Raw genomic sequence first — 72089 nt, 5'->3', positions numbered from 1 at the left:
ATGAAAATAAATGAAAATAAAAAGTACTGAATGTGCTATACTTATGTTTTCTACTTGTACAAAACCCATGTTACGGTGTTAATGCAACCTGTCTGTTACGACCCGCTCGTTACAAGTCGCAACACAAAAGGGGGATTGGATATAAATTAATTGTAATTATATAGTGAGATTTTGCACAACTTCCGCCCGTAGCTGTATCCCTTCTAGCAACAACCAAATTCTATGCAATGCTTAAAGTGCATTAGTGGCTCCGCAGGTTTGCGCTGGTGAAGAACATGTATGTGTCCATTTTGTGAAATGTACACTGGTGTACAGGCTTATAGAGCTGATGGTCAGGGGCAGGGGCAGGGGAGCTTTTCATTCCAGTCATACCTGGAATTTGTGTGTCTTGGCCTGTTCTGGATGGTTTTGTCTGCCGAGATACTATCTGGGTGCCATGGTCATCTGGTGTTAGGCTGACAATCCCCGTGGTCAACAGACAGGTTGCAGAGATCTGCAGATCTCTCATTGCCATGGCCGGTATGGATCAACTTATCCTGAATTTCCACAGTGCACTGTCCTTTGGGTCGACTGTCCCTGGCCAGCTTGTTCTTGGCCTGCAGGTTCTTCTGAAAGTGTCCTGCCCCCACTGGCTGGGGAAGTGTGAACGTAGTCGGCTTTCGACCGTCAGGCTAGCTTGAACAAGGGCTTTTTTGTAGGACCTTGCCATCTTGGGGCCAACTTGGCCATGAAAGAATTTGCAGCTCGAGACAGAGAGCGAGTAAGGACCCAAACCAAGTCTCCTTCGTCAAAGGCTTACAGCTTCTTATGTTCCAAATTATAATGAAAATTATATCTTTATCTGATTCTCCTAATTAGTCGATGCAAATGACAGTCAGTATAATTTTCAAGTAATCAACCGTTAGGGTAAAATTCTAATTTAATTGAACAAACATCCCAATAATAACAGTATTTTTTCACCATTTAAAAATGAAAAACTAAAAAATGCACTGTTCCAAATTATTATGGACAACCGAGTTGGAAAACATTGTATAGGTTGTTAAGAACTGAAAATGGTCACTTGTTGAATTTGCAACAGTTTCTGCATGAATTTCTTTGCAGGATGTCAGAATAGCCTCCCAGAGCTGCTGTTTTAATGCTAACTGCCTCCCACCCTCATCTTTCGCTTGAGGATGCTCCAAAGGTTGAGATCAGGGGCACTATGAGTTTCTCTCCAAAATATGACTCTGCCACCTCCTTGATGACGTCACAGCCTTGTTGGCACTCATCAGTAAACAAGACAGTTTGAAAATGAGTCTTCATGTATGTGTGGGCCTACTGCAACTGTTTCTACTTGTGAGCATTGGTTAGGAGTGGCCGAATAGTAGGTTTATGCACAACTGCTAGCCTCTGGAGGATCCTACAACTTGAGGTTTTTGGGAATCCAAAAGCACCAGCAGCTTCAAATCCCTGTTTGCTGCGTTGTAATGGCAACCTAATCCGATGAATTTGTCTGGCAGAAACCTTCCTCATTCTGCCTTTATCTGCACGAACCCGTCTGTGCTCTGAATCAGCCACAAATCTCTTCACAGTACGATGATCACTCTTAAGTTTTCGTGTAATATCTAATGTTTTCATACATGGAAACAAAATCCTGTTTGCTGAGAGAGCGTGGTTTGAGCTGGAGCTCTTTAAAATGTAATACATCATCTATTTTTGTTATATCTTAAAGATTTGTGCTTTAAATTGTTATTTGCCAAGGGTGAAACTTATCTTTAAATATATCCGATGCAAAAATCCTTGTTTAAGGCACTCATCAATTATTTTTAAACGTTCACACTTCAGTCGTAATTGAAGGCCGTGGAGAACGCGATTGTGGTGAGGAAGGCAGGACGAGAGCCGTGATGCGGGGCTCTTCCGCCCCGACAGCCGGCACCCGAGCTTCATGAGAAAAAAATATGATCGTGAATAAACCTTAAGAAAATGCAATTAACAACCAAAACCAATTCATAAAGTTCAGCCTACTTAATATTAGATCACTAAATTCAAATGCAGTTATTGTTAATTAAATTATCACAGACAACAGTTTTGATATACTTTGTCTTACCAAAACCTGGCTTAAACCAAATGATTATTTTAGTCTAAAGGATGTACCCAGCAATTTAAACAACACCTGGACAGCAACTTAAACAACACCCAGACTCTTTTCGCTACTGTAGACAGACTGACAAACCCCCCAAGCCAGATTCCCAGTGAAATGTTCTCAGACAGCAAGTGCAGTGAGTTTGCTTCTTTCTTCTCTGATAAAATCAATAATATTAGAAAGGTGATCACCACATCCTTGAGTAGCGCTGGGGTCAGACAGATCACACCACAACCTGAGAAAGTAGTTACAATGTCTGATTTAGAAGAAATTGATGGCAAAAATTTGGAAGAAACCGTTCAACACCTTAAGACATCAACCTGCGCCCTTGACGCACTTCCCACATCTTTTTCAAAAGTGTGTTAAACTGTTTAGAAGCAGATCTCCTAGATGTGGTAAATGCCTCACTTCTCTCTGGAAGTTTCCCAAACTCCTTGAAAACTGCTGTTGTCAAACCCTTCCTGAAAAAGAGCAATTTGGATAAGACCATATTAAACAACTATAGACCGATCTCAAATCTTCCCTTCATAGGTAAGATCATTGAAAAAGTTGTCTTCAACCAGATGAACAAATTTTTAAGATCAAACGGATACTTTGACAATTTTCAATCTGGGTTCCGCCCGCATCACAGCACAGAGACAGCACTCATTAAGATAGTAAACGACATTCGCTTTAGTACTGATTCAGGCAAATTATCCATGCTGGTCCTACTTGACCTCAGTGCTGCATTTGACACGGTCAATCACAACATACTTATAGACAGGCTGGAAAACTGGGTGGGGCTTTCTGGGATAGTCCTAAAATGGTTCAGGTCATACCTAGAAGCAAGAGGTTATTATGTGAGTATAGGTGACCATAAGTCTGAGTGGACAGCCATGACATGCGGAGTCCCTCAAGGCTCAATTCTTGCGCCTCTCCTATTCAACCTGTACATGCTCCCAATGAGCCAAATAATGAGAAATAAGCAAATTGCTTACCACAGCTATGCAGATGACACATAGATATACTTAGCCCTATCGCCTAATGATTACAGCCCCCTTGAATCCCTGCTCAAATGCATTGATGAAATAAATAGTTGGATGTGCCAAAACTTTCTTCAGTTAAACAAAGACAAAACTGAAGTCATTGCGTTTGGAAATAAAGATGAAGTTCTCAAGGTGAACGCGTACCTTCACTCTAAAGGTCAAACAACAAAAAATCAAGTCAGGAATCTCGCTGTGTCTCTAGAGTCAGACCTTAGCTTCAGTAGTCATGTCAAAGCAATAACTAAATCAGCATACTATCATCTGAAAAATATTGCAAGAATTAGATGCTTTGTTTCCAGTCAAGACTTAGTGAAACTAGTGCATGCTTTCATCACCAGCAGGGTGGATTATTGTAATGGACTCCTTACTGGCCTCCCCAAAAAGACCATAAGACAGATGCAGCTCATACAGAACGCTGCAGCAAGGATACTGAGCAGAACCAGAAAATATGATCATATCACACCAGTCCTCAGGTCTTTACACTGGCTACCAGTTACATATAGGATAGATTTTAAAGTTTTATTACTGGTATATAAATCGTTCAATGGCCTAGGACCTCAATACATTGCAGACCCAAAAGAACACTCAGGTCATTAGGACCGCATCAGCTAGAAATACCAAGGGTTCTCTCCAAGCAAGGAGAGTCTGCATTTAGCTATTATGCGAGCGGCAGCTGGAACCAGCTTCCAGAAGAGTCAGATGTGCTCCCACAGTAGTCACATTCAAATCCAGACTCAAAACACATCTGTTTAACTTTGCATTTAATGAATGTGCACTTTGCCTCTGACCTTCCGACTGTTTGTGCTGTACTTTATTTTATTTATTTTCAATTCTAAAATATATTTTATTTTATTTTTTATTCTTAACTGGTTAATTTTTCTTTTTCTTATTTCTTCTAAACTATTTTATTTTTCTTATTTCTTCACTGTTTTATCAAATGGATATTTTTAATTTCTTCTATGTAAAGCACTTTGAATTACCATTGTGTATGAAATGTGCTATAGAAATAAACTTGCCTTGCCTTGCTGTCATGAACTGCTCCGAGACTTAGGGTGAGGTCCAAACGCAGCTTTACTCTCAGAATGGTCTAACAGGCCGAGGTCATACAACAGCGACAAGGATACCATAGACAGGCAGAATCAAGGTCATCAACAAGCAGAGGGTCAAAAGGCAGGCGGCAAGGAGTCAAAGGAACAGGAGTAGGAACAGGAGTAGGAACAGGAGTAGGAACAGGAGTAGGAACAGGAGTAGGAACAGGAGTAGGAACAGGAGTAGGAACAGGAGTAGGAACAGGAGTAGGAACAGGAGTAGGAACAGGAGTAGGAACAGGTAAACAGATGATATAAACGCTCAGAAATGCAGACAGGCTAACAAGACTTCGCAAAGATTGAGAGTCCAAACACAGTATATATAGGGGAGTGGTAATGGGAATCATCCGGTGGTGATTGTCTGTGATATGAGACACCTGGTGGCGGTTAGCATGGGATTCTGGGAAATGTAGTCCTGAGTGGAGTGCCCTCTACTGGAGTTCATGGGCACTCCAGCTGACAATCGTGACACTTGCCTTACCTAGGGATGGGCGGATCGATCATAAAGTATCGATACTTTCGATACTAGCGTTGTATCAAAAAGATCGATTCTCAATTAGAAGTATCGATCCTATCAGTTTTTTTTTTGTGATTTTGTGATACTTTAATAACAGTAGTACGCCGTATATTCTTGAAATATTTACTTAAATAGGAACTGCAATGGGAACTACTTCTTCCGTTGTATCTCCGCTTGTCAAGACAGTGTTCTGTTCGCTCATTCTGTTTAAGGCAAGCAAGCACGTGTGACGCGAAGTTAAAGAGTGCGTGGCTGCGGTCATGACAAAGAAAAAGAAGCATAATCTGGAGATCATAATCTAACCCATGAAGAGGAGAATGTCAACATTTACTTGTTTCATCTCAAAAACATAAAGGGTAGAAAAAAGTCTGTGTGACGTGAATTTGTTATATAGCCTACAGTGTTATCTTTGTTTATTTAATTAATAATGTTCATTATTTTTTTATAAATGTAAAAAAAATGTCCATTGCAGTTTTATTTAATATGAATGATGATGGCTATCAAAAAACTATATAAAATCCCTCACATAAAAACATTTCATTCTAGTATCGGTATCGGTATCGATATCGACGATACTTGTCTTGAAAGTAATTGGTATCGGATCGGAAAGAAAAAAATTGGTTCGCCCATCCCTAGCCTTACCCCACCAAGCTGCTGTTATATGCATGAGCCACATCCGGTTGGTTGAGGTGGTGGTGTCGCAACAACCTTTAGAGACTTTCTTACTGTAACTCACAGTACAGAGCATACATTTAAATCATTTGAAGTGTTGCGTTGAACATAATTGTTCCAAACAAAAGTTAAAAACCATTGCTTTCTTTTACATTGGATACTGTGTATAGACCCCCTGGTCCCTACACTGATTTTCTGAAAGAGTTCGTCCCTAACCTCATAGAAACTAACAAAAACTTTTGAAACTTACAAAAGCCGCACCTTGGTAGCAATTAATTCATGAAATGTTTTATACCACCTAAATTATTAAAAGAGTTACTACCTGTTGCAATTGAGGCCATTTATAACAACCATGTCAATTAATCTAGGCCACGTCCCAGGATACATTAAGATGGCCGTCATTAAGCCTCTTATCAAGAAACCAAACTTAGACCCCAATGAACTAGGAAACTATATTTATAGTTACTCTATATACTATAGTATACTCATTTATGCTCTTTCTAACAAAATAATGACATACACGAAAAATGTAAGTCAGGCTTTAGACCGCATCACAGTACTAAAAATGCGCTCGTTAAAATTACAAACGACCTGCTTATAAAATCAGATAAAGGGAACATCTCACCCATAGTCCTGCTTGACCTAAGTGCTGCGTTCGATACTGTAGACCAGGGCTGTCCGAAGTCGGTCCTGGAAGGCCGGTGTCCTGCAAAGTTTAGCTTCAACCCTAATCAAACACACCTGAACCAGCTAATCAAGGTCTCGGTAGGCAGTCTAGAAACTTCAAGACAGGTTGTTGAGCCAAGTTAGAGCTAAACTCTGCAGGACACCGGCCCTCCAGGACCGACTTTGGACACCCCTGCTGTAGACCGTAACATACTTCTAGATCGCTTACACAATTATACCGGTATTGAGGGACAGGCACCACAATGGTTCAGATCTTACTTATCAGACAGACATTAATTTGTCCATTTAAATGGAGAATCATCAAATAAATTATGGATTACCTCAGGGATTGGTTCTAGGACCCTTGCTATTGTCCATATATATGCTGCCTCAGGAAACATTATTAAAAAATATGGAATTAGCTTCCATTGCTATGCAGATGATACTCAGCTATATATCTCATCAAGACCAGATGATTCCTCCCCGCTATCCAAATTGGCAGAGTGCGTCGAAGATATAAAACATTGGATGACTTTTGAATTTTCTTCTTTTAAATGTTAATAAAACAGAATTATTACTTATAGGACCAAAGACGCGTAAACCAAATATTTCTGATTATAAACTGCAAATTGAAGGATATAATGTTACTCCAACAAATACAGTAAAATATCTAGGCGTTATATTTGACAGCAACCTGTCATTTCGAAATCACACCTCAAATGTCACAAAACAGCCTTTTTCCACCTTAGACATGTTGCAGAAATATTCTATGTGTTGCAGACACAGAGAAGCTTAACTACTGTAATGCACTACTTTGTGGTTGTCCTGCATCATCAATAAACAAACTACAGTTAGTTCAGAACGCAGCTGCCATAGTAACCGGGTCCAGAAAATACGATCAACCCTTCACTGACTACCCATTAAGTATCGTATTGACTTTAAAGTTCTTTTAATCACTTATAAAGGTTTAGCCCCTACCTATATAACAGAGCTTCTATCACACTACAAACCATCACGCTCTCTAAGATATCAAAACTAAGGACTTTTGATGACACCTAGAATAACTTAATCCACCAAAGGGGGTCGAGCTTTCTCTTAAGTAGCATCTAATCTCTGGAATAGCCTAACCAACACTATTCGACGATCATACACACTCGCCCATTTTAAATCTAGATCTAGATCTTTTCAGCCAAGCATTCACTTACTACAAAATATGCTAAATAAACCACCGGGAGACTGCAGATATTATTTACTAGAATAATCTAACTTTTCATACAAACACCATGTACTTTGTTTAACCTTTTTTGTGTTTTTCTTATTTTCTTCTGTCAAGCTGCTTTGGAACAATGAACATTGTGAAAAGTGCTATATAAATTGAATTGAATACATTGTCCAAGGTATTGCACCATTTGCCGCTTTTCGGCAGCAGAGAGATCCTTTTTCTTTCCCATTTTGCTTGAAACCCCTGGCCTGCTTAATATTGTGGAACGTCCTTCTTAAATTCGTTTCCTTTAATTGGGCTCACCTGGAATTATCACTAATTATCACAGGTTGATTTCTGTGATCCAAAGAGCACTGAGACACAATACAATCCAAGTTTAATTGAAAAAAATAAAAATGAAATGTTTATGACTTAAATCATCATCATCTTCCGCTTATCCGCTGCTGGGTCGCAGGGGCAGCAGTCTAAGCAGAGATTCCCAGACCTCCCTCACCCTAAACACTTCCTCTAGCTCTTCCGGGGTGACACAGACGCGTTCCCAGGCCAGCCGGGAGACATAGTCCCTCAAGCGTGTCCTAGGTCTTCCCGGGGTCTCCTCCCGGTCGGATTGGCCCGGAACACCTTCCGAGGAAGGCGTCCAGGAGGCATCCGGAACAGATGCCCAAGCCACCTCAGCTGACCCCTCTCGATGTGGAGGAGCATTGGCTCTACTTTGAGCTCTTCCCGGGTGACCGAGCTTTTCACCCTATCTCTAAGGGATCGCCCAGCCACCCTGCGGAGGAAGATCATTTCGGCCTCCTGTATCCGGGATCTTGTCCTTTCGGTCATGACCCAAAGCTCATGACCATAGGTGAGCTTCGTCTTGCGGTTCAGTTCCTTCTTCACCACGACAGACCGGTACATCGACCGCATTACTGCAGAAGTCTGTCAACAGTTCCATCCTTCCCTCACTCGTGAACAAGAACCCAAGGTACTTAAACTCCTCCACTTGAGACAGGAGCTCTCCACCACCTGCAGTGGGCAAGCCACCCTTTTCCGACTGAGGACCATGGCCTCGGATTTGGAGGTACTTATTTTCATTCCAGCCGCTTCACACTCGGCTGCAAACCATCCCAGTGCATGCTGAAGGTCCTGGTTTGAAGGGGCCAACACGACAACATCATCTGCAAAGAGCAGAGACGATATTGTGTGTTCCCTAAACCTGACACCCTCCAGCCCCTGGCTGCGCCTAGAAATTCTGTCCATAAAAATTATGAACAGAACCAGCGACTAAGGGCAGCCCTGCCGGAGTGTGACATGCACTGGGAACAAGTCTGACTTACTGCCGGCAATGCGAACCAAGCTCCAGCTTCGGTCGTACAGGGATAATTAAGTAACTTAGCAGTGAATGGAGGTCCATGGTCAGAGACCAAGTATGCTGGTGACCCCCGTGTGAACATTTCTCTTTGTAATAATGTTGGTTAATGAGGTGAGTTTTTGTGGAACGAATGGCAAATAGTTCTACCCATTTGCTACAATAGTCTACAAAACTAATAAAAACTAAAAATTAGATCCCATCAGATCTACTCCAATCCTATAGCCAGGCTCCACTACTGGGGTTGACTGCAGTAAAGTTTGATATCCTTGGCTTGTTGACTTTACATGTCTTACATTGGGTGCAGAAACTCCAAAAGTCCTTACGAATCTCGGGCCAATAGACATTTTCCAGTAGTCTCCTTAAGGTTTTCATCCTTCCCAAATGCCCACTCAATGGGTTTGAGTGTACACAATGCAAAAAGGTCCCCCTAAGGGATGCAGGTACGACTAATTGGTGAATGCAACCTTGGTACTTGTCAGGCACACTGCAAAACAAATAATCATTCTGTATTATGTATGAAATGCAGTCTGGGTCTTTGGTAGGTTGTTTAGCTGACTCCCATAGTGTCTGCAAAGAAGAGTCAAGCTTTTGGGCGTTCCCAATTTCCAAACTGAAACTGACTGGCAAATCAAAATCTACTGTAGTTTTCCGGGTTGACAATGGGCAATATGGCCTTATTCCTCTTGATAGAGCATCAGGTACAACATTACAAGACTATTTTGCACTGGTATTTTACAGTTAATACCCATCTGGTTAAGCATGATGATGGTTTAGGATGATTGAATACCCAAGTCGGTGAAATCCTCAAAGTTCTTTCCCTCCAAGTACTGTTTCCAATTTCCTATGGCCAGAACCACTGCAAGGCATCCTTCTCTGCAGTAGAGTATGACATCTTTGCTCCATGCAGAAGCCGTGAGTCACAGGTAATGACATGTTCCGATCCATCCAAATCTTGTCAATACAGCTCCCAATCCTGAATCGCTGGCATCAGTTTGTACTCTGTAATCCTTCGCGAAATTGGCAGGGGGCACCCAAACTGGTGCTCGCTGGAGGACATTTTTTATATCATTGAAAGCAGGGGCGATTTTAGGGTCAGAGCTTTAGGGGTGCTGAGCACCCAATGAGCCCCACTGCAAAGCCCCCCCCCCCCCTCTTTTCACACAAAAACAAAAAATGTGTCTATTGAAAAATAACTTGATCATTTTAACATTGATTCAACTAACTCCAAAATCCAGATTTTTTTTAACACCTTTTTTTGCAGAACAGAACTCCTTGCATGGCAATCCTATTAAAGTACGAACGATAGAACGGAGCTGTTTTAACTAACTAAACCTAAAATACTGAATGAGTGGTCGCTAACACATACAAACAAGGTTTGAGACCTTTTCAGGACACCAGCTTAATTGTGAGAGTTCACACAGACAGCCCCCTGCAACAAACACAAAACCTTCTTCACACAGTTTTTCCTGACCCTTAACTCCATATTCCTTCTTCTGTATCAACAGTCATTAGATTGGTTAGATTAGATCTTTATTGTCATTGAACAATGTAACAGGTACTTGGACAACAAAATGTAATTCACCTTCTGTAAATTATTTACAAATGGCCATCTATATCTGGTCGCACGCCAGTCTGAACTTTCATAAACCAATATAAGTCATCAATAAATAAAAAAAAATAAGTAAAGAAGGTAAAGTCCAAAATATCCAGATAATTTACAGAGGTCTTGAAAATACTAAGAAAGTAAAGATATAAAAAAAGGAATAGAGGGAAATCTTTAAAGTACTTCCCCTGAATACCCATTTTTGCTCTACTTTGGGAGAGTTAATCTATGTCGCCGCACTTTGAGGCTGGCAAACCTGTCAATGACCCTTTGGGGTTCAATTATTTCAAGCAACTCCTTCTCAATAGACATCACAGCTAGGTGCTGGAGTCTGCTTTGGCCTGTGGTCCTCCTGAGCCACGTATGGAGCCGATGCAAGGCACTAAAAGACTTTCAGTGAAGGGAACACGAATCTGAACTGTACCAGACTCACTCTTGCGCTTCAGAAAGAATCACTTCCTCTGACACACTGGTCCAAACGCCAGGGCGATCACGTTTCCATGACGACTGACCAGAAAAGACGCACGTGACGTCATGTTTACGTGACTCCAGACTGTTAAAATGAGTATCAAATGAACGATAAACTTTAACAACAGAGACACAGGTCCGCAGTTTAGTTGTTTTTGTTTCACGCGCTAGCAGTTAATAAACAGAACTGAATGCGTCTTGCGGAAGAACATATTAACCGCCGCTACTTCTCTCCGTTTATGACCATGGACGAGTCACCCAGGTCCTGTGCTACTCCACAGCAGCGGCGACCCGCTGGACTAAAATAGTCCGAAAATAAACACTTGTTATAGGTGTACTATGGTGATTCAGGATACTGACTCCAGTACTCACCGATATGGTTTCGCAATCGGAACAACTCTATGTAAAAGGAAAGAAGTGTGAGACAGCTTTGGAGCAACTTAGTTGATTCACAACACTACATAACGTGTTCTCAGTCCGCGTGTGTCTCGCGCTGAGCGGTGCAGGTACAGAGGAGGAAGAGAAGAGGATGACACCATTTGCTAAGCGGGGATCTTTCATTTTCACCCTTAACACATACATTTTAATCCAAAAACAACGGATTATGTTTTGGAAATGATTTAACCTTCTAAAAGACGATTCTTTTTAGAATAACAACATTTCTTACTCCAAGTTTTAGGGGTGCTGAGCTCCTTTTTAAGGGGCTACCTTCGCCCATGATTGAAAGCATTTTCTTAATTCCAGTGTCCAATTCCAGACTGCTTCCTTAGTCTTCACTGCATATAAAGGGGCTGCTCGCTCAGAGAAGTAAGAGACGAAATGATGGTACCATCTTGCAAGACCCAAAAACCTCTGTTCCTCCTTGAGACTCTTGGGCACCGGGAAATCTTGAACAGCTTGGACTTCAGAAGCTTCAGAACAACGCCTTCCTCAGAAACAACGTGGCCAAGATATGTGATAGTCTTTTGCCACATAGAACATTTATCGAGGTTGAGTGTCAATCCTGAGACCTCTAGTTTTGCAAAGAGTTGTTTGATGTGTTGAAAATGTCACCCAAATAAACAAAACAGAACTTCCCTATGTTATCTCTCAGAATGTTCAAAACAGAAAACCAACCCCATTCCCTGGCCCAATCTGTGAAATAATTTTCGTCACTGTGTGTTTCTTGAAGAAAAATAACATCCAGCATTTTCTGTCTAAAAACTTCATACAGCACGGCTCTTTTTCTTATGTCCCTTAGACATTCACTGATAAAACAGAGACTTCACCCATAAAATGAAAACAAAAACCAACCAAAGAATTCAAAAACATTAGCTCTTCTCTCCACCATCATTGCTCAATTACAGGCTAAGCCTAACACTACTCACTAATTTCCTTAATCTATAGACTTCCTTGTTCGTAAAGCAATACTCAGACATTTTGTCCTCTCAACAAATTATTTTAGATCGGGACGATATTTATTTACTCGCACACCTCTTTTGTTTTTTGTTGACTTGAGAAAACACTTAATATAATCTGCTTCATAACTATGACCAACACAGTCAAAATGCGAGAGAGAAACACTCAATATCACTCTCCGTGTCCTCCTGATCACAACTAACAATATCAGCATTTTTTGCGGGTTTAGAATAAAAAGCAACATATTTTTTCTTCTGTTTGAAAGGCACTTTAAAAAGTGCCTGTTCTATCTCCATGTCAATGCCATCATCTTCACAAATATTTGCTATAACAGAAAGTGTACTACTCACATTGTCTCCCTCGCATTGAGAAAACTGTAAGGGGGCTGGTTAGATCTCTGTCATCTGTAGTCCGCAAAAGCAGTAGCGGTTTGGGTGGAATCATTACTTCACTTGTTGGAAACTATCATTCAGTCAGTTTGGTGTCCTACTACTGTGGGTTGTTCCGCCACGCTGCCCAAAAAAAATCACACACACTCACAAAACGAAATGAAAGAGACGTATGGCCACCCTAATTTTATCATGGAGATGGGCATTAAAGAGTGCGTCCCACTAGCTGCACCAGTGTGTCAGGAATCGCGGGGTGAAGCCAGGATTCAGTCACAATCATAGCGCAGGAGTCACACAAAGGTTGAGTAGTGCTACGTAACTTCAGATCACTCATTTTGTGTACGATGGATCTGACATTTGCCAGAAAGAGGCTCGGGAGTGGATGTATGTAAGGCTGCTTCTGTAGCCGAGCTAGCAGGCCACTCAGCATCCCCGCTTTTGTTTTCTGTCTCTCCGCCCTCTGTGCCACTTGTTAATGCCTCAAATGTGCCATTAATATACTGACACAAAAATATACCCCATAATTTATACAAATATAACTATTGAACTATATGACAAAACAAAATTAAGGCAGATGTTGTTTTTCAAGAATCAAAGCAGCAGTTAAATAAAAGCAGTCAATAATGTTATAAAATTGTACGTATTAGTAGTAAAACAATACTTCAATTTCTCTTGTAGAATAAAAAACTAAATGGAATAATCTGTGTAAACAAAGCGAGAAGAAAACTCTCAACATTGCTTAAAAGGTCAGTTTAACAACGGTAATAAAAAATCTGTCTGACTACACTGCACAGTTAATCTCTTACACCTCTCTGTTGTTTATGATGAATTTGGTGCTTGCCCGTACACTACTTTTATTATTATGGCAGCTCAGATGTTCAAATAGCTGCAATACTCTGACTTTGCCACAAGGAAAAGTGCGTACAACGAGGCAGTAAGCACTTTTCCACGTCAAAGTTTTTATAAATATGAATGTTGCAGTGGATTTAAGCGTAGGCACACTCTAAAATCAAATTCCTAATTTGATATTCATTAGAATATTATTGATTGGCCAATCTGTTCTCGTGTAGTGCGTCAACGGATTTGATGATGAGAAGTGTGTATCTTATCAAACTTTGGTATATGTCATCATGGACCTGACGTGACTCTTCAAGTTTTAGCACAGCGTTTGACTACTGGTCATGAGTTATAATATTAGCTATTTCTGCTTATAACTTCTAAAATGTTCCTTCTAAAATCATGATACTTCTCTCATTTGATATATTGAGTCATGGCAAGTTGACCAACACCAAATGTTCCTCAGTCGGCCATTGGGGAAACCATTCATTTTTTTTCATACTTGCTTTGGTTCATCATGACCATATTTTTTTAGTACCTGTACCCACTAGTGGTCAAGGGATATAACAAAATTGGTTTAATTGCTTATAGCATATGAAAAGTTCATAATGTGATGTGATTTACACTTGTATATTTGTTGACTCAAACCTATTGCTTCGATTTCAAACTTGTCATATTCCACCATATATCCTGTGCACCATTTTGAATTATATAATAAGCATACTTTTCTGAACGCCTCCTACAAAAATGTTCAGATTTGCACAAAAAAAGATCTATAGACCCTCATGACAAAAATCTATTACAAATTCTTAGATTGATCAAACAGTTGTCTTAAACGTCCTCAAATAATCTGATGGTTTGAATCACATAACCGATACTTTGGAGTATTGATCCGTAGAACATCTTTTCACAGTGCCGCGTAGTGGTCAAAAGTTATGAGCAATATCCTTGTCTGTTTAGTACTTTGACCTATGCCAAAAAATAGATCTAGAAAATAATCTTTACATTTCTTTGCTGTCGGTAGCCTATGGACTACTCCATTTCTACCTCTCTGTTGAATATGGAGCAGGTAGAGGGGTAGCTAGCACAGTCAACCGCAAGAGAGACAGTCAGCGAGCAGGAAAGAAAAAATTAAAGAAAAATGAAGCAAACAAGACTTTGGGGATTTTTCGGAAGGAAGTCAGTGGGTAAGAATTCCGTTTTTTTATCCTTAAAGTCTGACAATCATCATCTGGCTGGCTTTCACTGTAGGCCTATTTGTTTAACTAGCTAGTTATGACTACCATAGGCTAACATTATATGTTAGCACTTGTACTGGCATCTTCTAGTACCGGATCTCCTCCGGATATAAAAACACAGGAGAAGCTGAAACAAGTGATAGAAGATTTCTCACTCACTCAGATATAAAATAACGTGATCATTGTCAAACATTAAACAGTGTGTAAATCAAAAACCCGCTTAACATTACCAAAGGGGGACCACCTGTCCCGTATTTTGCGGGAAGCTTTCAAATTTGAAGCTTTTGATTTAAAATGTGAGGTCTTCTTGTCAAGCAAGTCATAAGCAGTGTGCCGCATTTAAATTTAGTTTGCATCATTTTATGTAATCGTCCTTTAAATTACAATTCTAAAAAGATTTAATAAGAAAACACTGAACATTCAAAGCGCAGCTGTTATAATTGGTTCTAGGCTAGCTAAAGCGGGAAAACAAACCAAAAAACTTCTCGTGGAGAGGGTGTTTTCTCTGATAATGACTGCTGCGTGAAGTTGATGCTTCCGGAGAGCGCGATGTTGCTTAGGTCTGATGCGATCGCTCGTGCTGATCGGGATCCCGGTTCGTTTTTATAAGCGAGTTTACGTCAGACGCACGTATACGTTATTGCCGAGCCACGGATGTCCTTCAATGCTGGAAACGCCCCGCTACGTCCTACAACCAGCTTGTTTGTCTGATGGAATTGCACTTCTTTAAATTAAGTTAGTGAGTATTATAGCTGTTTGAGCATTAACAACATCTGCCAAGTCACAACGCTCAAAGTTCACAGAAAAGAACGATATTTTTTTTTAACAAAACTTAATTTTTAAAGACTAAAATGAGCTACTTCCTGCTGTAATTACATCATGAGGGCAAAATTTGACATAAACCCTGCCCCCTGGAACACGTATAGGGTAATGGGAGGGACATCTCAACACACACTCTAAGCGGTTGATCAATCACCGAAGACTAGCTCAGCTTGACCTATAGGAAGGACTTCATAGAGCCAGGAAATCAACAGCCTGCATTCTTAGAATTAAGATGACACAGGAGAAATATGCAATATATAAAGCTGACCTCCTCCTAGAAACCTACACATAACTTAAAACTACTAAGAAATATGTAAACATTGATACACAATCCTGCTAGTCTGGACTAAAATATGCCCATTAACACCATGCACTGTGCTGTGTTTGACTCTTTCTGTTTTTCTTATTTTCTCCTGTAAAGCTGCTTTGGAAGAATGCACATTGTGAAAAGCGCTATATAAATAATTGAATTGAATTAAAATCTAAATTGTAACATTTTGTGAAAACTAAAATATATGTATTTATTTACCTACTTGACTACTTCATAATGGCTTTATATACAGTAAGAAGGCAGATTGTGCGAAAGCTTTTCATACTGTATGAATTCTACACTGCCCTATTTTTAGAAATGTGCATAGGGAAAAGCGTTATAGGAATCAAACATGTGACCTTTGGATTACATTCTGACTCTCTAGCCATAAGGACACCACTGCCCCGAAACACATTTGAGTGTTGAAAGAATTAAAGCTTTTTTACTTTTAGTCTCTAAAATGATTTCAGTGGTAGAACTAGACAAGTTCTACTCCTGCTCTTACCCGAGCAGCCTCACAGCGGCTACAACCACACTCTGTAAGGTCTATACACAAGGTCTACACATAGCCCCGCCCATCCCCTGTCTGCCGAAGAGTGCCACATGGTTACCAAACAGCATTTCTGCATTCACCAGTTCCATCAACCTAGTAAACAAATTTGCGTGTATTGTGCGACCCACGGAGAAGCTTATTCAGGGACATTATTTTTAACACTGGTAACAGACAATTGCCCTTATCAACCACATGGAGGAGCCGTCAGCAAAAGTTCCATAGTGTGGCTTTAGTGTTCAACTACAATGTTAATATCCATATTTTAAGGAGTAAAAACATGAAAATGTTTTGTTGTCCAGGCTGTTCCTCCTACATAAATAAATGCTGCACTTCAGACCCTTCTGAAAAGAGCCTTTTTCGAAGCGATGATTGAAAGGTTGTTGTTATTTGGTGGACCAAACTGTCATTGTCTTCTGTGGTAAACACACTTGATATAAATATGTCCACGTCTGTTTTTACTGGAAAAATTACAGCTTCTGGTACAATTTCTCTTTAGGGAACAACACTTTAGCCATAAACCACAATTATTTTTGTCATACTTTCTTTTAATTGTTATCCCTGCTGTGATATAAAAGACACTGTTCTATTGAAAAATCTAAAACAAACAGGAAATAATCAAATGTTTGATATTGTGTTGGGGTGAGGACGTTATCAACATGACAACACTAGCTTCTATTTATGCAAGTGACAGCCTCTCTGTACTAAAGAGCACCGATTTATGCAGCCGGGCATGTAAAACAAAAGAAGCAAATGTATATTAGACAAAACAGAAAAAACAGAAGCAATATCAAAAGAAACAGAATAAATCAAAAACAAATATCGAAAAACGTGGTTACTTTTGTTGTTAGAATGTAAAATCTTTACTTATTTACATGCACAAGTTTTGAAAATAAATGTTTTTAATCACTTGGTGGATGCCTGTGGGAAAGCCTTACAAAGATTTCCCTCTCCTTTTAAGGACTGTTCTTTAACAGCAAGCCTATTGTAAGTGGGCTTGAACAAGCCTATTGTAAGTAATTCAAAATATATGTTCAGAGCGTCATGTCAAAATACGTGTTCAATTCTTCACCTGAAGCTATGTGCATCATGCATCATGTCAAAATGCAGACTCGTCGAAAGGGTTTATGAGAAAAGAGACGCTCGCGTTTGGGAGATAGGCCTCCTCGGTTAGTCTCATGTAATGAGTTAAGTGATAATGCAGTGTCTTTTGAATGCATGCGTCTCTTTTATCGCAAACTTTTCTGACACGTCTGTAGCAGGCACGTATTTTGATATGATGCACGTAGGTTCACATTACGCGCTGGAACACGTATATTGACATGACGCAGCTTACACATGACAGGCTACATGCCTGTTTTTCCGAGCTTCCCATCATTGCCTCCCCTGAAGAGGATGCACCGATGGTCACTGCTGGGAACACAAACACACTCTGACATTGTAATCATGTTATGTGCATTTGTTGAATTATGTAATAAAATAAAATGGAAAATTAGTAAAGTTATGTACTGTTTGCTGCCTTTTCAATTGCTTGTTAACACAAACTTCTGATCAGCAACTCACATGGCAGCGATTTAAAGCAACACTAGATAACTTTTGCTTGTGGTTTCCCCATGTGGTTAGTAAGCGCAATTGTCTGTTATCAGTGTCGTACATTTTGTCGCTGTATAAGCTTACCTGTGAATTTGTTGACTATGCAGAAACCAATGTTACATCATGTCACTTTATAAACTGTGCATGTACTAAAGCACTCTTTTGGCTCCCACGGGGAAAACTACTGGGCTATACTAATACTAGATTCTGAGGTAGCAGCCAACTTGGGACCTGCCCTGCCTGCACAGAAACCAGAAGAGTATCTGCCAGACTTGAAGATTGACATTTGGACCTCTAGCCATCTTGCGAGTGGGCTCTGGACTGGCGGCTATCTTATGTACAGGCTCAGGGCTGGTGGCCATCCTAGTAGAGGGCTCTGGTTAGAAACATAATGACCGGGTTGGCCTTCCATTTACGAGGAGCATGCACGCCTCTGTGACTGGCCTGACTCCATGGCCCAAGGAGCCTACTGGCCCCAAGAAATATTTAGGTGAGGCTTCCTCCTCATTCTCACCCACAGTGAAGGGAGACCCCCCCAATAGCAGAGCATAGTAAAAAACTCAGATAGCGACCCTGTAGAACCATCACAGAGGAGTATAGCCTGGAAATGATTATTGAGTCCATAAATGAAGGAGTCTATAAGTCCATAATCAAGCAAATTGGTAATATGGGCAATGTTTAAAATGTCTCTTGTGTTGTCCTTGAGGGAGCGGGTACCTTGCTTGAGGCGAATGACAATAGGTGATGGTTAGAACATAGATTGACTGGTAAACTGAGAGCTTTCATCTCCAGCTCAGCTCCCTTTTCACCTAGAACTCACCAACTCAACTTTTGGTGGTGCTCACTTACCCACCCCTTAAAATCCAATCTATTTAGTTCTGCCCCCACTCCAAGGCTCATGTCTACTGGTGTCCATAAGGAATGGCTAAACATTAAATAAAAACCCATGAAGTGTTACATGCCTGCATTTACTCTGGGAGAAATTCTGGCTCCTTTCCTGCATATCTTTTTCCCATGTCCGCAGCATTACCAATTACAGTTGGCAAAACTCTTTAATGCAGATTCAAAATTTGGCCCAATATCAGCGTGATATCGCAATGGACAACATGTTCCCACAAGGCTCTACCTGTCACTATAGCAGTCTGATGGCTTGTTGGGATGGCCCATGCATAACGTGTTAACAAGTCAACAACATAAAAAATATTTTGACATGAATCAAAATAACCCTAACCCTAACGTCAAAAATATAGGGCCACCACTTCTAAAGTGAATGATACCTCAATCCAATCAGATAGACAGCAGCCTTATCATCCTCTTCTTGTGTACAGCCAAACCCAAATAAATGAATACAGGTTTGGAACAACTTGAGGATGATCAATTCTTGACAGAATTTCTATTTTTTTTTCTATAAAACATTACTTTTAAGGAGCAATGTGCAAACAACCACTCACTCCACCCCACCCCACCCTTCCCGAATGAGAAAACATATTTACATAACGCTCTCTCTTGAAACAACATGGTGAATTCCCTGTAAGAGGACCTGCGGTGTGTGTTGGTAGAAATAGCTAATTCTAATGGAATAATAACATAATACTTCATTATGTGAGGTCTTTATACACCTTTCGATTGCGGCTCATTTAAGAGCTGACACTCTGCGGAGATGTAATAAGTTCAGGGTCTGTCGATAGCATACCTGTCCCTGGTAAACTTTGCTTCTGTGTGTGTGTGCGTGTGTGTGTGTGTGTGTGTGTGTGTGTGTGTGTGTGTGTGTGTGTGTGTGTGAATGCGAGTGTGCATTATGTGCCTAAGTTGTCAATGCGTTGATGTTTCAAAGAGACTTTTATTGATTGTATATAATAACGTTTTGTATTTCTGATATCCATGTCTTGTGACCCTCTTTTACACTAACAAACCTGTGTGCTCACCTTTGTGGGTAAATTCCTATTTTCCTGGTAACAGGGTGGTGTATTCTGCTGTAATGTTCTCTTAAAACAAATTTCCCCCATACCACTCTACCACATGAATATATTTAACCAAGGTGATGAGGATCACTCAGTGGCTTTGTGTCAAACTCAAATGCAGTTAATATTACTGGGTTTTTCATCAGCAAATGTGCTTTTTGTCCGTCATCATTAAAACGCCGACATCACCATTTTAAGTGACAAGATCTTTCTTTAATGACAACATTACCCCTGCAAGACGTTCACCTGCTGTGGAATGAACTGTTCAGTAAAGATGGAGGGCGGTGGAGCCACGATATTACTGAAAGTTTGATCGTATCCAATCAGATCACAAGCTCTTTTTAGAAATCCTTTTATAGGCTAAATACTTGTAAAACAGGCAGACAGACGTAAAGGGTGACCTATAGCATTGATTTCATGAAACAAAACACAACCATAAAAGGGTACTTCAGAGTGTAAGGGCAAAAAAGGCATGTGCTCTGCACAGGTTGAGGCTCACATGCGTGGTATGGTGAGGTGGAACTCATTCAAGAAAAAAATATGGGAGGCAGCTTTTGAAGTAGGTTCCAGAGAGGGAGAGGAACAGAGAAGTGTTGTCTCGGTTGATTGCCATTACTCTTTTCCTGGCATGGTAGGGGAGATGATAAGACTTCACTAAGCCAAAATCAAGGTAATTTCTTAGAGTTAGTGCAGTTTTTTCGCTCCTCTCGAACAAAACCCAAAATGACTTAATCAAAGCTTTGGCCATAAATGTGTAATCTAAAGAAAATAGAAGAGAGCTAAATATTTTCTATACTTATGGATGAATTGTGATGAATCTTTGTATCAGCCGGGATTACAAGCTACAAGTTCTGTTTTTGCAAGGTTCCCCCACGTAGGGAGTGTTTATTTTCCAGTTTGCATTTTTAGTCCTGTCAGTGTTTTCTCCCCATCGTGGGTGTTTGTTTTGTCTGTTATTTTATTAAAGTCTCGTTAACCCCTTCACCGCTGCCTGCAATTGGGTTCTTCCTACCACGTTCATGACACAAATATTGTTTAATTTGACATTTTAAGTACAAATATAATTTACCTTTCGCTAAGCCCCTTCCCCGTAAACGTAGATGATGGACCGGAACTCGGATGACTTTAGGTTTCAGCGCCACAGAGAAGCATTGTAAAATCCGAAGCTCTCATCGTTTTTTACAGTAACATGGATACCAGGTCATCATGTGCCAAATAATCTTGTTAGCTACCATATTTATTGTAAAATCTTTTAAATACAGTATAACCTTTGTGACGTTTACATAATAATACTTAACAGGTGCATTACCCCAACCTACAATGTTGGAGTGTCAATCAGATACTGCCACTGATTTATTCATGATATTATAATATATTTAATATTACCACAATATCAGTAATCACATTTTTTATATCACATTGACTATTGTAGGATTATTTACAATATTATGAGTAGTATTTAAATACCATTAGTTATTACAATTACAGTATACAGTTATTATCAGTACCAAAAATGGAAAATCATAACTGACAATTTACAATCTGCATTAAGAATTTGCAATACCATAACATGCACTAAAATAAAAACAAATAATGTTAAATGTAACTTGTGAATATTAATAAGTGTAAGATGCCTTGCACAATGTTTTAAAACAGTAAATTGTAACCAATGTCATGCTTTACACAAAATTCTCTGTGGGAGATTGGGCTTTGTGTCTTGTACAAATGATCAGAAATGTTGGCTTTATATTTAGTACACTGCATTTATAAAACATATTATAGACATGGCATGGTTAGCTGTCTGGGAACAAAAGCATTAACTGATTTGATTCAATTAGCATCCTCTTTTGAAGAGAATGAGCACAGAGAAAAGGCGAGGAAAAGTGTGGAAAATGAAATAAAAGAAAACGTTTTGAGCACTAAAGAACAAGCGATTAAAGGTAAACGCTCTCACTGTGATAGTTGCCCTAAATAAATTAGCTGCAGATAACATGTTGCGCTGCGTTTGTGGGGGTAGTCAGTTTTAATTAGTGTTTTGGAGACATCTTTCATCAGACTGATGGTAACCCCTCTCTCCATATCTTTGTCTCCCTCCATCTCTCTGTGCTTTTATTTTTTATAGTCAAATGCTTGTACTTTGTATATATATATATATTTACATACGTATGTGTGAGATAAATAAAAAAATCCCAAATGCCTTTTTAATGTAACACAAAAAACATACTTGAACTTCTGATATTTGTATGTCGTTTCAACAAAGCATCTGTCATTTAACTAAGCTAAAACTATGAACATAAGGTGTGTGTTTGACTTGGAACGCTGCTGCACAGACCGATCTGCATATGCCATTGGGTAGTGTGAGAGCAGACTGCTACTTTGAAGCACTCTTGGAGTACTTTGATTTCATACAACAACCGGTTTGCGCAGTGCTGTTTCAAGTCAAATTTTGATGTCTCAAATTGTAAAGCATGTAACTTGAACTAATGTAACACTATCCACTTCAAATTCAAGGTGCAAAGTTTGTAAATAGTAATTTCATAATCAACAATAAATCTGCATTAATCGCCGCCCTTATATATTTATATAATGTTCCACATGTTTTTTTACTCTGCAACGTTTAATTTGAAAATTTGTTTTTGTCATGATTCTGCCTTCTCATTTCTTGATTTCCTAGTCTAGTGGCAGGATCATGACAGAGCCACGTGTTTTGTCAGTCATGACATAATATGCGTTCTCTCCGGTATCGTCTCTGGTCCCGTTTCCTCGTTAGCTTCCCCTGAGTGTTTCATATCTTCTGTTAGTTTCCCTACTTAATGCCCTCATGTCTATTGTCTTGTGTTCATTCGTTGTACCTGTTTCCTGGCTCGTGTGCTAGTTTCCTTGTTCTTGTGCAAACTGCCTCAGAGGGATGCCTTGTTCCATGTTAATTGCGCAATGTGTTTAGTCTTGCCTTGTCTTCCCTTGCTGTTACCTACCCTTGCCCTGCTTTACCTTGTGTGACGCTGTGTCAAGTTTTTCAGTTGGTTTATTTTTGCCCCCTCGTGGGAAGTGTTTATTTTCCAGAATGTATTTTAGTCCCGTCAGTGTTTTCCCCATAATGGGTGTTTTGTGTCAGTTTATATTAAAGTCTTGTTAACCCCTTCACCGCTGCCTGCAATTGGGTTCTTCCTTCCCACAATAGTGACAGTTTTAAAAAGTCCAATAGCTTTCCAAATTACACTGTTGTCAGGAGTTTTGGGCCAAAGCACATTTTATGATAAAGGGTTTATCAAGAATTTGTAATACAAGTCTATCTTAAATTGCAGACTAATTTTTATCCTGAAATGAAAAATTTTATCATTGAACCACGAATACAGTATATGTTTTATACTTGTTGTATGTGAGTGGGTTAAAATATCACCTCGTGCTGGCTATACAAATAACAAATAAAACTCAAGGTAGTTCCTGGCATTAGCATGAAATTTGGAATCTATTGATTCGTTTTCATGGACATGAATGTCCCCCTCTTTCAAGACAGTAAGCACGAGTTTCAAGACTGTGTGTGTATGCACATTTACATATTTATTACCTGATATCAAAAGAGGTCGTACATATTTTAGCATGTGGCCAACCAACACCTTCCTAAACCCTAAAATCACAGCCGTAAAGCAAATTTAGCTAAAAACCCATGTTTCACAAGGTGGCAAAGCAATGATAAATCGTTACCCTAAAGCCACCCGTTAACCCTAATGTGACGGGGCAAAGTCAAATCATAACAAAACATACAAACAAGATTGTAGGAAATTAATGGATTACATTTCATGACAATGTGTTGAGATATCAAGTTATATGCTTATATTGCATATGCGTGGGGGGAAACGGTCGCATCACGCTGTCAATCACTCTCTCCTGTCGGAGACTGTGGTCATGTGGACAGCGTTCCAGACATTGAATGACCCAAGTTCGAGTTCCGACTTGTGGTCCTTTTCCTAGTCCTACTGCCCTCTCTCTTCCCTATTGCTTACTGTCTCTCTCTCTCTCTCTCTGCCATCCTCAAAACAAAGGCAAAAGAGCTCCCCTCATTAATGAAATGATTTTAAATGAAAATCTGATAAACTGAATATACATAAAGTTGTGGGCATTCACTGCAAATAGGAACTGGCCCCTCTGGAACCTTCTTTTGCCAATCAATGAAAGAGAATTTTTAGCTAAGCTTGTGATCAAACAAAATGGTGAAATTCTTTGCAAAAATCTTGGGCATGTGACGATGGGGAGGTCTCATAAATACAGCATTTATCGAAGTTGTAGCCAAGTTTTTTTTTTTTGCATTGACTAGTGTTACTGTAACAGATAAAAAAAGACAAATTCGATTTTGATGTAAAGTACACGTTGACATTAAACTGAATAATTGCTGTAGGGGAAGGCTTGGTTACAAAGCCAGAGAAAGATAGTCAAAAACCTAAGCTGAACGCTGAAAAAAATATTTACAAAAAAAGCAGATAAATCATTTCACCGCAAAGAGTCAGCCTTCGAGCTTAACCATTTATGACAGTGAACACCAGTAAAATCGGACCCACTTTCATATTACCCAATTGGCACAAACAAATCTAGAATTACCTGGTTGGTCACCTTGGATTTATGGTACAGGCGCCTGGTTTGGATGCGTCTTGAAAAAAGTAGCTTGTGTGTTTTTTATATAACAATAAGATATTTATACAAAAAGATAAAGTATAAAGAGAGATATTTTACACCACTCTCTCTCTCTCTCTCTCTCTGTCTGTCTTTTTCTTTCTGTTGTTTATGGTTAGGCAGCTGCTTTATTGGCCTGAGTGCGGTGCTATACTGGACATCAGCTGAAACTACAAATGACAGGATGCAATAAAGAGGAGAATAGCAGCAATCTGAGGAAAGTTTCTCATTCACAGGCTCCCTGTCTCCTATTCAGAGAGAAAATAAAAAATCAATACGGGTGCACATCACTTGATAAAAGCACAGGACAGGTAGAGAGGACATGCTGGATTTACTAAATTAAAATGATCAAAATTTTCCAGTCGACTCAGCCTGCTGCCTACATAAACTAACAAGCCTATCTCTCCTACTGCCTGTCATCCACAACACCATGGGATTTTCTGTTTTTGTTCTCACCCTTCATTCTCTCACCTTCTCTTTCCTCAAGTTCAGTGGGCTTTTATTCGCATGACAAAAAGAACACGTCTGAAAGCTGACTGAAGACAATAGTGATATTATGGAATATGAAGATTAGTGTCCTGTAAAGTGAAAAGACTATTTATCAAATTATAATCAAATATTTAAAGCATACCTTCTTAGCTTTCATTTGTTTCCTACGTTTTATTTCCAGCATATATTTCAGTGGCAGGCCCACGTTTTAGTTTATTGAGAGAAATTCAGCACGCAAATGGACCAAGAAAACAAAGGCGTTGTCTAAAGAGCAGCAGTAATTCGCAGGTAGAACAGCACCCTCTCACAGCAAGATGAAGGAAGAGCTGAACCGGCAGACAGCGGAACACCAGACGCAAGACAGTGGAGCGTAGTATGGGGCCATCTTACGAGAAAGCGTCCTGACAGGTGGGTTCTTGGTGGAAAGCCATTCCTGTTGCAGGTAGCTGAAAATCTATTTAGCCTTTGAAAGCACCTTTACGGCGAGCATGGCTCATGGTAGACGCCATGATAGAAGTGGTGGTGTATTACTGTGGGGATGTTTTCTTGGCACACGTAGTATGTTTAAGCACCACAGCCTACCTGAGTATTGTTGCTTGCCATGTCCATCCCCTTACGACCCATCATCTGACTTCTACTTCCAGCAGAATAATGCCACAAAGCTCAAATCATTTCAAAATGGTTTCATAAACATGACAATGAGTTTACTGTACTTTAGTGACCTATCAATCCAATAGAGCACCTTTGGGTGTGGTGAGATGGGAGATTCGCATCATGGATGTTCAGCTGAAAAATCTGCAGCCACTGCATGACTGCTCTCATGTCAATATGGACCAACATCTCAGAGGATTAACATGTTGTATCTATGCCACAAAGAATTAAGACAGTTCTGAAAGCGGGGGTAGGTGGCCTGCGAAGTGGACATTGCTGGATATTCTGCCATCATTCCAGTTCTAAGGGTATTAAAGTGTATGAGACGCGACTTTTACTCAAATCTCATGATTACTGTTAAATAACCCACTTCTGCAGTAAATGTTCTCCGTGTGAAGATGCTGCAGGCAGTGGTGTTGTGAAAATCCATGTTCTTAAGCAAACTGCTGTGTGCAGGGAGCAGAGAATACTCTGTAGGGACCGCATGCCAATCTGAACACAGTTCATTCATGGAGCAAAATATGCAGAGCAGGGGGTCGCGAGGACCACCATGAAGAACTGATCCTTCCTTTTTCTCTCTTCTCAATATTTATGAACAAAAGATACAGATACAGACATGACTGTATTTGAAATAATAATGATAACACTCAAATTATACAGTACCTATAAATGAAATGTTTAAAATCACTTTGCTTTATTGTCATGCTTGTTCGTAAAATGTGAAGGGTTCGCGTGTGCTCTGATACACTTTCAACTGTTAATGCGTAAAACTGACACATATCATGGAAATGACCTGTTATAGTTAAACAGATGCTATGACAGCTGTAATAATCATCCCAGACTTGTCAATTGGAAGAAAGTTCTGTTTCAGTAGAAAGTGGAGTCATTAAAAATGACTGTGTAACTTCACAGCGAAAGCTGCTCTCAGTATTTACACACGCACACCTCTATACAGCTATCTTTGTGAGGACAGTCAGTGATGTAATGTAATTTCTAGCCTCTTAGCCTTACCTTAACCTCCACAACTACCTTTACCCCAAACCCAAACCTTAATCTAATTGTAACCCTGAAACCAAGTTTTAAAGGGGTGTCATAAGTGAGGACCGGAACAAATATTGGATTGGGATTCCATGTTTTCTGGAGACTTTCCACATAAATAATTGTTATATTGTACAGACCCCTAAACCTAACCATCACAGAAAACATGCAGCACTTTCTACATTTTCAAATAACTAAACTTGACAGTGGATCTCACGGGCCAGAGTCAAAAACCACTGTGGTAGCGTAACATTTAAGTTTGGCAAAGTAAAGGTGCTTTTCTACTACCAGTAAGCAAAAATAATACTTCATTTAGCTAATGTAGTAATGTAATTTTATTTTGCTTGTTACAAGAAATAATCTACTGTACAAGGACTCTGTTGTTATTGATTCTTTTCTAATGTCTACCGGGAAGTAAAGTTTGGGCCACAGTAACATTTGTTCACTGTATGTTGATGCCGATAAAACCATAAAAATACTGTTATTACTTTATCTCTGTATAGGGACACACATGGCATATTCTTATTCAAAATGATTATTGTGTGCTGAGATGCATTCTTAAACTGAATGATCCCACTGAACCTGTACCACATAAACTATTTACGTTTTTGATACTTGCAAAATGTTTCGTTTATTTGAGGTTTTGAATAACAAAAGAAAACTGCATCGATAAATTATCACGATTACTTCTACTCAGAAATGAATAGGTTTCCTCAAGAAATGTTTATTATGGATGTCTGGTAACCATGTCAAGATTCAACCAACAGGCAACAGATGTTCAGTACATCTGGACGTACGTGCACTTGTTTTCGTTCAATGACAAATGATGTTGTGCTTATGCAAAACACTTTGTTGTCAGAGCTAACACTCAATACCACAATTTCACTCCTGAAAAACTGCGGCCCAACCCTGATGCGACAGATCAGGCCATTTCGTACATAAGCACAGTAAGAAATCCTATTAATATTTACTGATTGCCTTTTTGTTCCTATGCATTTCGAGTAGTTCCTAAACACGCATTTCAGAGGACATTTACCAGAATATAAAAGTCATTCACATAATATTTATATATAGGGCTTACATACAAAATGTAATAAAAAAACATAACTGTTAGAAGAAACTAAATTGTTTTCATTAAATGTCATAATTATGGGAATGTCCATTACCCTTGTTTCAGCATAAACTATGGTAACCTATATTTGTCTTTAATATGTACAGTGAAATATTGCTTGATTAAACACATTAGCTTATTGAAGGAAATGTAGAATAAATTATGAAGATTGAATTCATAATTGTAATAATAAGATTATTATATGTAATATAATCTTTGTTGAATCTATTTTACATTTTTAGCAAATTTTTTCAAAAAAAGATATTTTAAAAAGTTGCCCTTGCATGTTTATTTAACTTTTTCAAATGACTTGTTTCTCCAATGATGGCAAAGAAAGAGCTGAAGCTTAATTTCATTATATGAAAGCAATTTCACAACTACAGTCACAGTTTTCTGTTAGTATAGCCATGGCTTTGTTTTTGAGGGCCTAACAGCAATACAGTCTGTGCAATACTTGCTTTACTTTTTCCACAATCAGTTATAATACTAAGCACCATTTTCTCCAACATGCAGCTTACACAACCCTCTGTTAAATGCTCTGAAACCATCGAAACTTCAATACTTCAAATATGTTTCAAAATCATCTCTATTTTACTAGACCATTGAATGTATAATATATATATAATTGTTTTTAAGACTGAATTGTATTGAAATGTATTCTGTTGTATTTGTGGTGCAAATACTGTGGTTAAATAATTTGTAATTAACAAAATGATTTGTATTATTGTAAATATTCTTTAATATGCTTTGCTTTAGCACAGATGTCCACATAGAAAAACATAACACTACACTCTTAAATAAAACAAAGCACCATTTACACACAGCTATACAGACAAAACGTATTTATATAATATATATAATATTTATACAGTAATTAATGTCCTAGGGACATCAATTTTGGCAACTACTGTACATACAGTAATGCAATGTAACAAAACAATATAAAAATTGAATTTAATCTAGATGAATACATAGTTCTCGATTTTATGCACAACGCATGCACACACACACACACGCTAATGAAATCATGAATATATCATATTCCATAAGGTGTGTAAAGTGTTAAGATTGTTCTAATGCAGGAAAGAAAGTGTCAAGCTTGAATAGTTTTTAAACAATGTGCTAGATACAAACAAATACACTGGTTATTTTGGTTGTCTTACATCTTTTAGAGCTGTGGACTATGGTAGCCTGTAACAAATCTAGATGCTTGAATCCTCATGTGTTTTTATCTCCATTTTCTTTTTTAGTTTCAATTCCACCCACACAAACAAACATCTGTATATCGCTAGGTGGCGCTATTAGCAGATTTACATTTTTGCTCAACTGTGAAACAATGTTTTATTAAAAGTTAAGCAGCTTAGTGCAAATCTTCCGAAATCCTGAGTCGGCTCTTTAACTTTTTATACTTCAAATTGCTCCTATTTTTTTTAAAACAGATTTTTAATTCCAAGTCAAATTGTGTTGAACAGGCCAAAAATGAATCTTTAAAAATGTGTTCAACATAAAAGCTAATAAAATGGATATCCTTAATTGAGGCTAATTCAAATATATTTACTGAACACAAAGTCAAAATTTAGCAAGAAATATATTAATACAGGACATACTGGACTTAAGAAACTTAAACCATTTCAAATAAAATATTAAAAACAGTCCAAATACACATGTACTGTATCATTAGATTCCATTCACATACAATGAACCACTGTGTTGTTTTTGATATTTTATTATCCAATGAAAAGTGACTGATGCCAGCTACAGTGGATTACAGCAGATGATCCCAGCAGATCCCAGCACAGCTGTAAAGACACGAGCACCTGATTTCCTCTTTCGGCTGAAACAGAACTAACATGTACCCTAATACCACAACACAATATTTGATCTCTGCACATAAATGATATGCATGCTCCACCTTAAACACAAGCACACACACACACACACACACACACAGATGAATGCCTGCACACTGAACCTCAGCTCATCATTTCATTACTGTGTGCACATTTGGTCATAGGGGGGATTTATTATACTGTATTATCAATCGGGCCTACAAGTAATTAAAGGGCAGACTTTTATACTTTAAATATTTATTTTAATGTTAAATTATAATTTCTTTCAAACAGTAACAAAATTAATATAATAATATATTTAAGATAGAATAGTGGTGAACAGTCCATGTACAAGTCTTGTGACACACTGGACAACATGAGTTCACTGGAGAGTTGATTGTTTGTGGGAAGTCCTATAGTAAGTCTCTGCTGATCATGTAGTGGCCACACACAAGAGTGCATTCTCTCTCTCTCTCTCTCTCTCTCTCTCTCTCGGTCTGTCTGTCTGTCTGTCAATATCTCAGCGGTATCAAGAAGCTTTTACGTTTATTTTTTACGCGTTTATGGGCACATGGGGGCAAAAAAGAACAATAACCCTCACATTACTCGAGATTAGTTTATTTTTAAGTTTTGCAATTGTTCTATGGAAGCACCATGATTTTCCCATACAAATGTATACCTTTATCAATCAATTAAAATAATATCGCTGTTTTGAATCACCTACATGAAGTGTAAATTATATTTTCGAGTATCAGGAGGTGCATTCATAATCTATAAAGCTTATTAGAAAATAAACAAGAAAAGTGAAAATTGAATAACCGTTTTGAATTTCTAACAGCTTTTTATATTAGCAATAATAATAATACATTGTGAATAAATACATAAATAAATGTAATGCCCTCGATGCGCCTAAACAAATGTTACCTGGACAGCATGACCGTGTTCACGTCGCGGTTCAATTCTTCCTTCAGATTGACTCCTGAGCTCATCTCATCCAGTTCTGAGAACCAGCAAACATAATAAACAGCCTCAGTATCAATGTTTTTGCCTGATGTCTTTACAACCTGTTCGGAAAGCCTAAGCTGATTCGTTTACGCGCTCTTGCTTTGCCCCCATCAGATGAGACCCTCCCCTCGCCTCTGCTGAGAACATCATTCTTTTTTTTCAATCACACACAAAATATTTTATTTTTTCTCTCTTTGTATCTCGAGTATAAATATGTAGAACACGTTCATTGTCTTTTCATTTTTAAATAAGTTTCTGCATTTGCATTTTCTTTACGTTGAACCTTTTTTTTAATTCGTCATGAATCATTTCTTTTTTCTCTCACTTTATGCCGTCTCATTTATCGTCATCGTCAAATAGACCTAGTTAAAGGATATGATCGTATGATCTTAAGAAGACCAGCACCAGCCTCTCATTCCCTCCCTTTGTGATGATATTGATGATGATGATGGCCAAAAAGACATTTTGATTTCTCTGTGTAGAGTTAGTTATAAAGAATCAATATTATATCAAGGGGTTACTCTTCTGATAAAGGACTTTAGCTGCCTCGGCTATTCATCATAAGTCTGTAGCAAGCAGATAGGTCAAAAGAAATGATATTGCAGTAAAGAGCGAGTCTCCTTATCTCTTTATAGCAGGACACGCCGATCGATACAGAAGCTGCGCTATAGTGCTGCAATTATCAATGGCTGGTTTTGTATTCTGCATCTAATAATAGCAGTTAATACGGCTTTGCACGTATAGCTTGAGAAAGAGAAAATGTGTGAAACTGAAATTGTTCGCATACTGTGGCTAACATGCAACTTTGTTGTCAAAGTAATAATTCTGCGTCTTTGATAAGAGACAACCAGGTCATCATACTCGTTTCAGGCTCCACATGTAGAACATTATTAAAGAAATGTGTATTTATCATATGATAACAGTGAAATAGAAATAATAAAAGCAAAATATAATTCTACACGTAATTTTATGATATGTTGAGTTGGTTGAGTTTCAGTACAACTGCATTATAATATTGGCTATTATTGGTAACTATTACGCGGGTTCACAGGCCTATGTTTCTTTCCAGCCGTCGTATTAAAACAATATAAACTAATAAGGTACATTGCTCGTGTGCATATGTGTCTATTAATGAAGACTTAGGCTTCTCAGTCAAGGCTTATGTTAATGTTGAGATGATCAGACTGGTACATCCTAGCGGTCGCTTGGCGCAATGGGTTCAACTCCAACCTTTAGCAACTCCCTCATACACGACACCCAGTCTCACACACGGACACACACCTCTTGGCAAGCTCTGTCACTGACACCCGTCAAACCTATATACAGAATGAAAACGCGCCACATATAACGGCAGTAAAATCAACTCTTTTTTTTATCATGGGACTTTGACGCTTCGCGCGACTAACGCATAGGCTACTGTTTGTCGGGAGAGACGACTTTAACGGACAAGAGGAAGACCGACCCAGACGGCAGACCCATGTAAACTAACGGATGTTCACCGGCATCACGGGTCAATCCCATGGACTTCCATCATTTGAACACTTGAAGTAACTTTTCAACGCGACTACCAACGCTCAAAGAACAGACATGAACTTTTGCGTTTCGATTAGCCGACGATGGGAGAATGTATAAAGTCAATGGACGTTTTCGTTTTGTTGACTAAATGAAAAGACTGTGAGGATTATGCGAAGTCTTCGAACGTAAGAAAAAGCGCATTTAATACAAACTCGCGCAGAAAACGAAAGTTTGCATTGAGCAAAACTGCGCTCTCCGTGACAGTGTGGAATACGCATCTGAATTTCACTTTGTAAAGGCACGCTAGAACGAAGCCCAACAAAGACAGCAAAACGGCTCACCTCCTCCTCATCTGGGTGTTCGGGGTGATGCTGATAGTTGATGGTGAAGTAGTTAATTGCGGAGTCCGTCCCTCATTTCCATATAAGTGTGTCCACTGGAGCTCGGCCAATCCAATGCATCATTTACTATTATAATGACACATCTACACAACAGCAGATAATTTTCGTTATTTTGCGACTCGAGATTTTGAGAAGATTTTTTTCAGTGCCGATGTATGTGGAGGAAGATCTCCCGCAGAAGAATGTCCCGTCGGAAGCAAGCGAAACCGCAGCAGCTCAGATCGGACGAGGACACACTGCTGGAGCTGCTGCCCGATCACGGTTAGTGCTCTGATCCTCGCTTTGCTTTCATTTCATTTCAGCATCTCTATAATAGGTTTTAAAATGTAGATGGCTACTAATATTGCAATTCATTTATTTGTAGCGTGTGCAAATAGATGAGAAACACAGTATTTAACTTTATACTGGCATTTGTCTGATCACATACATTTTATCAGTACACCGCAAATACCTAATATGTAAAGGATTAAAGGGGCTCAATATAATATGATATAAAATCAGTTTTTTGCGCTTTATAATAAGCTAATATCAGTCGATTATAGAGATTGTTTACAGCGTTTTAATAATTTAAATATAAAACATATAAAAGTATTTGGCGGACGAGATGGATTTATGTGAACGTCTGCTAATATTAATAAAACACAGTAGGCCATTGAAACATTTTCACTGCGTAGCATATAGAATACTCAATTAAACATTAATTCATTGCATGTATTTGTGTAAGTTTTCTTAGTTCGGTGTTCTCAAAGTTTCGAAAAATATTGTTTACTTCACATGTGTATGTGATTGAAAGAAAACTTACGATTTTTTTATATGCGGATTAAATTGGATCGTTTTTAAATAATCAGTTTTGATTTTCTTTCAAAGGGAAAAATGGATGAAAGTGATTCATACGCACAGATTGCACTTCACACTGTGCACCTTTATTGTGTATTTAAATGCCATTGGCTGTGTTACATGCCTGTGTTTATTATGACAGAAACAACCTTTTCAGACTTCTACATTAATAATGACAAAGAAAAATATCGATCTTTCTCATGAATTAAATTGTTTATACGCGTTACTTAGGATGGACACGTATGGGAAATGTTGATCTCGGTCAAACACGGCCCCATGTCGGAAGCGCTTTCTTTTGGTATAGAGATGTTTTCACACTTTCCGTTTTTTTTCGAGATGACATTACTGTATTAGCCTACTCTTGAGATTATATTTCTTTTTACATCATGTAAACGTCTGTGTTTAAACAATCATTAGTCGTGCTTGCATACTTTAAGGCTGTTTGGCGTGCTCCATTATTGACATTCATGCTAATAAGAGACAAATTAACTACAAACGTGTGCACATATATTACACAATTTATGTTATGTTATTACTGCTTATCAAACATGATTTTTTTTCAGCAAATATTTTGCCAAATATATAAAAGAACATTTTCATTATGAGTGCCATAATGATATGATAGCACTATAAATGCGGAGTAAATCCAGCACCATGCATTAAAAACTCCTAGTTTATGATTGGAAATCTATTTGAGTATTTATTGTTATTGCCTTATTACAGGTAATGAAATTACCATTCATGCTGACTAAGGCATGAGTGTCCAGTAGTCCATTGTAAAACTTGTCATCTTATTTGTAATTTCATATCAGGTGTTGAAGTAAGAAACATGTATTTATTAATTTCTGTAGATTTGTTAAGAGAAGTCTCTTTATTAAATCCTCTGCTTTACTCTATGGTTCAGTCCCTCCAGGCATCTGTCCCACTTGCCCCTGAGGTGGTGCTGCTTTAAAGTGTTCCGATACTGCTCTTAACCTTTGGCTGTAGCCTCACCGGGGGTGTCTGATACATGTCTGATAGATGATGCATTTAACATACAGTATTCAGGCATTTCATTGACTTTGGAAAAGTCGCTTGCATATGCTTTTTTAATACTTTTTATCCTGTTTCTATTTATATATTTCATCTTCTGAAACGTCCATAATTATGCTTGAAATCTTGAACAAAATGTTCTTGTCCTCAATGGGTCCCGTAGCCTAATTTCCCCATATTTCAGAATTTGCTCTTAGCGTTACTGACAAATCATTTCTTTTAACATTGGACTTTAAACAGTGAAAGGTCACACTTGCTATTTGTAATTCATACCTGATTTTCTTTGTAAGCATATACAATTATCTTGTTAGTTTCATTTAGTCTATTGAGATTTATTTAAATGAAATACAGGGAACCTTAACACTCCTTCCTGCAAAGTTTTTAAGCGTTGAACACTGCACTGTTAACAAAATATCCTTTTTTATATTTACAAAATATACACACCTCCACAAATATAACTCTCTAACTAGGAGTGGCCGGTCGACAGTCTGGTAGAGGGAATGCTGTCACTGAATATGCTAATACGAATTGATAATGTTGTGGGTGCATGCAAGAAGTGTTCAAGTTATAATGGTATGGAGTGCTTAAGCCCGTTTCTTATTCTTTGTGTGTGTCTGTCTTCAGTTTTCAGTAACTGTTCCTGTTCTCTTCTGGTATTAGTCTCTTCAGTTCGCACCGGCATCATACAATGTTTTCAAAATGTTACGCTTAAAATTATAGTTTAAGAAAAGATGCTCAACCATCAGAAATGGGAAGTTGCAACCAAAGTGAAAAATTCATACTGAATGAAAAAATGGTGCAACACTAACTCTTTCTCGAAAAAAGATCCTACTTTATTAAAATCATTGCCAATATCAAGGCCTTCCTTATCTGCTAAAGCTTAATATTATTAAAAGCACATTTAACTGTAAAATGCTGTTCTGTAATCATTGCTCAAGTACAATTGTTGTCTCTTTTGACATCACACAAACCATTTAAAAAATATTTTTCATAAAAATCTGCATTATATTCCCTGTATATTCATTATGTGAAAATGAAAAAGAGTTCAAATAATACGATTATGAATGCAGCTTATGTCAGGTTGTCATATTAAGTAATGTTTTGACTCTAAATTAATTTGAGTTTTACTACATAAAGCACAGTGTTTATTGACAAAAAATGTTCTGCTGTGTAGAAATGTGTGTAGAAAAGGCTTTCATGTTTTAAAATGTCTTACTCTTCAGTCAATACTAATATATAGTGAATGGAAGCACATGTGGAAAATACATAGTTCATTTTATTTTACTTGTATTTTATATTTTTAATTAAACAACCAATATGCTTTAATATTTGTATAAATTACACAAATAACTAGCTGTATATACATGGAAGATAAATCTTACACTTATGTAAAATAAATAAATTGTCAAGAATATGTTAAATATAACAACGTTTTATTATTTTATCTTTATTACGAATCAGTCACTGTAAATGAAAATGTCACTGTAAACAAAAAATCAAATTTTCTCTTCATTATGAGTGCTGCAACAATAGATTTATATTGTATATACATTTAAAAGACATTTAGCAGAAGCTTTCTTCCAAAGGAATTTACAAAGTGATATAAGTGCTATAGCAAGTTACCATATATATATAAATATAAATTGCAAAAAAAACACTTCATGATTGAATTCCACTTTCCTCTACCTCTCAGTCTCAGGTGAAGGAGTGGACGATTCAGACAGTGGAAACGAGAGCCGCAGTGGGAGTGAAGAGACCCATGTTTGTGAAAAATGTTGTGGCGAGTTCTTTAAGTGGTCTGATTTTTGTGAACATTTAAAGAGCTGTACTAAGAACCCACTGGTGCTAATTATCAGTGACAATGAAGTGACTTTAAATCCAGCACAGGAGTACCTTGCTGAGCCATCACCTGTGCCCAGCTGCACCAGTGAGCCTGCAGACAGTGAGGATGCAGGTGAGGGAAACCACATTCCTTCTGAAGGGGATGATGGAGCAGAGATGATGCTGGAGCAGGGGGCTGTGTTGGACAAAGAGGACCCAATGGAAGTGGAACTGTCTCCTGAGAAACCCACAGACTCTGATGAACAAGATACTTTAGCAGAGCCAGACATTTGCCTACCTCAACTTGAGGACTGCAGCCAGTCCTCTGGGGCAGGATACACTATACCCAGCACCAACGTGACACTGGAAACACTGCATGGAACGCGTGTGGCTGTGGCCCAGTTCTCCCAGAGCACCCGAGCAGCACTAGCTGGTGGAGTGTCAACTATGGCCATACCTGTGATCCTGGATCAGCTCATGGCCTTGCAACAACAACAAATTCACCAGCTTCAATTGATAGAGCAGATTCGGAGCCAGGTGGCACTTATTAATAGACAGAGTTCAACACAGTCAACACTTAACCATCACAACACAAATGCTGGTTTACAGGCAACTTCATCCTCCAGTATATCTACAATGGCTGGCCAACTACATGGCTTCAATACACCTCCAGTGAATCAGCTTCCTATCAAGGTAACCTCCAATAGTAACGGACAGGTGTCAACAACATTACCTTCAGTTTTGGAGGGGGATTGCTCTAGTGTCCCTCAGACATGCCCTTTGACAAGTTCTGGGATTAGCAGCAATATCCCAATACATTCCTCATATCCAACAACCAGCTGCAATGTGGTTTCCTCGCAATTGCCACAATGTTCGGCATCTACTAGCATCAGTAGTAGCAGCGGCTGCATCACTAGTAGCACTGGAACTGGTGGTTCAGTCAGTTCTGGTAATTCACTGGCAAGAACCACACCTAGTCCTCTAATGTTGAATCACGGAAGATTGCTGTCATCTCCCTCCAGCCTACCCCTCCTACCTCACAGCTCACCCAACAGTGTTATCTTCCCTAACCCTTTGGCCAGTATTGCAGCAACAGCAAATGCTCTCGATCCTCTCTCCAGTCTAATGAAACACCGCAAAGGAAAGCCCCCAAATGTCTCTGTGTTTGAAACTAAACCCTCTGCAGAAGACGCCTTCTTTAAACACAAATGCAGATTTTGTGCAAAAGTGTTTGGAAGTGACAGTGCCCTGCAAATCCATCTGCGTTCCCACACTGGTGAAAGGCCTTTCAAATGCAACATATGTGGAAATCGTTTCTCCACGAAAGGAAACTTGAAGGTTCATTTTCAGAGACACAAAGAAAAGTATCCTCACATACAGATGAATCCCTATCCAGTGCCTGAGTATTTGGACAATGTACCAACCAGCACAGGTATTCCTTATGGCATGTCGTTGCCCCCAGAAAAGCCTGTTACCACATGGCTGGATAGCAAGCCTGTTTTGACTACAATCCCAACTTCTGTAGCACTGCAACTTCCCCCAGCTATACCCAGTATTGTAGGAAGCTATGGGGATTCAGCTAGTCTCACCCCTTCAAGCAGATCACCTCAAAGGCCATCACCGCCATCAAGTGAGTGTACATCTCCAAATCGCCTAAATGCAGAGGCCAGTATCCCACACATTTCTAGTTCACCACAATCTAGTGTGGTGAGTGACACTTCTCTAGTTCTCAAACCTGAAGCCATTCATTTTCCGCCCACCACTTCCGTACCCCAAGTGATTCCTTTACACACAGGGACAACTACCACCAGAGCACATATCACAGACTCTGTGAACACTCTCACTTCCGTCACCCGTCCATCCGTACAGATGGTCTCTGACCAGTTTAAGGCTAGGTTTCCTTTTGGTGGCCTCCTGGACTCTATGCAAACATCGGAGACCTCAAAACTACAGCAACTAGTGGAAAACATTGATAAGAAAATGACAGACCCCAACCAGTGTGTTATTTGTCATCGTGTGCTTAGTTGTCAGAGTGCATTAAAGATGCACTATCGCATTCACACCGGGGAAAGACCTTTTAAATGTAAGGTTTGTGGCCGTGCTTTTACAACCAAGGGTAATTTGAAAACACACTTTGGGGTTCATAGATCAAAGCCCCCTCTCCGGGTACAGCACTCTTGTCCTATATGCCACAAGAAGTTCACTAATGCTGTAGTTCTGCAGCAACATATTCGCATGCATATGGGCGGACAGATTCCTAATACACCCCTGCCTGAGGGATTTCAGGAAATGGATACAGATCTCTCATTTGATGAGAAAAGCTTAGATGACATAAGTAACTATGATGATGAGCTAATTGATGAAATGGAGCAGGCAATGGAAGATGAGGAAAGTCTAAAAGAGGGCGATCTGGACCCAATCAAATCACTTCAATCATACACAGACATGTCTCCGAGCAGCTCACCCCCGACCTCTCTTATCTCTAGCATTTTTACATCAGACAATGAAATGAAGCTCACTGACCCAACAGTTAATCTGACCTATTCCATCAGTCTAAAGCCACCGGAAAATAGGAGCGGAACTGATGGGGAAAATGGAGATGTGTTTAAGAATGACTCATCATCCACTGTGGGAGACTTAGAGAATCACAGTGTTGGGAGTCCAGCACAGTCTGAATCATCAAGCTCTATGCACGCTCTGTCTCCTGCCCATAGCATGTCTGAGAATCACCTCTCTAAGTCTCCGAGTCAAACAAACAGCCTTAACAAGGATGAAGCTCAGAATCCCACTGCAGTGAATGCAAAAGTAAAGTCAGAAAAATCGGACACCCCTTCTCCTGGATCAGAGAGCTTTGGTGCATTAGATCTTACTGCCACACAGCCAACCAGGCCTTTTGTCAAAGATGAGAACCATTTCAGTCTGCTGTTTCTTGGAAAAGACAGAGGTAGTCATATATCCTATATTATTATGTTTTATCTTTCACGTTGTTCATGTTGAGTTTTTAATATGCCTCTCTTGTGATTTTCTAGGTTTAAACACCCCGAGCATGCTGAACTCAGAACCAGGCATAATCAAGCTTGAAATGAATGGACATGGTAAGCCACTGTCCATGAATGAGGGCCCCCACCTATCAGTAGGGCTCCAGGCACCTGCTGCAACTCATCATACAGCAATAAGCCCCAACCTCACACCAATGCTAGCACCACCCCCACCACGACGGACCCCTAAACAACACAACTGCCACTCCTGTGGGAAAAATTTTTCGTCAGCCAGTGCTCTTCAGATCCATGAGCGCACCCACACAGGAGAAAAACCCTTTGGCTGTTCTATCTGTGGTAGAGCTTTTACTACAAAGGGAAATCTAAAGGTATAATACAAGTGCATACAAAGACTAACACTACCCATGAATAAATATGATAATGTCTGTTATATGTATGGTATGTTAACTGATCCACCTTAATTCTTCTTGTTTCAGGTCCACATGGGAACCCACATGTGGAACAATGCACCAGCCCGCCGTGGAAGACGGCTCTCAGTAGAAAACCCAATGGCTCTTCTAGGAGGAGATGCTATGAAGTTCAGTGAGATGTTTCAGAAAGATCTTGCAGCTCGAGCAATCAATGTAGACCCAGGCTTCTGGAATCAGTATGCTGCAGCCATCACCAATGGGCTGGCACTGAAAAACAATGAGATCTCCGTCATTCAGAATGGAGGGATTCCATCAATTCCTATAAGCTTGGGAGGGGGTGGCATTCACGCTGTAGGGGGACTGTCAGGGGCAATGGAGCGGTCTCGTCCTGGCAGTAGCCCTCCGATGGCTGGACTCGAAAAATCCAACTTAGAAATGGCAACTGGACGGTCCTTTTCCAGATTCATGGAAGAGAACAAAGAAATTGGGATAAATTAATGTTTTACATTTAGAAATGGATACAGACAAAAACACTAATAACTGATATAATATTTCTATGTATGATATTACAGTATGTACAGATGAAGTCTGATATGCTGTTTAGTTTTGGAGCTGTAGTACTTAGTACACTGTTTCATTCATACAAAAAAAGTAATAAATCTTTGTGTCTCATTTGAAAATCTTTTGTCTTGCAAGGTTTGCATGGTACTTATTGGTTTCTATCAGTATGTTTCCTAGTAGTATGGCGCCCTGGCATATGTATGTGATTGTCGATTGACACAGGTAAAAAAGACTAAAGGGAAAAGGAAAGCAATTTGTAGGTGTACAAACACATGATTGTTTGCAGCACATAAAAGGGATAAATACGAAATGGCTTTTAACAATTTTTTTTTACTAAACAAGTCTGAACTAGTCAATTCGTTACAAATTTCGTCTGCCATTGTCTTATATTATTGTCCTGTGTCTTTAGTATTTATGATATAAAAAACGGGTATATATATTTAATGGGCCAGGGGTTTAAGTAATATTTTAATCACTGTTTTGTTTTTGATGCTAAATCAAAACTCATTCTAAAATCTTTAAACAATAACAGTTTCTTCATCTTACCAATGCAGACATATTGTGACGTTTTGTAGGATATCTAGCATGCATTTGTGTAACAGACGTGCTACACAATCAGAGAGCGATGGTATCTGAAGCTGCTACACTCACAAGCCTGGTTTTAATCTTTGTGAAGTAAAACGGATCTACAAAAACTGTTATGAACAGTACAAACAAATCTGGTATGCATATTTTGTAACACATCACAAAGGGTATGTTAATTTGCAATTTGTCATGTTTGTGAATGCACTTTTTAGAGGAATGGTCTTGTCTGTGAGATTCTGTTAACATAGGGACTGAGCTATGTGTAATTCTTCACTTTTTCCTTGTTCGCTTGTGGGGTTTGTAAATGTAAGTTCTGATTCTTGGACAGAAGTACAAGCCTTTGGCTCTTGCACCACAATCTCCAGACATTTTGTCCAATCAAAGTCTAAATAAAACGAGAACAGATTTCGTCTGTGTATTGGTGTCTCTCTTTAGACATTTTTAAAATGCTTTTACACTTAAAGAATTTCACCTTCAGTAGAAGAACATTCATATGAATTGAGACGTTTCTGTAACATTCTCAGTGTTAAATTACATAGATTAGGAAAGAGAATACTTTGTGTTCCTAAACACATTTGAATAATCATAATAACCTATAATATTTATGTGGATAGATGGCCAGTAAGGGATAGATGAAACAATTATTGTTAGGTTTTTCAGTTTAGTTTGGTGTTTAATCTTTTGTTTTTTAATAAAAAAAATTATATGCAAAATTGCTACAAGGTTTTTTAATCAAAATCAGTACGAAGATTTTTATATTGCTAATGTTTTTTGAGTGAACAAAAATTGCACCAAATTTGAGATTGTATCTATATTGAAGGACATGCCAGAACATTAAATAAGCCTATAAAATACCTTAAAAATATTTGAAAATGTTTCATATGTTGAAAGCTGCATATAAAATCTTCTTCCCAGCCACATGAAACAGATTCAATATGTATAGCTGAGCTACAGATATTATAATTCCTTGATTCAATAAGGCACTGAATTGGTGTAATGATAGAAAATATTATCCAGAAACTGATTGCAATATGATGTCTTGTGGGTTTATTACAGTGGCCACTGATGATGCAAAAGAAAAATAAATAAACTCTGAAAATCAGAAATGTTCAGCACCTTTATTTTATATGATTTGATTATTTTGTCTGTTGTGATTTTCATTCTGTTCTAACCCAATGAGCTTATTGACTTCTTATATTAAATGCATTAAGAAAGGATGAACTGGGGTCACATCCTGCAAGAACAGTACTTTACCCTAGTTGTATCAACTCGCAGTGTTTTAACCTAAGAACACTTATCCCCCAAGAGTTGTTGTGTTTAACTATGGACAAAGCAGAAGGTTCATGCTGAGGTTCCAATAAATGTCAGATTGTTAAGTGTAATCAGCATCATATGAATTCATTTTTACTTTGCACATTTCGTACCCTTTACTCACTCAGGACATTCTTTGGGAATGAATATCTTGATCTCTCTGTCTGCAAACCACTATGCTTAATATTTTCCTGAATATTGCATTCCAGTCATTCCTGTACTAACCAGTTGTTATTACCAAATGTAAATCCTTTTTTTAGGTCTGACCAAACAGTATAAGACATTTGTTCTAATCGGGGAGTGGAGTGAATTATGAATTTCTGCCATGAAATGTAATAAACTTAAGCTATAAAACTCTTTGTTAAAGGACTTACTCAAAGTGATTTAAATTGTGATGTTGGATACGTATTCATAAATTTGCAATATCTCATTGGCCTATACTCTATCATATGCAGTCTCTCTGCACAAAAAGGGAATCTTTGGTTTTAATCCATTTTGAAAAAATGCTATTTTTATTTTATATTCTATTTATTGCTTGACAGAATTATTCCATCACACTAGCATATATACTGCAAATATAGTCAAGCCATATATTAGGATTTACTGGTTATTAAATAATACTAAATAAGCATACAATAAAACAGGGAAGTTTCCTTACTTAGTACTGACATGTTTCACTTAATAATTTAATATAATTTTGTTGAATGACGTGCGGTCGGAGAGATGCTGTCCTGCCTTGGTGTGATGCTGTGAGCAGCTCTGAAACAACAGCTGTAAATATTCTCATTGATCCAGAGAGAGCTGGCCTGCTATGATGCAGGAGGAAAAGCAGCAGAGTAAATCTGCCCGACAGGAAGCCAATTCTATTTTCAAGGGTCTTGGCTGTTAGATAGGTAATTTAAATCCAAATACCAGTTTTGTTACCTTTCCACATTTTTTATTTCCATTGTGCTGTGTTATATGGCGTCATTTTGAAACTAAACTAATCTTTCAATACAGGTTTATGCATAGAGCTAGGTAGATATTATCATTTAACATTAATAAATCAATATTCGCAAATGTTAATATTTAGACATTTACAGTATAAATTCTAAAGTGATGGGAATTTTTTTTGTCACTTATCATTTGTTACTAGACCAAAGAATACTGCATTATCACATCCATTTAATCCTCAATTAGGGTATATACACACATTATAAATCATGAAATCCATCTTGCTAAGTGTTAGCATAAAAATATTGAGTATTTTCATGGTATAATATATAAAGACCTATACTTTATTAGCAGTCATAATCGATATCGTCCATAACGTTGTTCCCAGTTATTTCTGCATTCATTTTGGTGGGTACTTTTATTATTATGATTTATTATATATTTATTAATATTTTATATGAATATGAGTACAATTCACATATTTACTAACTGATACCTACAGCAGGATACATCTTTAAAGAATCCACTCTCATATTCTATTCAGAATGAGACCAACATACAATATTAAAATGTGACTTTGAGAGAATCCATGTATTCATAAAAAATATATATACCAAAATAAATGTAAAGATCTCTCCAAAGGATACAGAGAAGTGATGTCGGTATTGGTGATACAGGAATATTAGAATTAAGCAGAAAGTCTTGATTTTAAAGAGTGCTCTGATAATGCCATTCACCTCACCAACAATCCCTCCTGGTATTCCACCTTCAACAAGTTGTCTGGTTTTGGCTATGATTATAGGACTGCCAAAACATGTGTTACTTGGACAAAGGATTTTAAAAGTGTAAATTTTCCAACTCCAGTGTCATCAGTCTCTTGGTTTCCTTTGTCATTCATTTTATCTGTGACAACCCTATAAGAGAAATACAACATAATGTAACTACACTGTTCATCTGTTATCTGGAAAAATGTGTGTGGTGCAGCCTGCCTGTTTGGACTATAGTCATCATCATTGCAGTGGCTGCTGTTTTAACCTTTGATGACTTGCCCATGTCATCCTGAACTGTTAAAAAGACGAGCATTTCACTTTGACTTGCAATTTTTCGCTTTAACCGGCAGTGAAGTTAACATCCTATTTTTAAGCACGTGCACATTCATATCTTGGATTTTGCTAGGGAGAAAAACATGTAGACATCAATACGTTCTTAGGAATTAAAAGGCTCCAAATATTATTAAAGTTCATAATCATTTTTAAATGTAATAATAAGTAATTTTGTTTATAATACATTTTAACAACAAACCAGGTATTACCCGACAATAGCTAAAAAAAGAAGACCCAAATAATATAAAGACTAGAAAGAAAATGTATACATAGCAGTGTGATAATAAAATATATATAATTAAAATAAAACACAAGTTTTCTTCTAACCAGAGGACTGTCTTTGGGGTGTGTGGCTTCATCCAGTTAATTCTTATGATTTTTCGCCCACTTACAAGAAGTTCCTGTAAGATATATCATTGGTTTTGATTACACAAATCCTGGGGTATCCCTTCAAGCAAAAAGTACAGTCCTCTGTTGACTGACAACAAGCGACGCTTCACATGAGTTATACTGTTCTAATACTAGACATTATGTTCAAGAGGGAAATTATGGTGGTCTGATTATCATCAATCACTCTCCCGCCTGTTTCATACCATTTACAATGAGCTTTCTGTACACACCACATCGTTGAAAAAAAGATACGTTTAATAACGTGATATTATTCAACTCTACATTCAGTAAAGATCCACACTGTAATTACTGTGTGATCTATCTACGGAACAATAAAAGAAATAGTCAAATGTTATTATTCCCTGTATTATCTATATATGAGTTATTTACTCATATTAATATGAATTTATTTACAGCTGTTGTTTAATATTTATTAACATTTAATTCAGCAAACTGGACTTGTGACTAGTGTCATTTTGTTATTGTAATAAATGTATTCCTATTGTCTACAGTTGCAATTGTTATTATATTATATTATATATATATAAACTTCAAAAGATATTATATTTATTTTAAATGAAGAATGCGAAACAACATATATTATCAGAAATCGTTACAAGGCTAAAGTACTTCATTTTATTACATTTTCAAACACTTTAAATGTTTCACCAGTAGCAGTTTGGGATTACTAGTAAGTTCATAAGTATTATTCGGTTAGGGTACACTTTAGTTCAAGATGTGGGTATTACAGTGTAATTACACAAAAAAGTACTCACTAATATAAATTATGTGTGCGCATTTTTAAATCTCTTTATTTCATTTCTTTTAAACATGGTAAATTATTAATAGTTTAATTGCAAATATGGCTAACAAATATGCCACTTTGAGTCTTGAGTCTCGTTTTGAGTCTCAATATAAAAATGTATTGATTCTTTAATGTACAAAATGCATTTTCACCAGATAACTGATTTATCGCTTTTTGTATGAATTTTTATACAATATAGCACAACAACAGACTTGTCTGTGTATTGTGCTGTATGTGTCATGTTTCTGCCATCTTATGTCTTAATTTCCTAGTCTAATGGCAGGATCATGACAGAGCCACGTGTTTTGTGTGGAGAGAAACATATTATTGTAGGTCATGACATAGTATGCGTTCTGTCCGGTCTCGTCATTGGCCCCGCCCTCTTGTTTACTCGTTAGCTTTCCATAAGTGTTCATTCCCTGCACCTGCCTTGTGTTAATTTACGCCTTGTTAGTCTCATATACCCATATAATGCTCTCTTGTCTATTGTCCTGGGCTCGTTCATTGTGCTATGTACCTTGCTTGTTTCCTTGCAGGGTGTTTGCCCTGACTTGCCTTGCCCTTTGCCTACCCTAATCGTGTTTGTTTGACGCTGTGTCGTGTTTGCATTTTGTCTATTTTTGCCCCCTCGTGGGAAGTGTTTTGTTTTGGATTCTTGTTTTTGTTATAGTGTTTCTAGTTCGTGTTTTATTGTTATTATCCCCATCGTGGGTCTTTGTTTTGTGTTTAATTAAATCATGTCTTTTGTTAACCCCTTCACTGCTGGTTCTTCCTCCTGCGATACTAACGGTATGTTTATCCACAAGGATGAATCCTGTTTTAGGATTTCATTAAGGCAGCATATTTTGCAAGATTTTACTTATTCAAAATACCACTGGTATGTCTAAAATATCACTCAGAACTAGAACAAATGGTGCGATAAAATAGAGTGGGTTAAAATCACAATTGTGATAAAATAGAAACAGTTTGCCACCTCAGCAGAGAGAGTGTGTGTATGTGTGTGTGCCATTACATTACACCTTATCATTTCCTCTCACAGTGAAACTCTAGACAAGACCTAATTATTAATGAAGATTCAGATATACTGCACCCAAAATCAGATAATTATAAGGCAGCTCAGCTTGGTTCCCTGAGTTCAGGTCTGTTCCATTCTATTTGAACTCTACATTACTTTTGTACACTGATACAAAAATAGAAGCATTACAGAAATAATATTAGTACAAAAGAATAGTGCAAACATCATTTAAATATTTTATTTGATTTCTTTTAACATTCAGGGCAGAATTTTCCATTACATCACATCATCATTTCAATACAAATGTTTAGCTCACATAGTTCATAGTTCTTTCTTTTTGAGCTTCTAAGGCTGAACCAAACTAAACTTTGTGCTTGCAGTTTATTATTTTCCAGATCCTGTGCTATAAAAGTCATGCCTGTTATGAAACCATATCTCCAGTGAAGAGTAGCACTTGTAGTAACTGGCAATACACTTGCAGGTTTGATGATTTGGGTGTCTGCCTGTGTGGTTGGTGTCACCCCTGTAGCCTCCCACTGCTGAGTTGAGTTTTTAGTGTTGATGCATCTCTGTGTAGGCATGGTGCAGGTAATCTGAGTTCAGCTTTAGGGAATCAATGCCCATCCCTTTGGCAAGCTCACAGCAGAGAGGCTGATCGCTGTGAGAGCTAGATTGATCCTCTCATGTCTGTAGTAGATAGAAACAAAGCATTCAACACAGATCGGCACAAAATATACGAGACTGTTCACAATGTTTTTTGTTCTTGTTTCAGGTTTTTCAGGAAATCCCAACCTATCCTTCAAGCCATAGACCTGTAGAGAGAGTTGGTCCCATCCCTGGAATACAACCCATGTGCACGTTTTCTAAATGAACGCCTTTATCGGCAGCTGTCATAGCCACAGATACTTTAGCTTTAAAGGAATAGTCCATCGAAGAATGCAAATTCTGTCATTAATTACTCACCCTCATGTCATTCCACAGCTGTAAGATCTTCTCTCATCTCACCCAAACTTTTCTCACCCCCCATAGACAGCAATGCAACCACCACTCTCAAGGTGCAGAAAGGTAGTAAAGACATTAAAATATCATTAAAGATCAATAAAATAGTTCTTGTGACAATAGTGGTTCAATTTTAATATTTAAATTGACAAGAATACGTTTTGCTTGTAGTCAACAATTTCCTCTCTTCTGTGTCAGTCTCCAATGCACATTTATGCCACGTTGCTTTCAGATTTTCGCTAAAATATCTTCATTTATGTCCCAAAGATGACCAAGGTATACGAAGGGTGAGTGATTAATGACATAATTTGTATTCTTCAGTAAACACATAATAATAGAATGTATACACTGAAAGCAATGTAAATGGCTTCTCTAATGTATCTGAAAATATATCAATTTAAAAGCAGATTTTGTGAATTTAATATTGTAAAATGTCCTAAATAAAAACCTTCACACATATACATTTGTTACAAATGTCCTGAAGTCAAATGTAATTTTATGACAGCTAGAGGGCGCTTATCTTTAAACATGAATAAAGGGTGTAATAAGCTGCACAAACAACCTCTGAGGTCCTTCAGTTCTTTTTTTTACCATACCAACCAAAGATTACATCTGTGTTACAGTCACAGGTCAGGTCACACAGACAAAATCCCAGACTTGAACGAAAAAATGCCAGAAATGAAATGTCTGCTCCGCAGACATCAGTACATTGTAGGAACCGGTTAGGTGGCAGGAAACCTCTCTGGGGTTTTTAAGTAGCTGTCTGGAAAAGCTGACAATCGCAGACATATTGCCTTGGAGAGTGACAAATGGCAGTACTAAAGTCTTCCACACAGGACTGAAAAAAGTTTCTCTTAAGAGCACATGTGGCTGCCAACAACCTCAAGAAAGAGCCTTAATCTCACTTCCTAAAGCATTACAGTCATTTTAGCTCAGGCAACTGACAGGACTTTTGACACCATCTCAACATGAGATGCTGAGCATAGGGCATGTACCTTAAAGAGGAGGACTTTATTGTGATGTCATTTAAGGCAATAAACAGTAGCGATTGAGCGCAGGAAGGCAACTTTATTGGAAATAATCCATCAGAGTGATCTGATGAGTACTGATAAATGATTAATTTAGGGCTACATGATAAGCAGCCTATTAAATGTCACAGATATGTGATCCATGAAGGGCGATATAACATGCTGTTGCCTAGATTAACCCTCATACATCACAACAAACTTCATTACAGCAATGGAGCACCGTTCAACCGAATGATGTGCAAAAACCAAACGGTTACTTTGTCATCACTTGTGGCCTGTCATTACCCATTTCAGCAGGTATGTTGAGATAAAGCACCATGACACATGCACCAGATCTGTTTGCATCCATTGCACCCTTAATACATACATAGTACGTGATCTGGCTTACACTCAGACATGAGTAAGCTAGGATAAATTAGCCACACATCAAAAAAAGGGTTAAAAATATACAAAGACCCTAACCAACGTCCTATTTCACCATCTTCTCTGGTATGAAAAATTCATAAGACGTATTGAATTTGTGTGGAAATCCCCAAATATATGCAGTTTGATCATGCCAGGATTATAAGTGCCATTGTGCTTGTCAATAAGGTTTGTGGCAGGCTCAGTGGTATCATATTGACTGTTGAGTATTAATACCTCATGTCCTATTGGTCTATCAGGTGATTGTTTGGAATGTAAATGATGTGTCCAATTCTCTGGTGACTGATGGATTAAATTCCAATTAATCGGTTGCTCCATCAGTTTCCCTCATTCAAATCAAACATCTCCTGAGTGCAAAGTCCTCTTTCAGAGGTATTAGGAGAAATCAAAGCTTTGAAAGTCATTTTCATCAATCTAGTGCATTTGCCAATGACTTCTACTAGAGGTCTTTACGTCCTTGGAGGTTATCTGCATTTGTGTGTGTTTTACAAATTTGCTTTGCAAGTAGTATTGCAAGAAATATTCATGCCATTTGTTCATATATAATCTTACTGTATATAATATATGAGTTAGGAGCAAGGACTTGCACTATTTGATCTAGCTGTTCCCAGCAATCTCACTTCAATTTGTAAGTATGATACGAGGTGGCTAATTTGTCTGACTTCATACAAGCTTATTTGTATGTTTTAGGACAGGGTTTCTAATCCTGCGCCACACCGTCAGCTATAATATTCAGTTTAAAATGTTTCCAGGTCTGTGAATAGCATTTACAGTATGACGGGTATGACAACTTTTTCCTGGAAAGCTGGCTAATTGTCAAAGCCAAAATTATATACAAATGAGTAACAGGGAGTGTATTTTTTAAAGCAATAGTAGTTCACAAACCAGCCAGCTCCCATATTCCTCTGTAGTCCAAGATTGGTTGCCTGCTAAAGATAAGTGGGATTGAGCCTGGTTAATATCTAGATGGGAAACCTACTGGCAAAACTAGGTTGAAGCTGGAAGAAGTGTTAGTGAGAACGGGGTGCTTACCCTGTGGTCAGTGTGGGTCCAAATGCCGATGGGGGCACTATTCTGTAAATAAGCAGTGTCTGACTCTCTGGGGTCATTAAAAATCGCAAGGAACATTTCCTAAAGACTGGGGGTGTATCCCCAGTGTCAATCATAGCCTCCTAATAATCCCCATCCACTGAATTGGCTGTAACACTCTCTCTCCTCTCCACCTATAGCTGGTATGTGGTGAGCTTACTGCGTACTTTGGCTGCCGTCGCATCATCCAGTTGTTTGCTGCACACTAGTGGTGGAGGAGGAGAGACCCCTGGTATAATTGTAAAGTGCTTTGTGTTTACAGTACGGCCTAGTAAAGTTATAAATGCTTCATTCATTCATTCATTCAAACCATGCCTGATTTATTTTTATTACATCCACCAACTAATAGTAAACGCTGTGATTGGATAAATGAATGTAAACATATTTAACTATTTAAATTTGACCATATACATGACTGAATAAGGTACATACATACAATATTATAAGACTGCTTAATGTCAATCTGTTAACATTAAATAGTGAGTAATTTTACATTAATGCATTTGGCAGACACTTTTATCCTAAGTGACTTCAGTGGAGTCTGTACATTTGATACATTTTGTGTTCCCTGAAAATCAAACCCACAACCGTTTGCGATTCCAATGCAATGCTTTAAGCACTAAGCCACAAGAACATAGGAAGTTTGTGTTTAAACAGTCTCCCTATAATCTATAATACACACACACGCACGCACGCACGCACACACACACACACACACACACACACAGGTTGCTTTAATTACATGCAATTACAGTGATATTCATTCTCTTTTTGTCAATCCATGATGTTTTGTGCACAATCTCTGTGCTATCAATTTATTGTAATTCAGTCTGTGCTGAACAGCAAAAAATTGACTTAAAAGATCACTGGACTAGTGTACTGCACCGCTCCCGCAACAAATGGACTGCACCACATCTGTGTGCTGTGTGAATGCTCTAATCTGTTAACATGAGCATGGAAAACATTTGGAAACGAAATATGTGAGAAATGGGCCTAACAATCTAAATTAGTGCAACCTCTATACTGACTATAGTTGCTGCTTTAAACTGCTAAATCTGCTTTTGTTTTAGCTTCATATTTTACTGTATCGCCTTTGTCGTATTATAACTAGCGATCCTTTGATGCATTTGGTGCATTTCTTAAAAAATATCTACACTTTTTACTACTCCCCACCCCAAAAATGCTCATCAAGGACATCATTGGACATCATTACAAGTACAGAAAGAGTAATTTAAGACCTGATTGGAACGGAATTGGTTGTATTACAGGCGCACGACCAAGAATAGATAATCCAAAGACTAGTTTAATAAACAGGAACCAAAGCAGGAGAATGACAACCAAAAGAAGCATATTCAAAAGCAGACAGTGAACTAAAGGAACAGACAGGCTCTAATACACATGGGGAACATAATCAGGTTAAACTAAATCAGGTGAGGGACTATTTACTGTAACTAAAGACGAACACAGGCAATGAACACAGAAGACAAAACCAAACCACAACATAACAAAACCCAAACTTACTAAACTGTTACACTACGCCCCCCTTCGGAACGGCCCATCCTCATGCCGACAAGGTCCAACAGAGGATGGAGAGTAGGGACTCAGGACGTGGACAAGGGGCAGGCAGTAGGGAATAGTCCATAGGGCCAGGGTGGTGAGGACAGTGGGAGGAGCCAGGGGGCATGGAGCAGGAGGAGCCAGGTGGTGGTCCCGAGACCAGCCAAGACAGTTGTCCATGGTGGAGTCGACGGAGGGAGGAGCCATGGTGGATGAACGGTTGACGATGCCAGTGGTTCGACTGATGTAGAAGGAGGTGATGGAGGACGAGCCCAGGGTGGAGATGAGCAGACGGAGAGCACAGTTGACAGGAGAATCCAGAGGGCCAAGGCGGAACCGGCGGTGACTGCAGTGGAGCCAGAGCGGATGAGGAAGGATGTGCAGCCGAAGGGAAGGAGGAGCCTGACATCAGGCACATGCACAGATAGGGCTCAACCTGTGCAGATCACACGCCCTTTTTGCCCTTTTATGGTGGTGTTTATTTTTCATTAAATTAATGCTATTGGTCACCCTTTAGGTCTGTCTGCCTGTTTTACATTAATTTAGTCTATAAAAGGTTAAAAAGAGCTTGTGATCTGATTGAATACGCTCAAACTGTCAGTAAGATAGTGGCTCCACCCCCCTCTATCTTTACTGAACAGTTCATTCCACAGCAGGTGAACGTTTTGCAAGGGTAATGTTGTCATTAAAGAAAGATCAACAACAAGTACAGCATTTTCTTTACGCCAGAAAAATTATGTCTAATATGTAAATTTGTATATATTTGTGGTCTGAGACATTTGGGACTGGAGAGATGGCTAGAATTTGCCTGCAATAGCATGTACCCATGCACCCGTATAGCCACGACAATGTTGTAACCTGTTGATTAAAACGGCAATGTCAACTTTTTAATGATGACGGACAAAAAGCACATTTGCACACATTCGCTGTTCAAAAACACTGTAACGATAACTGATTTTGAGTTTAACACATAGCCACTGAGTGATCCTCATAACCTTGATTAAATATATCTAATGTGGTGGTGCGGTATCGGGGAAAAGATTTTTAAAATAAAATTATAGCAGAATACGCCACCCTGTGACCAGGAAAATAGGCGAGCACACAGGTTCGTTAGTGTACAGGAGGGGCACAATACTTGGATATCAAAAATACAAAACATCAACGCATGGATAACTTCACACTCGCATTCACACACACACACACACACACACACACACACACACACACACACACACAAACACACACACATACGCACACACGCACACACACGCACACACACACACACACACACAGAAGCAAAGTTGACCAGGGACAGGTATGCTAGCGACAGAGCCTGAACTTCCAAGTCACACTAATTACATCACACAGGTCACACCACACGCACGCACAACACACAGTGAGATCACACGGCAATCCACGGCACTCTGTGACATAAGGCCCACCACCACACTAGTCTTGTTGTCTACCTTGGGCTTTGGCCCCTGGAACACAAAAGAAACGTTGAATCAACACTTCTGAATAAGCAATGATTCAAATGATATACACTGTATAACATCAAATGAAAAGAAAAATAAACATTACTAAATTAGGAATGAACAAGGTAAAAAAGCAAAATAACCTAACTCTCCAATGGTTTGCAGCAAAGGGAGAAATCAACAGCTTCTCAGGAGGCCAAAGAAATGGCCTACTAAATAAGCTCAACAGGAAGCTGGATCAGACACATATCACAGGACAAATCAATAATAAACAAACAAAATAAAAAAGAAACAAACAAAACAACAGGAGCCAAAAACAGCGGCAGCAGCGTATAAGCAGTGGTGTCGGGAAACATTGTGTATAAACAGCAGCGGTGGGAAATATTGCAGGCACACAAGAATGCCCGAACGTTCCCCTATTATACTTTCCGGGGGACATGTGATTGGACGAACTGTATGACAAGCGCAGGAACTAGTTTATAGGCAACCCCCTTCGTCCTACTACACTAAGAAATTTCTTTTTTAATTTATGATTGATGAACACTTAATTTATGAATCAATCGTATTGTATGGTTTATTCATGTATTGAAAGGCTTATAACCATCTCATTTATATGTTGTTAAAACTTGTAATATGTACAATTTCACCATGTGATGGGATCTCCCTGATTTTCAGATTAACGCTTTTAAATTATTTTACGCAATTATTATTTCATAATTTCACATTATACAATCACGCTCTTATTCATGTAAAAGCCTTTAAACCATTTAGGTGTGATTTGAATGGTGGCTTTGAAGCTTACAGTATAGAGACAGCTAGCTGTGCACCACAACGCAAGACTACAGTGGTCCCGTCTGGTGTATACACCGAGCATACACGGGCTAAAGGCTGATCTCTGTCACAATGTGTCAGCAGCGCACCAGTATTACGTTCTCCTTCGTGCTTGAAAGAACAAAAATACACAAGATTATGCCTTAAAGCACATGTTTAGAATTTTGTAAGCACAAAAGCAGAGAACGCCTCAGATCTGCGTAGAGCATCAGATTGTTAAAGTTGCTGCTGTGACCCCTGTCACTATTAATAATCTAAAAACAAAAGAAAATACATATACATTTAGTCATTTGGCAGACGCTTTTATCCAAAGCGATTTACAGATGAGGAAACATTGGAAGCAATTATAACAACATGGGCAACAAAATACATAAGTGCATCAAAACTAGTCCATTAAAGCCTAGCACAGTATACAAAGCTAAGAATAGTGAGGTTAGTAAATGTTTTTTTTAAGAAGGAAAGGGAAAAGAATTAGGATAAATCAATCAGCGACGTGTTGACGGAAGAGATGCGTTTTTAGGCGTTTTTTAAAGATGGCAACCGAGTCTGCTGATCTTGTAGCAGCAGGTAGATCATTCCACCAATGTGGAACAGATCCAGAGAAGGTACGGGAGAGTGACTTTTTTCCTTTTTGGGATGGTACCACTAGTCGTTGTTCCTTTGCAGACCGCAGTGATCTGGCAGGAACATATATCTGCATTAGCGCGTGGAGATACGATGGTGCGGACCCGGTGGTGGTCTTGTAGGCCAGGAGCATAGCTTTGAACTTTATGCGGGTTGCAACAGGGAGCCAGTTTAACCTGATGAAGAGCGGAGTTACATGCGCTCTCTTCGGTTCATTGAAGACCACTCTTGCTGCCGCATTCTGGATCATCTGGAGAGGTTTGGTTGTGCAAGCAGGAAGTTCAGCCAGAAGCGCATTGCAATAATCCAATTTGGACAAGACAAGAGCCTGGACTAGGACTTGCATAGAGTGCTCTGATAGGAACGGTCAAATTATCCTAATGTTGTAGAGGATGAATCTACCGGATCGCTTATTGCTCCCTGAATTCTAAAGTCACTTTGGATAAAAGCGTCTGCTAAATGACTAAATGTAATGTAAATGTCAGAGCAGATGGCAGTTCAACATTGAGATATTGTTCTTGCACACATGAAAGGACCTTTGACCGACCGAGATGTCCAGCCTGACCACATCCATGATAATCCATCGGCATTTGACCAGGGAGAAACTCAGATCCAGCAGATAATACCTCCAGCTCCAGGACTGCCCACTTGATGGCAAGGGCCTCCTTTTTGACCGTGGCATAACGGGTCTCTGCTGGGGTGAGCTTCTGGCTGATGAATACCACCGGATGCTCTTCTCTCTCTTTGGCCTGGGACATTACACCCCTGAGGCCGGTGTCGGAAGCATCGGTGTGTAGAATGAAGGGGCAGCCGAAGTCTGGGGCATGCAGCACAGGGTACGAGGACAAGGCATTCTTCTGGGCCTGAAATGCTTGTTCTGCCGCTGGGTTCCATTTCGTCTTCTCCGGCTGCCCGTTTTTGGTCAGTTCGGTCAGGGGACTGGCTAGGGAAGAGAAATTAGGAATGAAACACCAGTAATAGCCGGCTAGCCCCAGAAAGGTATGTACCTGGGTCTTGTTGTTGGGCCGGGGGGCGTTCTGGGTGGCTTCCACCTATTTGGGCTGGGGCTGTATTATACCCCGGGAGATTCGGAATCCAAGGTACTGTGCCTCCCCAAGTCCTAGGTGGCATTTCTTTGGATTGGCTGTTAGTCCTGATTTGCTGAGGTCCATAAGCACCCTCCGTAGTCTGTCGACGTGTTCCTTCCAGCTTTCAGAGTGTATGACGTGGTCGTCAATATAGGCAGCGGCATACTCCTGGTGGGGCCTCAGGAGGACATCCATCATGCGTTGAAATGTGGCTGGGGCCCTGTGCAGCCAGAACGGAAGTAACCTATATTGCCAGTGTCCCGAGGGTGTACTGAAGGCAGTCTTCTTCCTGGATGCCGGAGCATCTGGGACCCGGTAAGGCCGTTGCCAGACTATGATGTCCGAGGGTGTGCTGATATCGGGCTGGATGACTCTAGTATGCCCTGGCAGTTCGCAGAAGAAGTCGTTGAACTGACTGAACGGGCGGTGAGTTTGGTCTTCTGCGCTGGGGACAGCTGTTCCCCCATCTGGAAAATCGGGGGTTCTCGGTCGCCGAAGGTCGGCATCTGTTGGGATGCCCACCCACTTCTTCAAGAGGTTGATGTGGTACAGCTGCTCCTCCAGGTGACGTCCCGGATGGTGGATGCGATAGTTGACCGGCCCGACTTTCTCGACCACGGTGTACGGGCTCTTCCAGGAGGTAGAGGTACTTAGAGGTAGCCGTAGGGATGAGGACCAGCACTCAGTCTCCCGGTAGGAACTCCCTGGGCTGGGCTGGTCAAATAGTCGTTTTTGGGCGTGCTGTCAGTCAGGATCTCTGAGGGGATGCCCACCCGGCTGAAAAACATGACGAGCTCCCTGGCGATGGTCTTGGCCGTGACTTTCTGCAGAAACTGACAGAATGTGTCTGCCTCCCGGACAGCGCGGGGAAGACGGTTCCAAAGTTTAGGTGCTAGATTGGAAAAAGTTCTAGCACCTGCACTTGATTTTGAAATTCTAGGTATTACCAACTGACCTGACGCCTGTGAGCATAGTGCACTTCAACGACTGTAATACTTCACTCAAGTATAGGTTATAGGCAATAAGCAAGATTTTAAAGTTAATGCGATGCTTTATAGGTAAGCAGTGCAAGGTTGACAGAACCGGGCTAATATGCTCATTATTTTTTGTACGTGTAAGAACTCGAGCTGCCGCATTTTGGACCAGTTGGAGTTTTTGCAATAAGCCTGCAGGGAAACCACCTAACAGTGCATTACAGTAATCTAGTCTTGATGTCATAAATGCATGAATTAACTTCTCTGCATATGATGATGACAGCAAATGATGTAGTTTAGATATATTTATAAGACGGAAATCCAAACCTGTTACACTGCAGCTCAAGTCAGTACAGTAAATACATAAATATTGTAAAGATCCATAAAAGGAAGGAAGAAGACGGGAACCGGCAAACATAAAATCAAACGTAAATAAACGCATACAAACCACACCATAAAATCTAGGCCTGGTCCTCTCTCACCGACGGTCCAGTCGCTAGTCCTCTTATATGCTCCACAATCTCCTCCGTGATATGAGACCGGTTCATGTACCGCTGACGCTCGTTAACACTCACGCACCTCATATCCCGGCTCTTGTCCCACCTACCTCGCTACGATACTGATTTATCAATAATGATTTATTGGTATTTTTGAAAAAGGTCCCATTCACACATGATTGATTTTATATCAAATTCAGTGAAGGTTTGTATGACAGGACTTCATAAAACATGCAACAATGAAGCAGCGCAGGATAAACATTATCTACAAATGCGTTAAGTATTAGACCGAGCCGTCCATACATAAATTGTTGCATAATATTGCTCATACGCTTTGTAACGGCTGTGTGGCTCTGTGTGATTTGCTCTATTAATTTCAAATGTAAGTGATTGGACAGATAAAAAGAAAAAAGTCAATCTTTGTTGTATTATTCAAACATAAAAACTATACTGTGTTCTTATGGTAAATGTTATATGATTTCCAAAATGTTTTTTTTTTAACTTTGTGTCATTGTCAATTTCTACAGTGTAGTCTGCCTGCAAAAAAGCCTGGTGAATTATACAAAATAAAATCAAGTATTCATAGGTAGCATGTAATAGGATATTCACTGACAGATTGAATAATTCAGCTTTGCTGAGGTGTCTCTGGCATTAGTTTGTAGCTAATGGTCGCCCTGCTGAAATATTCATGTGAAACAATTCTTGAGTGAGAAGAAAGGTATAATTATGCCCACTCAACTTATTTGCTTTGGAGCAAATTAAAAGAATGCTGTCTTTTATAACGATTTAATGTAAATGTACTGTAATTTGATTAATAACATTGAACCTTTGTCCTCTGCATTGAGCATGTTCTTCATATTGTTTCTGCATTTCCTTCACGAGTCTGGCCTAATCACACATAACCCTTTTCAAATATTAACCATCATTTTACTACTGCTAAAACAAAAAATACATGGTTACTGTAGTAAAACCATGGTCTTGCCATTAGTGATTAGTATACCAAAAAACATGGTCAATTTTCATAAGGGAACATAAGATTTAATTTTTTTATTGAATTACCCTAACATTATTTAAAACCTGGAATTAATTTATTTTGTGAAATGCAAAAGATAGAATGTTTGAGAATAACTGCCTTTACACTGCTTATTATTTATTTACAGAATGATATGCTCATAACATGCTGCAATGTCATATGTGTAATTAGATGTAAATCAGCTGCGTTATAAGCATGTATCATTTAACACTCACACATGCTTTCTCACCAGCCCAACAAATACTCCATGCTGGAGATCGTATCGATCTAGGGAATAATTCTCTATGAAACTGATGGATGAGGGCAGACATTGACGCAAAGGGTAAAGAGCACTTTGAGATGTCCCCTGTGAATAGCTATGATGGAAAATAGATTGTTGAAAAAGATTACACACACACGCTCACACTCCTTCTCCTATGGCATCAAGCAGATTGTACCTGTACTAATGTTTGTGACAAAACCATGGTGTCAGCATTGCATTGCCCAGCACAAATGTATACAGTATGTATGAATTGTCATTGTAATTATACTTACTCAATTATTTTGGCTAAAGTAAGTCATTCTTAAATTATAGGATTATATAATATCAAAATAATTATCTTACTATTACTATTACAATCTTACTACTCGACCATTAAAGATATGCTATGAACTAACTGTTTTTCATAAGAATTTTAATGCCATTAAACAGTCACTTTAGCCGTTTTAATTTAACAAGCATTAATTTGAACCTGTTTGTTTTTGTGCTTACCGTTTATGGTAGTAGATGAGATTGATTCTTGGTTCAAGATTTCAAGATTCAAGATTTGCAGTCAGGGGGAGGAATTGAGGTCAAATAGATGTCATATTTGTTAGATAAAGACAATAATAATTAACACAGTGCCTGCTTATACAATAAAATAACAATATAAAATTTATATAAACACGCTTTCTGAGCATTAGTTGTCTGAAGGTGTCAAAACAATCATAAAACCAGTCATAGTTGTTGTGGATAACTCTGGCCAATTGGAAAAAAGCTGTGTTGTCATTACAGCTTGTGCAACCAACCATCTGGAGTGAAATCGTATTTAGATAATGTAATTTTTTTGCATTGTGTATGTCTCACAAACCAGGCTCCACCCCACTTTCACGACCTCGCTCAATCGAATACTAGCCCACGCACCTGTAGCTCATCACCAATCACAGCACCCAGTACTATAGGAACCAGCCACACCAACACCACACCATCGGGTCTCCCTAACAGGTGCTCACACCACCCTCGACAGCACCACCAGCACAGGCTCATTCCCTCATCACTGCTGCTTTGGCTCATTCTCTCCCTGCCAGTCCCATGGTCAACCCAATACCCCACTCTGGCTCAGCGGACGATTGAAACGGGTGCTTACAGGTCAAGCGCACCAATGGACAGAGTAATTGTGGCAGCAGAAAGGACCGGCCACAAAGTCCCTGACAACATACAGTCTTCGGCCGCCCTGAAGGTGATTCCTCGATTGTCGAGAAGATTTATCACTTAAAACAAGGAAAAATGTCTGTTTAAGATTACTGCTGCCAGTGGGTGGAACGAGCGCTCCCTGTTAACAACATACCTGCAGGGACTGCCAGTGCTTCATCCAACTCTCCATTCGAGTGGCAAACAGAATGATGGCCTGTACATTTTCATTTGGCAGACGCTTTTATTCAAAGCGACCTACATTGCATTATCCTATATATTTATACATAGGTATGTTCAATCCCCTGGGATCCAACCCACAACCTTGCGTTGTTAATGCAATGCTCTTACCACTGAGCTACAGGAAACCCTGTATGGGTCAAAGGATCTAAATCTGAATTTCTCGTTCCGCCAGCCAGAGTACTCTAGAACCAACAGAAGAACCACACCCGTCTGTCCTCGGCCGAACATCAACGTCGGCTGACAGAGGGTCTCGGTATCCATTGTTGATCTCCAGGACATATTCTTAAGGATGGTCCTACCCATCCTCCTTGTCCTATGGTGACTGTCTCCCTCCTTTATAAATGTACCTCCTCTCAATAGTACTGTTTCACCCATCATGCAATACCAATGTTTTTCAGTGCCAGCTGGCAACTTCATCTCGGCTACCCTCTGTGAACAGCTCAAGCTCCAGAAACGACTCAGCTACATCACATATAAAGTTCTGTCCATAACTGTACAACCCATCGGTCGGGGACGTATCCGGTAATGCGTGGGTCCACTCAAGCTCAAAATCGGCCAGCTCCAAGGTATGGACATCAGCCTGTTCTGGAGGGTTCCAGATAGGATATTCCAGTCCAGTGATATCTGTTAACTCGGTGTCCATCAAGAGCCCAATTGAAAACCAGCACTATGACATCGGGAACAGAGCGCTATTAGCAATCAAGCTCGCCCTGGAAGAATGGAGACGGTGGTTGGAGGGCGTCCACCTTCCCTTCATGGTAAACACCAACCATTGAAACCTATAATACCTCTGTGAGGCTAAAATACCCTCTTCTTAACCCGATTCCAATTCACTATCTCAGACCATCCAGGGGTCGCTGGATGAGGTAATCGCGGCAGCCAGCGTCTCCTACCCCGGTCCAATTCTCAAATGTAGAATAAAAGATGTATTGGCTGTAATCCCAATTTGAGGACATTGAATATCGGGATATCGTTAGCTTCCATTAGTGGTTCATTCCCCACACCTGCCTTGTGTAATTATACCTGCGCTAACTTTCCCAGCCCTAATAGCATTTAAAATGAGAATAGGCATGACATTCCATCAAAGAGCAGTGGGATTTATTCTTTCCACTAGACTATCTGCACTTGATCCATGAGTACAGTGTTTGCCAAATGAACAAGAGAAATAGCTTTCAACAATGTTCTTGATAGTAGCTTGATGAAATGATCTGTCAGCTTCCATCATTTTAACCTTTACAGTGTCTATCTTGCTCAAGTGAAAAAGATGACACTGCCAAGATCCTCTGTTCAGATTTTGTCTTCTCGAAGCACTTAATATAATCAGAGAATTAAAATTTCAACAAGTGATTTAGTGACAGCCTGGGTCTCAGGTTTGGGTTTCTGTGACAATGTACCCAAATCCAATGCCTCCATCCTCCCTATACCTGCTCTCTCAATGTTTAAGGAGATCCTTTATTTGTTTGTTTATTTATTTAGCAGAGATGACAATTTAAAAATATTGATTTAAAACATGATTGTATATTATTGCAATTTAACACATTAAAAATTACAATATGCAAATGTAAACAAATACGTCTTTATTATTTATTATTGTATATTAAAATATTTTCAAAAAAATAAAAGCTGAACTAAAAAAACTAACCCACTGTTAAGTTCCTCACACAGTGTATTTCAGAGTAAAGAAGTGCATAAACATTTTGAGCATGTTTTATGTTACATACAGCTAGACAACAGATTTAATAAATGAAATATCTGAAATCATATTTATAGTGCATGTGTTGCTTATAATTATGTACATGGTTTCTCAAAGTACCTTCCTTGGAATCTGTCTGCTGTTTTGTTGTCACATATTGGTCTCTCAGTCTGATGGCTTAGATATATCAGTCTGTCCACAGGGGCATGTGAGGGATAATCTTCCATTGTTTTGCTTTGAAAGCGTTTCTGAATGTAACCAAAGGAACTCATTTAAACTGTGAAGACTGGCCTAAATAATTTAACACTTACAATCAATTTCAACCCAAACCTCATGCTGATGCCCATGGGAATGTTAACAGCAGCATGGATTGCTGTTGTATTTGGGATTTCAAGTTACAATTTTCAGCATGATGTGTGGTGGTTAAAATACTTTGCTTTTTAATGACCAAAATAAAATAATAAACAAATCAGTTTTTCTGATGTTTTTTTAAGACACTTTTTACATATCTCATTTGCAACGTAATATGTCTGTAAGTGTGAAGGAGAGATGCTTTATTTCTGTTGTGTGCTGCAGTCAATTGGATGTGATAACAGTTGGTCAGGTGATTTGAAACTCAACACTCTGTCCCAAAGGGAGTGTCATCAATTATTTGTGTCCTGCTCAGCCTGTGTTCTGAGAGTTTCGGCCTGTTAGTAACTGCCTCTGTTTTTTTTCAACAGGGTAAACTTCCCCATTAATAAAAAAAATGCAACTATTACTGCTTTTCCACTGACACGGTTCCAGTGCTGATTCCCAGCCTGTCTCTGTTCTCGAACCGTTCCGCACATTTCCACACCCAAAAAGTTAGTTTGGGGACAGAAAGATTATTTAAACTCCGGCCTTAAAAGAGCGTTCACTCCAAACGTGGCAAACCGCTCTATTCGCTTTACCCGCTTCATTCGCGTGTGAAATTTTCATTATGGGAGGGGCTTCTGCCAGGCGACTCCAGTCTTGTTGCAAAATGGCTGACATGGATTTTGTTGAGAGGCCAGCTTCGCTTTATATGCTAAGTAAGGCTGAAAAATGGTGTAGACTCGCTCGGCGCCATGTCTGGGTCTATCAGATCCTTCGGCGGCACAGTCCTCCATTATTGTTTCAGATTTCTGCCTCCACTCGCTACGTAATAATCTGATTGGTTAACATGGGGCAAATATAAGTTAAGTTGTCAGTCACTATATCCACCTGTTATCATGAATACCACAGCGTCTTCAGTCCTGCTTGGGTGACCCAGCTACGACCTCATTGGCCATGGGACTGCGTGATCAACTTAATGGAGGGTGAGCCAGTGCCCCATGTGTATCCTCTGTCCATCCTGGAACAGAAAGCAATGAAGGAGTACATCTATCGTGCTCTGAAGAAGATAACTGTGACTACCATGTAACTACCCTCTTCCCGGCTGCACTCGAATAACGCCTTGGTGCCACCATCTTCTCAAAGCTGGACCTCATTAGCTCCTATAATCAGGTGCATATCAGGAAAGGAGATGAGCTTAAGACAGCCTTTGTCACACTCATAGTCCACTATGAGTTTCTGGTGACCTATGGACTAGCTAATGCACCTTCAGTCTTCCGAGATTTATTGTATTAAGTGTTCTGTGACTTTCTCCATAAGTTCCTCATAGTATATATTGATGACATTCTCGGGAATTGCCATGGCCACCAAGAGTCCTGGAGCCAGTTCCCCTGCATGGGCTGAGCACATCTTCCCAGAACCCCAAAGCAAGCGTCAATGCCCTCCAAGCCTCCCTCTCCCACCTCTGTGTACTCTGTCATCATTGCCACTAACACAGCTGCAATTAATTGAGATTTAAAGTGTAGTTCCATCCATCCATTTTCTTCCGCTTATCCGGGACCGGGTCGCGGGGGCAGCAGTCTAAGCAGAGATGCCCAGACATCCCTCACCCTAGACACTTCCTCCAGCTCTTCCGGGGGGACACCGAGGCGTTCCCAGGCCAGCCGGGAGACATAGTCCCACCAGCGTGTCCTAGGTCTTCCCCGGGGTCTCCTCCCGGTCGGACGGGCCCGGAACACCTTCCGAGGAAGGCGTCCAGTAGGCATCCGTAACAGATGCCCAAGCCACCTCAGCTGACCCCTCTCGATGTGGAGGAGCAGCGGCTTTCTGTCGGTCTCTCGACGTTGTGTCGAAGCCGACAGATGGGGTTCGTCCTTGAGAACCAATCATCTCCGACTGTTTTGAAAAGGCCAATGAAATTTGGCGAATGAAATTTGCATGCCGGGCTCCGCCCCCGGATATCCGGGTATAAAAGGGGAGCCGGCGTGCTCATTCATTCACCTTTTGTTCATCGGAGCCTTCGCTAGAATGACTGAAAGAGCTGAATTCTTGACGTGGTGCAGCGGATTGTCCCTTCCAAGCGATCATCCCCCCGGTGTGTCAGCAGTTACAGGGGTTTTTCTGAAAGATATAAATTTCCTAAAAGAGCAAATTTCTCAGCGTGGCATGTCCCGCTGCTCTCGTGGTTGCGGTTCCCTCTAGGGCAGCATGACCTGATCATCAGGTTCCTCAGGGGCGCGAGGAGGCTTAACCCACCTCGGCCGAGCTCCGTACCCTCTTGGGACCTCAATGTGGTCCTGGCAGACCTTCAGAGGCCTCCCTTCAAGCCCCTCGGAGAAGCCGCTCTTTCTCATCTCATGATGAAGACGGCTCTCCTGATGGCGCTCGCATCCATCAAGAGGGTGGGGGATCTGCAAGCATTTTCCGTATCCACGGATTGCCTAAATTTCGGGCCCGGTGATTCTCACGTGACCCTGAGACCCCGGCTACGTGCCCAAGGTTCCCACTACTCCCTTCCGGGACCAGGTGGTGACCTTGCAGGCGCTCCCCACCGGGGAGGAAGACCCAACCCCTTCCGTGTTGTGTCCAGTACGCGCCTTGCGCCTCTACGTGGACCGCACGCAGAGCTTCAGAGGCTCTGAGCAGCTCTTTGTTTGTTTCGGAGGTCAGCAGAAGGGGAGAGCTGTCTCCAATCAGAGACTGGCGCACTGGATCGTGGACGCCGTCACGGCGGCGTACCGATCTCAGGACTGCCGTGCCCGCTGGCAGTGAGAGCACACTCCACCAGGGGTGTTGCCTCCTCATGGGCACTGGCCCAGGGCGCCTCTCTGGCAGACATATGCAGAGCTGTGGGTGGGGCTACGCCCAACACCTTCGCGAGGTTCTACAACCTCCGCGTGGAACCGGTGTCAGCTCGAGTCTTACAGGGTAACACCAGGTGAGACCGGCGACCGGCAGGGCGTACGCCTGTTAAAGAGCGCCATCCCCTCGTGGGTCAGTGCGCGATCATCTGCCTCCCTTCTTTCCCCTCGGGCGAAGAATAGGCATTCCATCCATCACTAAGCACTCAAGGCAGTGGGCTGGGCGGAGTAGCCTACCACCTTTGGCGGACCCAAGCTGAGTTAGCCACGTGTAGCTCTAACCGAAATCAGTGCTCCAGACGTAGTAACCCCCCAGCAGGGTGGTTCCGTCTGAGATTTCGTCATGATTTGGTTCCCCTTCGGGAACCCATGACCTCCCCCAGGTGGACATCCACCTTGCGGCATCCCGCACATACCTCCCATGAGTTCTTCCCTGCCGGTAAGACCATGTTGATCCTCCACTGTTTCCCCCCTAAGGGCTGGGAACTGGTCTCCGTAGCGCACCTCCCCCTTGAGAGAGTAGCGCTTACCCAGTGGTCCTACGGTACCGGATGGCTCTCGCCAATGGAGCCGTCTGAGATGGCCGAGGGCAGGGGCTACCCATCCTGCTAAAGCTCTGGGACCCCCTGTCTACCTGCTGGAAGGTTACAATTTTGCGAGAGTGCTTACGTCTGACTCGCCTAGGCTGGTCAACGTCGCTTCGCTGGAGATTGTGACGCGGCTAGTGCCGTGGCGTTTTCAATAGGAACCCCATCTGTCGGCTTCGACACAACGTCGAGAGACCGACAGAAAGGGAACGTCTCGGTTACGTATGTAACCTCTGTTCCCTGATGGAGGGAACGAGACGTTGTGTCCTTCATGCCACTACAATAGCCGTCCGCTGCAGCAGTCACGAGATGCTCTCAGGCTCCTCAGCACAAAAGGTGAATGAATGAGCACGCCGGCTCCCCTTTTACACCCGGATATCCGGGGGCGGAGCCCGGCATGCAAATTTCATTCGCCAAATTTCATTGGCCTTTTCAAAACAGTCAGAGATGATTGGTTCTCAAGGGCGAACCCCATCTGTCGGCTTCGACACAACGTCTCGTTCCCTCCATCAGGGAACAGAGGTTACATACGTAACTGAGACTATTTCACTGTGCCATGCACAGATTCAAGGCACCCTGTGCCAGATGCAGCAAAGCAGACCCAAAACATAACCGAGCCTCCATGATTCACTGTAGGTATTGTGTTCACTTCATTGAAAGCTTGATCTTATCATCGGTGAACATAGAGCTGATGTGACTCAACAAAAAGCTCCAGTTTTGACTCATCTGACCAAAGGACATTCTCCCAGATTAATTCTGACTTGTCAATGTGAATTTTAGCAGATTCCAGAGAGAGCAGCAGGTGTGGAGAGTCGTCCTGGGTCTTCTTCCATTGCTCAAAATGCCACGGATGGTGCGATCAGAAACTGACGTACCTTAGAGTTCAGCTTTTAACTGTTTGGCAGTTATCCTTGGTTCTTTTTCTACTGTGGCAATGGCATACGGTGAAAAGAGATATAAATCAAAGCACGAGCTGACTACGCCACCCCGGATAGGTCCGGGGACCCGAAATTAAGAACCACCAAAAGCTTACAGATTCGTTATTGGCTGAGACAGGTAGCAGACAAAAAGGGAAAATGGCAAATAATTTATGTCACACACAATCTAAAATACAAGTTAACATTTAATTTAAAGCATTAAAAGAAACCCAGGCCATCATCTTGACAATATCAAGCTCACTCACTCACTCACTCACTCACTCACTCACTCACTCACTCACTCACTCACTCACTCACTCACTCACTCACTCACTCACTCACTCACTCACTCACTCACTCACAAGCACACACACACACACACACACACACACATAAATCGTCCAACCCAGAATTGGGGAAAGTCGTCCGATTGCTCACTCACATCACCACACGCCAGATGCTTCTCTGTTGTGAACACTGCAAACAAATCAACCACAGCACCACACACAGAGGATCTCGGCCGCGACCAATTCCCCAATTCTGGAACAAAAGAAAATTAATAAACAACTCAACAAAAAAACCCATAAAACAAATTCAAACAAAATCGCTTTAAACAAAACAAATTAACCCCAAAATAACATAAATTATAATAACTCGCATATCATCCTCTAGTCCGGTAATCACCCCTCTCGGAATCCTCAGAGAGAGAGAGTTCAATGTCGTTGCCTATAGCCACGTCAGCAGTGGGGAGCAGAACGGTTCACTGAGGCACATTGACAGAAACAAAATAATTATTATGCACTGGAAGTAACTGTCAGTTAAATGGAAGTATTCCTCTACACCAACCCGGGACAAAGACACTGTCCCAGGCACGGCAAAGAGAGAGTGAGAGAGAAATCACGTGAATCAGCACGAGACGCTGTCCACTTCGGTCCGGAACAATCCGCTTCAGGCATCCGCTACGCAGTAAGATAATAGAAAAGGTAAATTGAGCGCGAACAGTAGTGACACCGTCTATCTCCGGTCTGGAAAACAACCCGGTTCAGGCATCTGCTACGCAGTTAGATGAGAGAAAAGGTAAGTTGGGCAAATCAGCGCGAACAGTAGTGACACTGTCTATCTCCAGTCTGGAAAACACTCCAGTTCAGGAAGTCATTATACATGCAGATAGTACGATAGCGCTACTCCATAAGGGAGAATCACAGCCCCCAAATAGTGCCGGTATCAGCCTGCTAATGAGGTCAGTTCAGCCGGCTAATAGCGTCAATTCAGCCTGCTGCAACACCTCCAATACCCCGAGTCACTGCAGAAATATAACAAGCGAATGAATTTAGAGGGAAAATACGTTCCCATAACCCCATATGTGAAAATTAGTAACACACCTACAGCTAATGACCCGTAATGCACCACGCACTTGACGCTGAACTTGTCTAATGGCTCACAAAAATAAACAGCCATTCAAAGTGCCGCAGTACTCATAATCCAAACTGTAATTTAAATGAATCTCCATTTACCCTGTTCGACATTCAATCTCTACAATTTAACTGCCACTGGTAGCTCTTACCTCCTGAACATGTAGCCCAACCCACCGGAAATAACGACACTTCCCGAAGCCCTGTAGGACTTATGTGGCTTGCCAGTCCTGTCTACTTTTATACCCCTGGACCGTACCATTTCCTCAAGCATATGTAGATCGGGCGATCGCATCACCACACTACCATTCGCACTATCCTTCTGTTCAATCGGGGGTCGATTTTTGTCTTGCGGTTGCGCCCAGTGAGGTTGGTTACAATTCTATGAACCTTCTTAATAATATTTGCAAATGTTGTCACAGGACCATCAAGCTGCTTGGAGATGATCTTGTAGCATTTACCTCTACCACGCTTGTCTATTAATTTCTTTCTGAGCTCATCAGACAACTTTGCAACTCTTAACAACTCTTAACTCTTTATCCTTTCTCTGGTCAATGTGGGGCACATAATGATACCAAACAGCACAGTGACTACTTCTCTGTTTTGATACGCTGAATGACTGATTACAAGATTGGATAGATGTGAGATACTAATTAAAGAAACTAATTAGTTTGAAATATCACTATAATCCAATTATGTATTATTTTTTCTTAGGGGTACCAACAAATGTGTCCAGGTCATTTTAGAATATATTTGTAGAATAAGCAATAATTAATCCTTTCCACAGCTTCATTGCTTTATAAATCAATCTACTTTCTGAATAAGCCTTGGCGACTTAGCGAAACATTCTGCTTCACTTCTACTGCCCCGCGAGAAAGTTTGCCTTCCCAGTGCAGCACCGCCTCTCTCTGTGTCTACTCTGTTCATTAAGCGGCAGCTGAGAAGCAGCACATTGAGTTCAAAATGCACTCCATTTTGGGTGTATTGTTAAATATAATACTACAGGAGAGCTCAGAGAGTAGCGATATTAAGCAGACCTGAAGTGCTTAGCTTGTCGGATACGACATGATGACGTCTCTGATATGCAAATTACCGTATGACGTCATCTGCGACATTTAGTTATTTCTATTAAAATTAGTTGGCAACACTGCAAGAAAAACTGCCACGTCACCGCAGTCAACCATTTGCCATTTGGACACTGGTGAAGGGATCAGTAAAAAAGCTAGGTTAAAGTCCTTACCTTCTACGATGTTCAATCTTATTTGGTGAGACACAGAAACTGCTGCAGGTGGAACAAACCGTCTACCAAAAACTTGAAAGGCCGCTGCAGTGGACAGGATAAATCGAGAGGTTGTCGGGGCTAGTACGGCTAAAGGAGAGAGGGGAGGTGGATCGTCTTCCGAATACGTGTGTTTGCAACCTACGAGTGGTCTTTGCAACATATTGTCATTGCAGACTTAACACAGGATAATGAATTGCACGTGTGCTTCATCATCTTCGAACGAGGGAGAAGGTGAGTGCTATCCTTTCATACCAAGTGCTGATGGATGAGAGGCTAGCTCTTTGAGTTAACTTAGTGACATTATGAGTATTCCGGGTAGAACTTGCGCTGAAGCTTACATAACCGCAGTTACCGACAGGACCGCTGTTTCAATTTGGTCTGTTGTAGTGACATTAATTCTGTAGTAACGTGAAAATGTGTTCACAGATGACCAAGTTGCTGCCATTCAGATTTCACTTAGGGGGACACCTTTTAGTACTGCCCAAGATGTTGAGATGCTTCTTGTTGAATGACGCCTGACTCCTGAAGACAAGGATCACCCATTAGATTTATAAGCATGGGTGCTAACCTCGCCACCCAATGCATCTTTGGTCACCCAAAGATGACCAAGCCATCTTTTTTAGGAATTTAAAAGTATAATGAATAAAACCCAGCAAGCCGTTCTAGGAGTTGTTTAAAAGAATCGGAACTATAGCATGTGCCCTTGAGTTAGGGTCGCTTTAACCCAAGGGTCTGAGGCAGGGCTGTAGTCAAGTCCACCTTTGTCGAGTCCAAGACCAGGACCAGCCGACAGTGAAGACAGAGTCTAAAGAGGTTTGCATCCAAGTCAAGACCGAGTCCAAATGAGATGGTCAAGACAGAGACATTATTTGTAATGATCAAAAAGCGGATCAAATTATGTCATTTTAGTTTCTTTAGGTATAGTAATTCCAACAAAGTCACATAAAAACTAAATGCAACTTCAGATTTTAAGTCTTTTTATTGTAGTGTAACAATCACCATCTGGTCTGCCAATGGACAATTTTCTCATTCTCAGCATTCAATTAAAATCACTTTTGCAACCACAATTTATTTTGAAAACGATTAGTTTTAACTAAAGAAACATTATTTGATTTAGTTGGGCTCTAGATTCTTTGGATTTAACATTTTAAGGTTTTCTTTGTCTGTTATAACAGTGTGCTAAAATACAATTGTTGAGGCAATGAAAACTAAGATCCATTGGGATCAGGTGATAATGATTGTAGTCTTTGTGCATTTACCTAAATAATTGCTCATGAGTGCATTGTATTATATATTTATGAGTATTGTGTGTCATACTTTGTGAGATTAAAGCAGTGGTATGGCTTATTATACTTCTTTGAATTGACAGAAAATACACACATACAAATCATAAGTACACATACAATCATGAGTACACTCTGCTAGTGTTACCACAGCGAAAACATATTTTTATTCCACCAAGGTGAGCAATGCACCTAACACACAGCTTTTCAAGACCTTTAACTTTCTTCTTTGCCCCCTCCTCCCCCGCCCACTACCTCTTTGACTGCTGAGGACTTCACTGTATTTTTCACTGAGAAAATCTATCAGCAAACAATTCTCAGCACTGCAGACCTCGGTACACACTTCAAGTACCGACTTCAAACATCGAACGCTCCTCTTTCGCCCCACTAACTGACACCGAAGTCATGCGACTTCTCTCCGCTACCCCACCACCTGTCCCTTTGACACAATCCCCTCCAATCTCCTTCAGGCAATTTCCAGCACACTCACACCTGCAATCACACACATCATCAACACCTCCCTGCTCCCCGGCACGTTTCCATCCACATTCAAACAGGCCCAGGTCACACCCATATTTAAGAATCCCACATTGGACCCCTCTACTACCAACAGTTACAGACCTGTCTCGCTCCTCCCTTTTATTGCTTAAACTCTTGAAAGGGAAGTTTCCTCATACCTATCTGTGGCGAGTCACCCCTGGCGCAATCAGCGTCGCCATGGCAACCAAGGGAGGAAACGAGGCACAGCTGTTGGTCATCAGACAATCATCTAGACCGGCATAAAAGCCGGTTTCACAGACAACACAGAGAGCTGAAATGCAAGAAAGTGTTGAATGTGATGAGGTGTCTGCGTGGAGTTGAATGGGGAGCAAGTAGACCTGCTTTAAAAGCCATTTATACAGGGCTGATGAGATCTGTATTTGACTATGGGTGTGTAGTGTATGGGTCTGCTGCTAAAACATCACTTAAGAAATTAGATGTAATTCAGAACCAAGGTTTGAAGCTATGCTGTGGGGCAATTAAGACCACGCCAGTGGCAGCAGTCCAGGTACATTTACATTTACATTTATTCATTTGGCAGACGCTTTTATCCAAAGTGACTTACAAGTAGTTTTATACAGTGGCACATTACTGCAGAGCAATCAGGGGTAAGGTGCCTTGCTCAAGGGCACTACAGTCATGACCTGCTGGCACTGAGATTAGAACCGGCAACCTTCTGATCACAAGCCCAACGCTCTAACCATTAGGCCACAGCTGACCTGTTTCAACAGATAACCGGAGGAGGTTCGTTCGGAAGGGAACAAAGAGAAGATGAAAGACTCCGAAATTGTTGGGACCAGGTGAGAGTAGTCGAGGAAGAAGTCCAACTCCCTGGCCCACACACCCTCCCGTACTTTATCATCAAAAATGGTCTGTTGTACTGTGTCGCCCAGAGGCGGGGGGAGGAAAAACAGCTATTGGTGGTACCAAAAGGGAAGACAGCAACCATTCTGGAGCTGGCTCATGCTCATCCCATGGCGGGACACCTGGGAGCCACCAATACGGCTCAACTCATCAAAAATCGTTTCCACTGGCCCGGTCTGGAGGCAGAGGAAAAGAGACACTGCCAAGCCTGCCCGACATGCCAGAAGAAGTCTCTGAAGCGACCTCCCCCAGCCCTCTCATTCCTTTACCCATCATCGAGGTACCCTTCGAGCGCGTGGGGATGGAACTGGTGGGACCGCTGCCCAAGTCTGCCCGGGGACATGAGCACATTTTAGTCATAGTCGACTACGCCACCCGGTATCCGGAAGCCATACCCCTGAGGAAGGCAACCTCCAAGGCCATCGCGAAGGAGTTGTTCCTTTTCTTCAGCCGGGTGGGTATCCCCTCGGAGATACTGACACCATTCATGTCCCGGTTGATGGTCGACCTCTGCCACCTGTTAAAGGTAAAGCAACTTTGCACATCCGTGTACCACCTGCAGACGGATGGACTAGTGGAAAGGTTCAATCAAACTCTGAAGCGGATGTTACGACGGATGGTGGCAGAGGACGGGCGCGACTAGGACCTCATGCTGCCGTAAGTGCTGTTTGGGATCCGCC

General features: G+C 40.2%; 1 protein-coding gene across 1 annotated transcript; it reads left to right on the top strand.

Moving 5' to 3' along the window:
• Positions 1–32727: 32727 nt before the first annotated feature.
• On the top strand, positions 32728–40142 carry sall3a (spalt-like transcription factor 3a; the record flags this gene model as incomplete). The annotated part of the gene is made up of 4 exons (XM_079469193.1): positions 32728–32806; positions 36108–39179; positions 39265–39602; positions 39711–40142. 4 exons carry the CDS (start codon positions 32728–32730, stop codon positions 40140–40142), a joined length of 3921 nt encoding a protein of 1306 aa, XP_079325319.1.
• Between the last annotated feature and the right edge of the window lie 31947 nt (positions 40143–72089).

This window comes from Barbatula barbatula (assembly GCF_947034865.1).
Source record: "Barbatula barbatula genome assembly, chromosome: 12".
Taxonomy (NCBI): Eukaryota; Metazoa; Chordata; class Actinopteri; order Cypriniformes; family Nemacheilidae; genus Barbatula; species Barbatula barbatula.
The sequence above is the reverse complement of the archived record's forward strand: the minus strand, read 5'-3'. Positions and strand labels throughout refer to the sequence as shown.